The 72,089-nt window shown below is 48.1% G+C and overlaps 1 protein-coding gene across 2 annotated transcripts; it reads left to right on the top strand.

Annotated features, from left to right (window-relative positions):
• The first annotated feature begins 20,622 nt into the window (after positions 1-20,622).
• Positions 20,623-70,977, top strand: LOC142256021 (uncharacterized). 2 transcript variants are annotated; one of them, XM_075327517.1, is made up of 6 exons: positions 20,623-20,788; positions 25,494-25,637; positions 27,256-27,340; positions 56,173-56,264; positions 61,290-61,421; positions 67,463-70,977. In XM_075327517.1, exons 1-6 carry the CDS (start codon positions 20,635-20,637, stop codon positions 67,591-67,593), a joined length of 738 nt encoding a protein of 245 aa, XP_075183632.1. In that variant the 5' UTR covers positions 20,623-20,634; the 3' UTR covers positions 67,594-70,977. The 2 variants fall into 2 exon arrangements, with proteins under 2 accessions (XP_075183632.1, XP_075183633.1); XM_075327518.1 differs by having other exon boundaries at positions 56,173-56,228; positions 67,463-70,976.
• Positions 70,978-72,089: the final 1,112 nt, after the last annotated feature.

The following is a 72,089-nucleotide window of genomic DNA, read 5'->3' as shown; positions in this document are numbered from 1 at the left end:
CTGCTCGTTACTTGATCAAGCATTCTGGGTGCTCTCCACTGTTCTTACTTGATCGATTATCACGGGTGCTCTCCACTGCTTGCTACTTGATCGAGTATTGCGGGTGTTCACCACTACTTGCTACTTCATCGAGAATTGTGGGTGCTCTCCACTGCTCATTCCTTGATCTAGTATTGTGGGTGTTCTCCACTGCTCATTACTTGATCAAGTATTGCAGGTACTCTCCACTGCTCATTACTTGATTGAGCATCATGGATGCTCTCCACTGCTCATTACTTGATCGAGTAATGCTGGTGCTCTTCACTGCTCGTTACTTGATCAAGAGTTGTTGGTGTTCTCCACTGCTCGTTACTTGATCGAGTATTGCACGTGCTCTCCACTGCTCGTTCCTTGATTGAGTATTGCGGGTGCTCTCCACTGCTCATTATTTGATCGAGTATTGCAGGTGCTCTCCACTGCTTGTTGCTTGACCAAGTATCGCGGATGCTCTTCACTGCTCATTACTTGATCGAGTATTGCTGGAGCTCTCCACTGCTTATTACTTGATCAAGTATTGTGCATGCTCTCCACTGCTCATTACTTGATCGAGTATCATGGGTGCTCCACTGCTCATTACTTGTTCGAGTATTGCAGATGCTATCCACTGCTCATTACTTGACCAAGTACCAAGTATAGCGGGTGCTCTCCACTGCTTGTTACTTGATCGAGTATTGCGGGTACTCTCCATAGTTCATTATTTGATTGAGCATCGCGGGTACTCTCCACTGCTTGTTACTTGATTGAGTATCGTTGGTGCTCTGAACTGCTCATTACTTGATCAAGTATTGTGGGTGCTCTCCACTGCTTCTTATTTGATCGAGTATCGTGGGTGCTCTCCATTGCTCATTACTTGATCAAGTATCACAGGTGCTCTCCACTGCTCGTTACTTGATCGAGAATCATGGATGCTCTCCATTGCTCATTACTTGATCAAGTATTACAGGTGCTCTCCACTGATTGTTACTTGATCGAGTATTGTGGGTGCTCTCCACTGCTCATTACTTAATTAAGTATTGCAGGTGTTTTTTCCACTGCTCGTTACTTGATCAAGTATTGTGTGTGCTCTCCACTGTTCTTTCTTGATCGAGTATCATGAGTGCTCTCCACTGTTCATTACTTGATCGAGTACCGCAGGTGCTCTCCACTGCTTGTTACTTGATCGAGTATTGTGGGTGTTCTCCACTGCTCATTACTTAATTAAGTATTGCGGGAGTTCTCCACTGCTCGTTACTTGATCGAGTATTGCGGGTGTTCTACACTACTTGCTACTTCATCGAGAATTGTGGGTGCTCTCCACTGCTCATTCCTTGATCTAGTATTGTGGGTGTTTTCCACTGCTCATTACTTGATCGAGAATTGTGGGTGTTCTCCACTGCTCATTACTTGATCAAGTATTGCAGGTACTCTCCACTGCTCATAACTTGATTGAGCATCATGGATGCTTTCCACTGCTCATTACTTGATCGAGTAATGCTGGTGCTCTTCACTGCTCGTTACTTGATCAAGAGTTGTTGGTGTTCTCCACTGCTCGTTACTTGATCGAGTATTGTACGTGCTCTCCACTGCTCGTTCCTTGATCGAGTATTGCAGGTGCTCTCCACTGCTTATTATTTGATAGAGTATCGCAGGTGCTCAGGCACACTTATTATTAAATCGAATATCATAGGTGCTCTTCACTAATCGGTATTCATTTGAGTGTCATGGGTGCTCAAGTGCCATTCTCGAGTCCCCGGCTGGCATGTTTTGTGGGTGTTAGACAGCCAATCAAATACTGGGATTGCCTGCCATATGTGGTAATGCTGTAGCTACATTGACTAGTTCGCTACTGACATTAGTGTGATTGGCTCGCCGCATTGCGTCATGGGGTCTTATATGAGACCTGGGTGAGCAATGCTTGAAACACTGCAGTTCAGGAAGAACTGATCTAGAAGGGAAAGCTTAGATTAGAGCAGTAGTATAAGCAAGATTTAATGACTACTGCACTACAATGTATATTGTACACTTGCACCCTTTAGTGCCTTTCATGTAGCACTAAAGGTTGTTTTTAGCATCCCTTTTTAATCAAATAAATAATTTTAAAAAATGACATGGGATCCTCCCTATTTTTGAGGACCAGCAAAGTGGACAGCTGGAGGCTGATATTATCAGGCTGGGAAGGTCCATGGTTATTTGTCCCTTCCCAGCCTAAAAATACTAGCACACAGCCGCCCCAGAATTGGCACATTTATTAGATGTGCCAATTCTGGCACTTTACCCGGCTCTTCCCATTTGCCTGGTGCGGTGGCAATCAGTGAAATATTTTGGGGGGTTGATGTCAGCTGTGTAATATCAGCTGATGTAACCGTCTTATGACGTGGGTGTTTATTAATCCATTAATTTGATGTAGTATTTAGCCAATCACAAAAACAAGTAGCACGCCTCAAGAAGGAAGGTACAGGTACATAACGGGACTCGTGTTACCCACAAAAAATGTATTTTACATCTCCCAATACTATAAAAGCAGATGTAAAACCTTCCACCTACCAGACAAGGATATAATAATATTACATTTCATGTAGAGAAGTTCCCTAAAGGTAGGTGAGATTTAACGTCAACATATTATTGAGGTAAGAAATGGTTTAGTCACACAAAGGGGACTTTACAACTGGTGGTCAGTCAGGCAGAGTATTTACTGACATAATGAAGTTTTGATATTAGTCATACTTTCATGGCTTTTAACAATGTGTGCATTCGTCTTTTGCAGCTGCAGTGAAAATAATGTGTAATAAGGTCAATTTCTCATTAATAGAAGTTAAAATATTCATAGCGTGTGTCAACAGTAGTATAAAGGCTAAATAAATTGAAAATTGTAGGAAAAAAATGGTCAAATTGCCACATGGTCGGTGAAGGGTTTGAGTTGTGTGAAGGGTTAAGTCTCTTAGTGCACCCAGTTACCGGATTACCTTGTCTCTTGAAACATTGCAAAACAGTTGAAAACTGTTCCTTAAAGCGCACCAATCACCCGGATTTTCGTATATAACCTAAAGCCAGTGCTATACTGGCACTATCAGGCTGATTCTATACATACCTTCAGTTGTCAGCTCGGATGTATAGGTTTTGAAATCCAAGAAAGTAAAGTTTATAAAATCATCAGCTTCTTGTGTGACAGCAGCTGAGCATCAGATAATATCTGGGGGGGTATGCAGAGTTATCCCCTAAGTAGTATACAATCAATTTATTTTTTGACTTGCAGGACCTTTGTGAGGTCATACCCATGTGACCAGAAGGGGCGGGACAAAAGCCAACAAAGCTGATTCCAGGAAGCAACTTTTTTCTGTTGACTGAGGCTCCGCCACTTCTGGTCACATGGCTATGACCTCACCACAGGTCCTGCAAGTCAAAAAATAAATAGATTATATAATACTTATTCTAATTCTAGCAGGGGATAACTATGAATACCCTCAGATATTATCTGATCCTCAGCTGCTGTCACTCAAGAATCTGATGATTTTATAAACTTTACTTTCTTGGATTTAAAAACCTAAACATCTGAGCTGACAACTAAAGATATATATGGAACAGCCTGATAGTGCTTTAGGTTATATACGAACATCCTGGTGACTGGATTGCTTTAAATATCCTCTTACAAGATATTTGGACATTCACCGTTTTGGGTTGGCTTGCGCCTTCTTTTAAGGAAGTGTTTTATGTTTATGGGCAGTATGGTGGCTCAATGGTGAGCATGGTGGCTCATTGGTGTATCCTTGCAGCGCTGGGGTCCTGGGTTCAAATTCCACCAAGGACAACATCTCCAAGAAATTTGTATGTTCTCCAGGTGTTTGGGTCGGTTTCCTATGGCTTCTCCAGTTTTCTCCCACACTCCAAAGACATAATGCTGGGCAATATAGATTGTGATACCCAGTAGGGACAGTGATGAATATGTCTGGAAAGGGCTGTGGAATTAATGGCGGTATATAAGATATAAGTGAGTAAGATAAAATAAATATTGCTCCATCCAAAAATGTTAATATTTGCTTGTAAATGTGTTGAGTGTGATTGTAGGAACATATGAATGTTCTGGTAATGATTCTGGTGCCACCATTCCGGTGCTACCTGACTAATTTAGCTTTGATCATTGTATAAAGTTCTGAGATCACTGCCGGTACTGTCTGAAGTGATGTTCAATAGGGGCAAGAGAATCATTGCCTTTGTGAATGTATATGTGCAATGGTTTAAAGGGGTTTTCCACTTTCAGAAAAGTAGATGCCAAATACTTGCATCCATGTAAAATAGCAAAGACAGAGGGTACTTGTGCTCTCCTACTCCAGTGCCAGCTGGGGTGTTTTGGCTGCACTGGTGATGTCACATCGACAGTTGACATCATCGCTACAGCCAATCATTGAACTCAGTGACCCCCTACTGTCTACATTGGTAAAGACATTGAGCTAAATGATTGGAAGTAGCGGTGATGCACAATGTCAAATCACTGTAGCTCTAGAATAGAGACCAGAGCAGCAGAAGAGAGCCAGGAGCGACAGAGGGCATGAGAGTAGGTTGGTTACACTGCTTGAATCGCCTGCAATAAAGTTGGAGTCATCAATGTACCCCCATAGATGATCCCAGAGAGAGCAGCGGCTGCAGAAGAGTGAAAAAGAGATCCACCGCAGAGAGAAAGGGACCTGTAAGATATTGTGTCTTCCATGCTCGGGAAATGAATGCGTTGAGTGCCAAAATTCCCGGGAGTGGGTCCAAGCTCTGAGGTTACAAGATATAAGAGGCCAGATAAAATTGGGTTCCAGACATCCTACAGAAGACATAAGTAAATAAGGAATAGTCAGTGTCCCAAGTTAGGTGAAAACACCAAAATCAACTTCTATATTCTGCCATGGATGTGTGACGCCCTGGGCAAGCCAGGGGTCACAGGTCATGACACCACCACACCCTACACCCCGGATAGGTACACCAAAGCTACACAAAAATCCTTGTTGCCTTCCTCCAGGGGCTGATGTTCACACCAGGGGGTGGACCAGGCGGTTGGCTCCGCCCACCGAGGAGTTCACAGCCCTGGAGGCGGGAAAACCAGAGAGATCAGCTAGGGAAGTGAAATAGTGAAGTGGTAGAGGAGCAAGTGAGAGCAGTGACAGAAAAAGTGACAGTTGAGAAAGCCTGAAGTTGGTCCGGGTGTGTGCCCCGGACTGAGAACAGCAAGGTTGGCAGACGGCGGTGACCGTCTGCAGGAGAGGAGGCTTGGAGGTTGCCGAAAGGACCGTGGACGGGTGGTGGCCCGGCGGTACCGGAGCGGTATACGAAGAGAAGCCAGCACCATTGGCAGGGGCCTTTCGGATCCCGGCAAGGCTAGGAGTCGCCGTGAATTTGCCAAATCCGTCAGTGAAGGGGACCTCTGGGTCTCCCAACAACCAAGTCCAACCGTTAGAGAGAGACACCGCCACCGCCAAGGCACCAGTTTCTCAGGGCCAGCGCCTGCGGGCAAAGAGGGGCTCCACCGGCACATATCCAAGCCGGGGAGCGGGTTACCGGTGGGAACCCATCGCTACCAACATAGACTTAGGTGCAGGAAAAGGGACCGTCACCGTCAACTACTAGGGAAAAGCAACAGCAGCCGTCCGTGGGAACCGTCTTTCCAGCCGTGTGTTTTACCGAGAACTGTGTCACCGTCTCAGGCTGAGTGAGTACCACAGTGCCATGAGGCACAGCGCTGCCCCCGCGTCCCTGCACCCCACCAGGCCCTGCACCGGCCCCGCCATCCAGCATCCCCCACCTCATCACTGGTCCCCGGGACAACCACCCCCTACCCACGGAGGGGAGAACTAACAACTTTGCTGCTCCCAGTCACCGCTCCCGGGATCCCCATACAGAGCAGCGGTGGTGTCCACACAATCACCACAACCGTGGGTGGCGTCACGGACAATAAACTATCCCAAAAACCAAACCCCTTTCACTCACAGGCGAGGAGCGCCGCTCGAGTCCCCGGGATCCGGCCCATCGCTTGAGCCACCGAGCAGCAGCAGGCCGCAGCAGTGGCGGCCGGACCCGAGCAGTAGGGAGAGCGCAGCGTCCCCTCCTCCGCCCGCGACAGATGCAACGTTTCGACCCCTTACAGGTCTTTTTCAAGCCAGTAAAGGGTCAAAACATTGCATCCATTCCAAAATAAAGAAGTCAATTTTGATGTTTTCACCTAACTTGAGATGATGTTTATTCCTTATTTACTTATGGTTTATCCCACTGGGCTCATTGGACTTGATGTGCGTCCTCCCTCGGCTTGATGCCTCATCCTCAAAGGATCCTGTTGGGCTATTATGAACCATTCCTTTTTCTATTGACCCTATAGAAGCCAGTCTGAGGAGACGCAGCCCGGTGAGAAAGACTAAGGGGCACTTTGCACACTGCGACATCGCAGGTGCGATGCCGGTGGGGTCAAATTGAAAGTGACGCACATCCGGCATCGCATGCGACATCGCAGTGTGTAAAGCCTAGATGATACGATTAACGAGCGCAAAAGCGTCGTATTCGTATCATCGGTGCAGCGTCGGCGTAATTCATAATTACGCTGACGCGACGGTCCGATGTTGTTCCTCGCTCCTGCGGCAGCACACATCGCTGTGTGTGAAGCCGCAGGAGCGAGGAACATCTCCTACCGGCGTCACCACGGCTTCCGTAGGTTATGCGGAAGGAAGGAGGTGGGCAGGATGTTTACATCCTGCTCATCTCCGCCCCTCCGCTCCGATTGGCCGCCTGCCGTGTGACGTCGCAGTGACGCCGCACGACCCGCCCCCTTAACAAGGAGGCGGGTCGCCGGCCACAGAGACGTCGCACGGCAGGTGAGTGTGTGTGTGAAGCTGGCGTAGCGATAATTTTCGCTACGCTAGCTATCACCACATATCGCTGCTGCGACGGGGGCGGGGACTATCGCACTCGGCATCGCAGCATCGGCCTGCGATGTCGCAGTGTGCAAAGTGCCCCTAAAGGCCCTGTCACACACAGAGATAAATCTGCAGCAGATCTGTGGTTGCAGTGAAATTGTGGACAATCAGTGCCAGGTTTGTGGCTGTGTACAAATGGAACAAAATGTCCATGATTTCACTGCAACCACAGATCTGCCTAAGATTTATCTCTGTGTGTGACAGGGCCTTTAGGCCCATGTGGGAGATTATTTGACAAAGTGAGAAAGGAGAAGGCTGTAAGTGAATACAGAGAAGTGAACGTATTGTCATCACCTACCTTCTCATAAAAAGCTAAATTTAAGACTGTGCCCCCCCATGGAGGACACTACTAGGTTCCAAGCTGTTGGACTGTCTCTCAGGTGTTATTCTCTCAGTCCCCTGGGATAAGACCCAAATTGTCCACTTTGTGTTCTTGTTGGGGGACATCTCATTAGCCAGCCCACCCCTTTCATCTTAGCGCTAGAACAAGAATTCAGGGAGAATCCAATTCAGAAGTAATATAAATACTGACAAAATCTCTGCTATTATTGGAAGGTATTGAGGGGGAGGACAAAACAAGAACAACCTCCCAAAGGCACCCCTGCATGCTCCTGCTCCCAGGCCGTGACAAGGGTGCTGCTCTCCTCACCTTCCAGCCAGTCCCATGTGCCCTGCTCCTGCTCCAGGGTCTGTCGTGGCCTCCTCCTGCTTCCAGGCCACATGCAGGTCTTCTGGGAGTGCCCATAGGGTGCGCACTCGTCCACGCACCTTTATTAAAGGGCAAGCATCCCATTATCTAGAAGTGATCCTTGAGGTCAGCTATCAGCCTGAAGGTACTTAAGACTGCCTCCCCTTAGGGGAGGCGCCTGAGCAATGTTGCCTATCCGTAGTGCAATGTTAGTTCTCAGATCTCGTACCCATGTCTAGTCCTGCATCTTGTGTTCTAGTACCAGTTACCTGTACCTTTTATCTGTGTCTCTTCCTAGAGTCTGTCACCACCACTTTCATGCCGCCACATCCGAGCTAGCACCACCTCTGTGCTGCCATGTCTGAGCTACCACCACCTCCATGCTGCCATGTCTGGGCTACCACCACCTCCGTGCTGCACATCTGAGCTTCCACCACCTTCGAGCCGCCACTTCTATGCCACCACATCCATCCTGGACTTCAGAGTCTCTCCTGTCCATAAGAGCCGACACAACTGGTCCTGGCAGTCCTGCATTTAGGCCCCACTCGGTAACCATTACACATATGCACGTTGAATTAAATTAGAAAAACTCCATGATACCATACTGGTCATAAGTGCGGTCAGAATGCCACCCGTGGGTCACATGCCGCAAGCACAAATTCCATACAAACATATAATAAACAGGAGAAGAGAGGAATAAATAGTGCAAATATTTTATTGTCAAAAAAGGGGAAACAAAGGGGTTCAAGTAGATATGCATAAAACGTTAAGTGATTATAAACATACAAAAATGGGAGCTGGGTGCAGGCACATGTAATGCATTAATCTGATGGAAACGGATAGGTACATAAAAAAGATAAATACCAGTGGGGTAAAGAATGTAGAGGCTACAGGCAAAAAATGCTATATTAAAGTGTCAGTGCATATATTTCCATAGCAAGGTGCCTGCATGCAAAATATTCTTAGAGTTTCATATGCATAAATAGCCTAACTCACAGGGCATGATAGCCACCATTAGATATAAGTACCCACCAGTAAAGTGCAATTGTGCAGATATCAGTAGCAGGAGCCCAGACAGCCAGATCCCAGGAAGAAGAGTTCCCCCTAACCCACCAACACGTGTTTCGCTAATAGGGGGCCTGTGCACCCCACTAGCTTCATCAGGGAGGAAGAAAAGACATAAGCGCTTTGCTGGAAATGCATGTTTTTAAATCTGCTGCCCTATACACTTCCGCCCACGTCATCGTATCAATTGACGCATGCGCAGTTGTCCGCCGCGTCACCGCGGGCGGGGAAGCCGTCAGACAGACACAGCACATGCGCAAGAGCGGAGATGCGTCATTCCGATCCCGCGCATGCGCCGGCGCCACCGAGACGGCACCCAGCCGGTGATGACGCAGGGGCCAGCAGCGCATGCGTACAGAGGGATGACAAGCCTGGTGAATACAAGTGATGGTAAGTGATGGGGAAAAGGTCAGGATAACGTGCACAACGGACATAGATGGAAGTAAATCCGGACTGCCATGAAAAAGCAGGGAATAAGAAGAAAGGGAGAGGAAAAGGTTTTTTGCCATATTATACATTATTATATTAAAAGGGCAGAGATATTCTGTATCAATTCCGGACCAATGGCAATATCCATCCCATTCTTTATTCATGGTGCAAAGGGCAGAGTCATCCAAAATCAATACGTCATTCTCTCAGTGCAGAGATGGGTGGCAGATAAACCGGATCTAAGCTAAATAAGAGAAAATATAACACTTTTAGTATAAAGCATAAAAATGCGCTTATGCCATGGGGGACAGAGGAATGGGGGAATTTTTATTAAAACCATAAAAACGGATATGCATGGGGTAATGAAAAAGAGGGGTTGATAAGGTGGGCAACAGTATTATAAAAATGGTGCGAAACTAATAGTTTCATTCAATCCCTTGGGGACAAATGTGTCGAGGGTGCTGATCCACCGGGCCTCACATTGGGCCAACCTTTTTTTAAGGTTGCCGCCTCTGGATCCACCACTCACCACGTCAATACCCCTTACTTCCAACCTAGAGGAGTCACAGGAGTGAAACGCCTTGAAGTGTCGAGGGATGGTCTTTAGAAAAGTATTGTCATCGGCTGATCTAGCAGCCTCAATATCACGTACGTGCTCCCTGACCCTAATGCGGAGCTCACGGGAGGTGAGCCCCACATAGATCATGGAGCACGGACACGTAGCTTAATATACCACATACGTGGTGCCACAAGTGATATATCTCCTTATATCAAAGCGCTTCACTCCATCTGAGGACAAAAAGGTCCTAGTCCGGATTATGTTTCTGCAGGCCATACAATGTCGACATTTGCAACAGCCTGTTAAAGGGGGGCCAGTACTGAAAGGATTAAGGACAGGAGGAATATAGTGACTATTCACTAAAATATCTTTGAGATTACGGGAGCGTCGTGCCGTCATGAGTGGGGTGTCAGTCAGGACGTCCGACAGAATTGGGTCCGATAAAAGGACAGGCAAATGCCTGTTTAAATTGTCCTTCATGGTACCCCACTCATGGTTAAACGTCCCAATAAATCTCAATTCAGGCTCCAGAGGTTCCTTTTTAATTGTGTACGAGAGGAGCTGAGTTCTGGGTGTCTTTCTAGCCCTCACATAGCCCCTTTTGATGGCTCTATTACTATAGCCACGGTCATGGAAACGGCGCTTGAGATCCAAGGATTGGGCCTCAAATTTTTGGTCTGACGAGCAGATCCGCCTCATCCTTAGGAATTGTCCAGTCGATATGGCTCGGATAGTAGAGGGGGTATGGGCAGATGAAGCATGCAGCAGTGCGTTGACGGAAGTGCCTTTGCGGAAAACATCTGTTTGAATAAGACGATCCGGGCCTAATTCAATTTTGATATCCAAGAAGTCAACGCAACTGCTGCTATGCTTATAGGTAAGTTTGATGTTAAGGTCATTATGATTGAGTTGCTCCATAAAAAAATCGAGTTGCTCCACAGTGCCCTGCCAAAAAACTAAAACATCATCAATATATCTTAGACAGCACTGCACATGGGAGCTAGCCCCAGCGCCTCCGTCACCAAAAACCAACCTCTCCCAGAAGCCCAGGAAGAGGTTGGCGTACGAAGGCGCACAGGCCGCGCCCATCGCAGTGCCCCGCCTCTGAAGATAAAATTGATCTTTAAAAAGAAAAAAATTGGGAGTAAGGGCAAAGTGGAGCAACTCGATAATCAAGTCCCCCATCCTGCCACACCGACTGTCCATCCCAAGGAAGAAGCGAACCGCTGCCAGGCCATCCTCATGTCCAATGCTGGTATATAAGCTTTCGATGTCTGCCGTCACTGAGGACATCCTCTTCCACAAAGATGCCGTCAATCCTATTGAGGACGTTCGTGGTGTCCTTGACATAAGAGGGAAGTGTCTCAACAATAGGTTTGAGGTAATGATCTATAAATTTACAAATTGGTTCACACAACCCCTCTATGCCGGACACGATCGGACGCCCCGGAGGATTGACAGCATCTTTGTGGATTTTGGGTAAAAAATATAAAGTTGGTACTTTTGAGGATGTATTAAGAAGCCCCTCCATCATCTTTTTAGTGATGATGCCTTTCTCAAGCGCCGCCTCCAGGATATGTGTCAATTCCTTAGTGAAGGAAGACAGAAGGCTATGTGAGAGCTTAGTATAAGTATCCCTATCCCTCAGCTGACGTAAAGCCTCCCTCTCATATTTATCGACAGCCCAGATCACTACGTTTCCCCCCTTCTCCGCAGCCTTGACGACGACATCCTTATATGATTTCAATTCCTCCAAGGCCCGTCGATGTCTATGTGTGAGATTATCAAATCTCCTTCTTGTGGAGATTTTTTTAAAATCATTCATGACGAGCCTGGTAAAGATGTCAATCGCCGGGCAAAGGGACAAGGGAGGGAACCTGGTTGACCTGGGTAGAAGTGCCTTAGGGAACACACCTGAATTGGTTGTCTCCTGTTCTTGTAGGAGATCCTCTAAAGCCTGAAGAGCCTGCTTTTCCAACTCACTCTCAACGTCCATTGTATTCCTGTGATAGCGTCTTCTCAACATCACCTTTCTTGCAAAGAGATTAATATCTTTTTGTGCTGAAAATAAATTAAAGTTATTGGTCGGTGAGAAAGACAGACCTAAGGACAGTACCTCCAACTGGGCCTCTGTAAGGACACGGGAGAGAGATTGATGACCTGTAATTGGTTAGAGACGCACCTACGGGGTTTCTTCCAAGATGCCTGTTGTCTATTGCGGCCGTTTTTTACTCTTGCTCCAACACTCTGGTCCATATCCAGTGTCCCGCCAGAGCCCCCGGAGGAGGAATCATCTCCGGAAGTATGAGAGAGCTATGGAAATATATGCACTGACACTTTAATATAGCATTTTTTGCCTGAAGCCTCTACATTCTTTACCCCACTGGTATTTATCTTTTTTATGTACCTATCCCTTTCCATCAGATTAATGCATTACATGTGCCTGCACCCAGCTCCCATTTTTGTATGTTTTTAATCACTTAACGTATTATGCATATCCACTTGAACCCCTTTGTTTCCCCTTTTTTGACAATAAAATATTTGCACTATTTATTCCTCTCTTCTCCTGTTTATTACATATGCACGTTGAAAGCTGTGTTGCCAAACATATTTTACAAACTTATACAAATGAGTGTAAGTGGTCGTTCGGTTACTGGCCCTGGTCTTTTTATTCTCAACTAGTCATTGTAGGGCCAATCTTTAGGCGCATTTGCATAGTGGAGCTTCACGGGAGATCATCATTCACACTATACTATGGTTTGAACTCAAGATCAATTCATGAGAAAGGGACTAAAAAATAAAGTATAAAACAAAAATAAATGTTTACTAAAAAAAGAAAAGTCAAAAACGTTCAACCACCACCGATTTTCTCAGTTTAAAACTCAAATTATAAAATAAAAATAAGCAAATCTGGCAACATTTGGAAAAGGTCCCATCTATCAAGAAATTGAAATGCAAAAATTGCCTAAAAAAACTATCATAATGGTCCGAAAAAAAAATCACAAAAAAAGAGTCACCTCGATACGCAAAACAAAAGTCTTCATACCGATGCCAAATTAGTTTTTTTTGCAAAGTTTTGAATTTTTGGCACTAAATCTAATATATAGAGCTGAATGTGTGTGTGTGTGTGTGTGTGTGTGTGTGTGTGTGTGTGTGTGTGTGTGTGTGTGTGTGTGTGTGTGTATGTCCGGGATTGGCATCTGCACCATCGCAACTACAGCCACAAAATTTTGCACACTCACACTTCTGGACCCCAAGAGCGTCATAGGCTATGTTTTGAGGGGAAATTTTAACCCTGCGCTTTACAGTTATTCACCAAAAAACCTGCCTCCATTAAAGCGAATGGAGCTGGGAGCCACAGTGCAGCCAGAACTTCAGAAGAATGCGCAGCCACACCCTTAAATTGAATGTTGGCGTGTCACAATGCAGCCAGGGAAAGAGACAGAGACAGACAGGGAAAGAGGCAGACACAGATAGGGTAAGAAACAGACATAGACAGGGTAAGAGACAGACACAAAGAGACAGACAAAGAGACAGACTGACAGGGAAAGAGACAGGCATTTTTGTTAATACATTCTATTTCGTTAACAGCAATTATTAACCCAGGCGAAGCCGGGTAGTACAGCTAGCATAAAATAAAAGCCTAGACAGATTTGGCATCACCGCAATTGCGTTGAACTACAATCAATACAGGCCATATGAACGTTGCCATATTTTCCAGTTTCTTCTATCCTTTGCAAATGTTATCAATGTGGTGTAGATGTGATGCACTGTGTACCGTGAAGTGGAATTGAAACTTGGCGAGTCATTGTCTGGGTCTTCACGTGATCTCATCCACAAGCATATAAAATAGAAGTCGTGCAAATTCCCTGATTTCTTGAGATCACAAAGTTCAATTTCCTTCTGAAAATGCATGCGAGTTTACTTGTAGTCTACACGCGGGGAGAGCAGTGGGTTATGAAAAAGCAGAAGTGATTTCAAGTAGCACGACGTGAAGGGTTAATCCAAAACAATCAAGATATCTTCTATCCATAGTGTAGGGATAACTTGCTGATCACTGGGGAACCCCAAACAATCTTGGAACCATGATTACAGTGCTCTGTAGCCCCGTCCTGAAAGGAAGTAGGTGTATATGTAGCACCCAGGGCGCAAGCGGTTCAGGTCTGGTCTTGTACCTGTTACTCGTTACCGGGCCGGTGTGGAGGTCTGGGAATGTCATGGGGTGGCCCTTTTGCTCGGTTTTGTGGCCTCGAGATGTACAATAAAGGAGGACGTGGTAATAGAGGTTTGATTTCGTGACACTACCTGCGGTACACGACCAGAGAATAGCCACTGCTGCTGTTGTCGCGGGCGGAGGAGGGGACGCCGCGCTCTCCCACTGCTGCTCGGGTCCGGCTGCCGTGGCTGCTGCGGCCTGCTGCTGCTCGGTGGCTCGAGTGATGGGCCGGATCCCGGGGACTCTAGCGGCGCTCCTCGCCCGTGAGTGAAAGGGGGTTTTGGGTATAGGGATTGGTTATTGTCCGTGACGCCACCCACGGTTGTGGTGATTTGTTAGCACCACCGCTGCTCTGTATGGGGTTCCCGGGAAGGATGGTATGGAGCAGCCAGTTGTTGTGTTGCCCCTCCGTGGGTAGGGGTTGGTGATCCCGGGGCCCAGTGATGAGGTGGGAGATGCAGGGCTTGGTGGGCGCAGGGACGCGGGGGCCAGCGCTGTGCCTTGCGGCACTGTGGTACTCACTCAGCCAGAAATCAGGACACAGTTCTTAGTAAAACACTCGGCTGGATGGACGGGTACCCACAGACGGCTGCGGTTGTTGTTTCTCCCCTGACCCAGTTTGGTGGTGTAAGTCCTCTCTTCCACTTCCGTGCACCCTTCTCCTGCACTCCGGCTTCCAGCTGGCTCCCCGATTCAGTACCGGGGGGCCACTGCCCAGCCCCGGCTACCTGCGGTTCCACCAGCTGTCTCCCCGGCTCCCTGCAGACGGCCACTCACATCTGCCGGACCCTCTGTACGAGACCCTAGGCTGCAACCTAGGCCCCTGGCTATGTCTGCCTCTCTACAGACCTTCTCTCTTCCTCCCCTAGGACTTGACTTGCTTGTTTCCTGCCTCAGGCCAGCTCACTCCAGGGTGGGCGTCTCCATCTCCAGACTCCACCCACCTGGTGTGTCAGTCTGAGCCCGAGGCAGAAAGCAGGTCACTTTGGGGATGTCTGCTGTGAACTGCTGGGGGTGGGGGTGTGTGTGTGTTACCTGTGTCCCCTGGCCTGTCCAGGGCGACACATTCCCCCTTAGCAAAATGCAGACCGTCCTCGGGCTGCCCGTCCATCACCGGTTTTATTTTTCTTTTAACTGCAAAAGATCAAAACATCAAACACAAGCATTTTCAACCCTCCCAAAACGGGATGCACATTACTTTAACGTTGCAGTAACAGTCCAACACTTTTAATAATAACAGTGTAACGGTTCCTTCGGTCACCCACCCAAACAACCTAGCCTTGGTGCTGCCCCTAGGAAGTGGGCAGCACCCCTTGACCCCAGTCCAGGAACGGCTTCAGATTGGTCAACGGGACCGGTACTTCGCTGCCGTTGCGGCCGGGCGGACTGCCGGAGCCGTCGTCATCTCCGTCGCGGCCGGGCGGACTGCCGGGGCCGGTGGCAGGGCGGTGACAAAGGTGAGGCCTGGGGACCCCAGGTCTGGGTCCTCCCCCACAGACGCTGCGGGCTCCGCTACCGGTAACAGGGGTAACGGGTCGGTGCATCACTGCAGCGGCCTCTTCCAGGAACCAAATGATGGCAGAGTCCTGGCGTCCCTGCTTCCACAGCCGCGGTTCACATGCAGCCGGACGCCATCCCGTCCCCCTTAGCTTCTTTTTAGCACTTCCTTCTTCAGGGGGCGGGGCTCCACTTTCGCGCCTTTCCTGCTCGGGGAAGACGCTCGAACGGGAAATTTTCGTGCCCAAGATGGCGGTTTTACAAAATTTTCGGCCGGACACCTCCGGCGGTCACAAGGCGCACCTCTACCCAACGGCAGAGCGGTAAGATCCTGTTCGTGACGCCAAGTTGTCGCGGGCGGAGGAGGGGACGCCGCGCTCTCCCACTGCTGCTCGGGTCCGGCTGCCGCGGCTGCTGCGGCCTGCTGCTGCTCGGTGGCTCGAGCGATGGGCCGGATCCCGGGGACTCTAGCGGCGCTCCTCGCCCGTGAGTGAAAGGGGGTTTTGGGTATAGGGATTGGTTATTGTCCGAGACGCCACCCACGGTTGTGGTGATTTGTTAGCACCACCGCTGCTCTGTATGGGGTTCCCGGGAAGGATGGTATGGAGCAGCCAGTTGTTGTGTTGCCCCTCCGTGGGTAGGGGTTGGTGATCCCGGGGCCCAGTGATGAGGTGGGAGATGCAGGGCCTGGTGGGCGCAGGGACGCGGGGGCCAGCGCTGTTCCTTGCGGCACTGTGGTACTCACTCAGCCAGAAATCAGGACACAGTTCTTAGTAAAACACTCGGCTGGATGGACGGGTACCCACAGACGGCTGCGGTTGTTGTTTCTCCCCTGACCCAGTTTGGTGGTGTAAGTCCTCTCTTCCACTTCCGTGCACCCTTCTCCTGCACTCCGGCTTCCAGCTGGCTCCCCGATTCAGTACCGGGGGAACACTGCCCAGCCCCGGCTACCTGCGGTTCCACCAGCTGTCTCCCCGGCTCCCTGCAGACGGCCACTCACGTCTGCCGGACCCTCTGTACGAGGCCCTAGGCTCCAACCTAGGCCCCTGGCTATGTCTGCCTCTCTACAAACCTTCTCTCTTCCTCCCCTAGGACTTGACTTGCTTGTTTCCTGCCTCAGGCCAGCTCACTCCAGGGTGGGCGTCTCCATCTCCAGACTCCGCCCACCTGGTGTGTCAGTCTGAGCCCGAGGCAGAAAGCAGGTCACTTTGGGGATGTCTGCTGTGAACTGCTGGGGGTGGGGGTGTGTGTGTGTTACCTGTGTCCCCTGGCCTGTCCAGGGCGACACACTGTCGTTGTCCTCCGGGGAAGATGGTGGTAGCAGACGGGATGGTTCTGCTCCCCACAGGTGGAGCGGACCCCAGGGAGATGATGGGGTAGTAGTGGTGTGTTGGGGTGTAGGACTGAGGGCGCCGTCAGTAACCAGATGACACAGATTGGTAGTTTCCCTTTACCTTTACTGGTAACAGGTTGTAGTCTCAAGGTTATCGTGGTCTGGTCAGCCTGGTAGCAGGGAGGAAAGAATCTTTGCCAGGTACATTGGAGGCCTTCCCTTATGCGCTTTGGATGTCGGATCCCCGTGGCTTGAAGCTACTTGGGGACCCCGGTTCTCGATTGCTTAGTGCTATGTCCCTCGCTGATGGGCAGTGCGAGCCGGGTATGGGGCCCCGGGCTCTATTTTGCTACTTTGCCTTAGGGCTTTGTTGGGGGGCCAGGAAACGTGGAATCTTTTGCCCTCTGGGTGTTATTACTGAGCTTTTAGTACCCAGTAATCTAGAACTCCTTGTCCTGTGCAATGCGCTTGGTCCTGGAAAGCTTGCAGACAGCTTTCTAACAGCGACCGGTCTCTTTCCTCTCCTCCAGGGTTCTGAGGTTTCACTTTCTGTTTTTCTAACAAACTGCATCCCATCCAAGAATGCACAGGGGAGGCTCGTTCTAACCAGGACTTGAGCTCCCCCTTCTGGTCTGAGTCAGGAAGTGTTGTGTGCAATGGTACCTGACATAGAGACCTTCCCCGCTACTTCCAGGCATAGCACTGTCCTCCAGGTGAAGAGAACAATGCCACTGTGGCTCCCATGACCACTGGGGTGCCACATATATGCTCGGTCTCCAATCCATTCACTGTTAACAAGGTTGCCAAAAAAGAAATTACTTTCAGTGGCACTTCCATAGTCAATGAAGGAACAGACATTGAGCATGTGCACTTCTGCTCCATTCAGAGCCCCATTCTCGGTGTTCCAGAGCCCTGAATTCACAACTGGGCTCCCAGACTACACAATACGAATCATCAACAACCCTTCTTTGGAGGGCCTCCGAAATATACTTTGTTTGTGCCGTAATTAGAGATGGGCGAATAGTCAAATATTCAAGATCAGATTCTTTGTGCTGAATAATTTCTATTTGTGCATTCGTACCAAATTACAAACCTAATGCAAGTCAATGGAAACTCGAATAGTTTTCTGGAGGACCTTGGAAGTAGGTCTGGGTAGGCTGTTAAAATGCTGCAATGGATGAAAAAGTGCTGTATCTGAAGGGCTATTGGTGCGTTTTTTCACCAGGAGATGCACCAATGTCTGCACTCAAATACTCAGTGCAACACATTGCCTTCAATGACAATGAAGTAGAGGTGCTGAATTGTCCCCTACAGTCCCCAGACCTCAACCTAATAGAAAACTTGTTTGAAGAATTGAAGAAAAAGCTGTATACATACCCAACTGAGCCGACCAGTATGCATCAACATTGGGATCTTGTAGAAGAGACCTGAGATCAAATTTCAGTTGATATAAACTTCAATCTGATGGAGAACCCAGAAAGATTCAGACAGCACTGAAATTTACAAAATACAAACAAAATTATAAAAATAAAAATTTAGATTTTTAGGAGCAAAACAGTAACAATGCAGTGACATGAGACAAATCTGTATAACTAATCATATGCTAAATAGATGTAAGTCAAATTTATGTATGAGATAGTCAAGATGATTGTCTATAACATGATGGTCATCTCACACTCAAAGCTGTAGTGGATGGAGAGATATCGAGCCTGAAAGGCAAAAGTTCAAAACATTGTTATCCTTTTGCTCATCAGTATATAAGAATATCAGAATTTAGTAACCCAACAATGGGAAGATCCCATACTCTTAACACAATGCTAAGTCAATGATCTAACTCCATTCTCTAAATTATCCAAAGTGGATTTTTATTTATTTATAGAGCATCATTGATTACATGTTTCAAAGAGTTACATACAAAATACAGATGTCAATTACAGTAAACAGACTAACAATGACCGACTAGTAGAGAGGGTAGAGGGCCCTGCCCTTGTAGGTTTGCAAAATACGGGATAATGGGGAAGGAGACAGTAGGTTGTGGGATTTGGCAGTTCCAGTGGAGATGAGGTGGGACTGGGATCATTGAAGGTTGTAAACTTTCTTGAAGAGATTGATCTTCAAGTTCCATCTGAAGGTTCCGAATGTGGCAGATCAATTGCATGTATTGAGGCACAGAATACCAGAGAATGGGGAATACTCGGGAGAAGTCTTGGAGATAATTGGGTATTGGGTGAGGAACGAATAATCATCACAATAACTCTTCTGTAGTCAGTTCAGTCTCACATAGTTGATGTTCCACCATTTCTGGACAAAGCTTCCAGTGGTGTTCACCGTTAGGCACTATATACGTCATCGGTGGCTTTTATGGCTTAGATATTGTGGCGCCCCTGACCTGGTCAGGCACCACTGAGTACTGCACCCATGCTGGGGACAGTACAATACAGGTAATCCAGATGGCTGACAGGGCTGTGGAACACAGGCGCATAGTGACCAGGTCTCACACATGTACCCATGAGAGGACCCCTGGGGATCCCAGGAGGGGGCAAAAGCCTATACCTCCACTGGAATAGTGGCAGGGGGTTAAAAGCCTCCATCTCCTCTCAAGGGGTGTGGTGGAGAGCCTGGTTGCTAGGTGGCGTAGGCAAGAACAGGAGAGGAGGGGCAGTGAGTCAGTTAGAGCAGAACTCCAGAGGGCTCAGTGAGGAGCAGACCTATGGGGCTGTTGCTGTCTAACAGCGCCCGCGCAGTGGCTATTGACGGGGGAGAACGGTCAACTAGGAGTGCTGCCTGAAAGCCAGCTTCAGCTAGGGAGTGCAACAGAGTGGGAAGTAAGGAGACTGCTAGAGAGCACCAGGCCCAACCGGGCGGCAGATCCCGAAGCGGGGATAGATTCAACTTTCTTCTGCTAAACCTGCCGGTGTGGGGCTCTTAAAGCCCACACCACAACACTACAAAAGCCGCAGCCACGTAACCACAAGTTAGGGCCCATAGGTCATAGGAGGCAAGAGGCTGGAGTGGCCTGGTCCGGGGAACAAGCACACGGCAAAACAAGAAGGGGAGAGAGGCTTGGAGCATCTTCCCTGGGTGACCCCCATAGGGACTCAAAGTCGGGGTTACCCCAAACCACCAAGGGCTAAGGAAGGCGAGTCAGTAGTCACCCTCATAAAGTCAGCCTGAAGGATACCTGGTTCCACCTGGTTCGTCCCAGCTACGCCCGGGTTACTCACCCTGCCATCAAATGTGAGTAAAAACCCTGAAAGACACTCTGCCTGTGTGGTCATTCTGCGACTTGTAGTACTACGCATCTACACAGGGCCCTGGGGCTTGCCTCACTCTCAGGAGGCTACTACATCCGACTGCACCCACCATCAGCCCCAGGCGTCCCCTAACCTGCAGTGGCGGTCCCCACTGACCGCAATACTGAGAGTGGCGTCACGATCAAACAAGAAGATTTCCTACCAGTGACGGAGATCCAGCAACGTGGAGTCCCTGAAGGTAATGCACCGACACCGACACTACACCTGCGGGGCTTCACAATATAAACTCATTTCTCACCACCAAACTCAGCTTTAGTTGGCAATTTAGTGACATTTCACTTTATTCACAGGCTCATTCTCTCTTCTTGTCACCTGTGTTGGGGCTTTTGTTGCTCACTTTCACCGGTGGGAATACGTTGACTTTCTGGTGGTCCTTCTCATTCCCTGCTCTTTTCCAGTTGACTTGTAAATACTCTGACATGCATACACTTCTCAGCTCCCCTCCGTCGTAGCTTCCTCCTTACGAACACAGGAAACTTGTCTGACTCGTAAATCCTCCCACTGCCACGAGGATGTATAAAAGACTGACATTTGTTGTAAATCTTCCATCGGTGATTCTGAACTGTGTATTGAAATGGGTCTCACTTGGAGGATGGGTTCATTGATGGCACTGTGGTGTGTGATACTTATGGAGGGAACTGCTACATTTGCTGATGAGAAATGCGCTAAGGATAATTACAAGGTGATGATCAATGGACATTCATTATGCTGCCCGCCATGTGAACAAAGTAGGTATCATCCGGAGCTCGAGATATACATTGCTGCTATAAATTGAATGTTTTTACCGAAAAAGAATGTCAAAGGGAGTACTCCCATCTTGTACATATAGATGCAAAGTTGTTACATGAATAGTAGATCCGGTTTTTACCAATGAGACCTCAATGTAGTTAAGAACGGGTTTCTGACACTTACGGCTGTCAATGGTGAACTGCCTTGAATTCCTCGGAATTCGGACCCCACTTAAAATGATGGAGACCCATTCTCAACATTTTTTAGACATTTTTTACACATACAGCAGATATACCACAGTTGTATAAAATGGGATTTATTCATCAGCTGAAAAAAATCCAATATTGACCAAATTCAAATAGTCTCTTCAGGAAGGAAGGAGATGAACTGTAGTGCCTTCTATTGGAGGTAACAATCCTAAAAGGCAAAAGTGACCCTTTAACAAGCCATGCCATATGACTTAGAATTTATACCAGATCAGAACCTCTGTTTGTAGAAACGGTGTTTCGGGGTGATTGCCCCTGTCAGTGCAAAGTATGAGATCTGATCTGGCTATATGAGAAGCTATAGTGGAGTCTAAGGGGAAAACATTTCTCCTTGCGGAGACTGGCAAACCAATCTGGCTGCCAGTGAGGAGACTTATAGCTGCAATGCTCTTTTGGGAAATATGCAAAATGTCTCTTCAGGGAGGAAGGAGATGAACTCTAGTGCTATCTATTGGAGGTACCAATCCTAAAAGGCAAAAGTGACCCTTTAACAAGCCTTTTCATATGACTTAGAATTTATACCATATCAGAACCTCTGTTTATAGACACGGTGTTTCGGGGTGATTGCCCCTTGTCAGTGCAAAGTATGAGATCTGCTCTGGCTATATGAGAAGCTATAGTGGTGTCTAAGGGGAAAACATTTCTCCTTGCGGAGACTGGCAAACCAATCTGGCTGCCAGTGATGAGACTTATAGCTGACTTATAGCTGCATTGCAGCTATTAGTCTCCTCACTGGCAGCCAGTCTGGTTTGTCAGTCTCCGCAAGGAGAAATGTTTTCCCTTTTAACTCCAATATTGACCAAAGTTATCTGTGATGTATTTTGGGCCATTGATGGACGATCGTTCATCAGCCCATTTTCATCTTATGTGTATGGGTTCCTTACGAATCTATTTCCACACATTCACTAGCCTCAGCTCCTTGGAAAATGTATACATATGCATCAAATGTAAAGTTTCAAAACTTAAACTTTCATAAGTTATATGTAGGGGATCATTTATTTTTTTTTTGTAAGTGCAGTTTATAGAACTTTTCAGTAAAATCTGGAAAATCTGTATTTAGTGAAGGCAGATCTCCCCATTAATTGATAGATGACAGCTAGTGTTTATAAGATTATATGCAGAGAGGACGAGCTAGAGGTCAACACAAACATTCTGCTTCAAGTTCTCCTAAAACATCAGTTATAGTTATCCATAGAACTTTATGAGTACTAACTGTCACCTCCTATTTCAGTAATGGGAAAGTCTATATATATATATATATATATATATATATATATATAAATCAAATAATAACAATAATATATATATATATATATATACTGTATATATATAAAAGAATGTTTTATTATTATTATTTGATTTATATATCTATATATATATATATATATATATATATATATATATATATATATATATAGATATATAAATCAAATAATAATAATAATAATAATAAAACATTCTTTTTTTATATATATATATATATATATATATATATATATATATAATTATTGTTATTATTATTATTTGATTTTTTTTGTAAAACAAAGGCAGCATGGTGGCTCAGTGGTTAGCACCATGGCTCAGTAGGCAGAATGGTGGCTCAGTGGATAGCACTGCAGTCTTGTAGCGCTGGGGTCCTGGGTTCAAATCCCACCAAGGACACCATCTGCAAGGAGTTTGTATGTTTTCCTTCTGTTTTTCTGGGTTTCCTCAACATAACCTAAGAAATCTGTGCAAAAAATTCCCACAATTAGGCCATCTACATTATATACACAAACCCGTGACCTCATTACTTTGTGGTAAACCACTAGGAATGGGGACAGTTAAACGCAAAACCTTTCACTTTTTATTCTATACATTTTACAAACTTTGAGGTTTTCAAGGGAATTTGCTGCGGCATCATTCACTTCCAGTTGTTTGTGCTGCCGTCCCATTTGTTTTACTGGAATCATGTGCAGCGATTCTAAGCGGGATGGTCTGTCATTCTGAAATAGTGGGTGGGGGATTTTCTTACCGGTCTATGTGTTAAAACAGAAAAAGTCCAGTTGGCCATAAACATAAAAAATAACCTTTAGCAAAACAAACCACCAATGTCTGAATCACCCACTATCATGACCATTGGAAACAAGCGTTGGACTGGAAGAGTGGATGGACCGGTCTGATCCATTTTATTTGAGAGCATCCAACTTCCTGAGGAGGTTTTCCGCCATGTATACCTGGATATTCGAGAACTTTATTTTCTATGAGGTGTCCTCATTTGATGCCTCCAAACCCCTGGGCTCCACCTAAAGAAATAAGAACATTTTCAATCAATTCATCCAACATTTCTGCCAATAGAGAATGGATTTCCAGATGTAGACATCAACTATCCATACTGATGATTGTTTTACCATTTTGATTGCATAGACCAAGTAGGCCACAGCCAACTCGTAACCAACCAACCAGTCCAGAAAATCAAATCATTTTTATTTTTATGCTTTTTAATATTCTGAATAGAGTACTGTATGTCAACTACTGTACGTCAATCATTGAGGCTCATGCCCATGATATTCTTCACTACTGTCTACGGGTGATAGAGAAAAAGCCAATCCCAATGGTAAAAGGAATATCCATTTTTAAAGGAGTTATGTGGGTTTGTTTTTTCTTTAAATATGGTTCTTAGGACACACAAACAGGTAGCTGCTAACTAACTGCCTGCGTTGCCCTGCACCGATCTGTGGTGGCTCAGAGGCATTATGGACCACTACGGCTGGTAATTCAGCAGCTTCCTGTAGTGTTACATTGACAGAACAGCTTCTTCTCTTCCATTCTGCTCTGTTGATGAGGAGTCACTGCTGATGTCATGCTGATTGACAGACGGCTCCCTGCTGCCTAACTGCAGGGAGATGGCTGTCAAACTGTATGATGTCGTCAGTGATGCCCCATCAACAGAGCAGACCAGAAGAGTAAGAGCTGCTCTGTTGACGGGGAGTTACCGCTGATGTCATGCTGATTGACAGATGGCTCCCTCCTGTCTAGCTGTGGGGGATGGCTGTCAATCAGGCATGATGTCCACAATGACGTCCCATCAACAGAACAGACCGGAAGAGGAATAGTTGCTCTGTTGAATGGGAGTCACTGCTGATGTCATGCTGATTGACAGACGGCTCCCTGCTGCCTAACTGCGAGGAGATGGCTGTCCATCTGTATGATGTTGTCAGTGATGCCCCATTAACAGAACAGACCGGAAGAGAAAGAGCTGCTCTGTTGACGGAGAGTCACTGCTGATGTCACGCTGATTGACAGACAGCTCCCTGTTGCCTACCTGCGAGGAGACGGCTGTCAATCTCCATGATGTCCGTAATGACGCCCAAACGACAGAACAGACCGGAAGAGGAAGAGTTGCGCGGTTGATGGGGAGTCATTGCTGATGTCATGCTGATTGACAGATAGCTCCCTGCTGCCTAACTGCAGGGAGACGGCTGTCAATCAGCATGACATCAGCAATGACTCCCCATCAACAGAACAGACCGGAAGAGTTGATGGGGAGTCACTGCTGATATAATGATGATTGACAGACAGCTCTCTGCTGCCTAGCTGTGGCTAGATGGCTGTCAATCACCATGATGTCAGCAATTACACCCAATCGACACGACAGACCGGAAGAGGAAGACTTGCTCTGTTGACGGGGTGTCACTGCTGATGTCATGCTGACTGACAGCCGGCTTCCCACTGCCTAACTGCGGGAGATGACTGTCAATCTGTATGATGTCATCAATAACGGCCCATCGACAGAACAGACCAGAAGAGGAAGAGCTGCTCTGTTGAGGAATAACCCCGTTAATAAACAAGAAAGGAGTACAAACATGGAATAAAATAACCAAAGATCATATAGTCAACTTGTAAAATCTTGCCCACTGTACCTCATCTGCCGTTTCTTAACTCTCAGCTACCATAATATCCTAGTTGTGGACCATGGACACGTGGTGCAGGCCCAATGTGCTTTTTTAGATATTTCCCCTAAACATATTTGGAGCTTGCTGCCTTGATTTATTGACCCAAGTGACCCAAGGTCATCCAAAAATAAAAGAAAAATATATACCCACTTTCCGAAACTTCATTGTGTTTCGGCACAGCTGCCATGTCTTCCCCAGTGGTCTATTCACTTCCGCTTTAAGCTAAGTACATCCAGTGATGGCTGCAGCCAATCATTTCACCATGGAGAGGAGAAATCAAAGAGATGAACATCTTTTTTAAGTGGGGACTAAAAATCGGGGCACAATACAAACAAATAACCCAAAAAGTTATTTTTTTAGATATTGTTTCTCGAGAAACTACGTGTCAGGCATTATGGCCACCAATATGGATGACTCAGAGTTTGTTGCCACCCAACCATAGATTCCTCAACAACAAATCCTTCTAGAAATGCAGAAATAAAATATATTATTATTACTTTTAGGTGAACCATCCCTGCCGTGTCGAAATTCAGACCAAAAATTAGCAGAATGTCGCTGCAATCAAGGCAATGGCTGTAATACTAAAACTTGCACTTCGTGCGTAAAGTTGCCAGACTGTAAAAAGAAATCTCAGCTCAGGAGATCAGGTAAAGTTTCTCTTCTCTATTTTATAATAGTGACAACATAAAATGGTAGCCGCTTCTATAGAGGGTGGCACCGGTTTTCCCAAAATGTACCGTGAAGGGTTGGGCTGAAGGGCAGCCAGAGTAAGCAGACATCCAGCGTGCCTATGAAACGGAGGCAGAAATTATATGCTGCTACTGGATATTTTGATCATCTTTGAAGTTCAGCATATGTAAGGGCATTAGCTGTCATGTCAACACATTGGCTCGCCGCAATCATGTTGTGGGGAGCCGATGGAAGATCACAGTTGTGAGTATTGTAGGGCATTCCACTTAAAGCACCCCTCTCGAATTTGAGGAGTGGTGCTTTAAGCCACTTTACTACAGGGGACAATTTGGCCACATTACTACAGGGGTCAATGTGGGCACATTACCACAGGGGACAATACAGGTACATTGCTACAGGGGACCATATGTGCACATTACTACAGAGGACAATATGGGCACATTAGTACAGAGGCCAATATGGGCACATTACTACAGAGGACAAGCATGGGCACATTACTACAGAGAACAAGGATGGGCACATTACTACAGGAGACAAGGATGGGGCACATTACTACAGGAGATGAGGATGGGGCACATTACTACAGGGGATCAAGATGGGCACATTACTGCAGGAGACAAGGAAGTGCACATTACTACAGGGGACAAAAAGAACACATTACTACAGGGGATGATGATGGGCACATTACTACAGGAGACAAGAATGGGCACATTACTACAGGGGACAATATGGGCCTATTAACACAGGGGACAATACAGGTACATTACCACAGGGAACCATATGTGCACATTACTACAGAGAACAGGGATGGGCACATTACTACAGCAGACAAGGATGGGGCACATTAATACAGGGGATGAGGATGGGGCACATTACTACAGGGGATGAAGATGGGCACATTACTACAGGAAACAAGGATGGGGAACATTACTAAAGGGGATAAGGATGGGCACATTACTGCAGGAGACAAGGAAGTGCACATTACTACAGGGGATGAGGATGGGAACTTTACTACAGGGGACAAGGATGGGGACATTACTATAGGGGACAAGAATGGGCACATTACTACAGTGGACAAGAATGGGCACATTACTACAGGGGACAAGAATGGGCACATTACATTCTATTGATATATATTTTTATTTTTGACATTTACCAGTAGCTGCTGCATTTCCCACCCTAAGCTTATACTCAAGTCAATAAGTTTTCCCAGTTTTTTTGCGGTAAAATTAGGGGCCTTGGTTTATACTCAGGTCAACTTATACTCAAGTATATATCATATTATTATTATTCCAAGATATACTGACTAAAATGAACTTTGTTTGTGGGGAAAACCCTTTTAAGTTTCACAGGAAATATTGGCTGATCTTCCCCGAATGTGTGAAATCCTGTTCTATAACAGCAATTTGAAACTAAAACATTTCTACGTTCATGAATCATGATGAAAAAAAAAAAGCAGCCATTGATGTGATGTGTTCTCGTTATGTCAGACTACTGATGACTATGGAAACACCTCTATCTAAGTACAGGGGGTTCTCGAATCCTAACTGAGTCTTCCTGTCTCTTCATTTCTAGCCAAAGAGAGCACAGTGTATGAGTATTATTGTGAAGAGCGTTCAAATGGGACTGAAGAACATGGAAGCTACAAGCCTGGGGACGAGTGAGTGAATATCGTAATTTGTAGTCCCTATACTTTGACTATGAGGCGTGCAAAGTTGGTTAAAGAGGCCTTAGAGGAGGACGTGGTGTTATATTACTCCACCCAGTAATGCTCCTACGTTGTGGTTGTCTGCCACTACTCAATGGTGACAATATGTCCATCGCTCAAGTGATGGCTGCAACTAATCACTGCCCTCATCCATGTTGCACAATAATTCTGAGGTCAGGGAGTGGCTGCAGTGGTCGCATGAATATGAATGATGGATGTTAGATCCTCACTGAAGAATGAGTGGAGACCCTTTGAAGTTCGGTTTGATGGCTTCATCCAGACTTTAGATAAAGTTCAGTTTAGAACCTGTACTTGACGTGAACCCCAATGGGCAGTCCGAGTCTCTGGCCACATGCAGCTACCCATAAACAGATTAGTTCCGGGGCAGGTGGACAGGGGTTTTCCAATTTTTGGGGGAAGTGCACACTATGTCCGATCACACTGTTGTTACCCCTAATAGGAGCCGATCAAACACTACAAGCAGCCCACATTGGACTAAGCACCGAGTGTCCCCAAGCACAGTGATGTTCGCAAGAGTGGTTTGCATACATAAAGTACCCGAACTCTGTTTTTTGGTAAAGTCTGTATTTGGTACAAATACCGAACCTCAGTTTCGCTCAGCTCTAGTGGAGACCACCAAAGCGATGATGATTTTTATCTATACCATTTACTGTTCTTAGGTAATTACCCCTTTAAACACTTTGGCCCTGATTCATCAACGCCGGCAATTTGTGCCGCCCCCGTGCCAGCAGCCAGTGCTGCTCGGATTCGGATCTACGGTGCGGCTCGAGGGGTTCTCCAGACCTGGGGGTCGCGCGGACACTCCGACTAAAAAGGGGGGGGACGTATTTATACGGGATTGGTTGTAGAATGTCTGTGACGCCACCCACAGTGTGTGGTGAGATGTAGCACCACCGCTGCCATTGTGGGGCTCCCGGGGACGTTGGGCTGGCAGCTGGATGTTAACCCCTCCGTGGGAAGGGATGGATGTCCTGGGACACAATGTCTCTATGCTGGAGATGGTGAGTGCAGGGGCCGGCGCACACGGCCAGGCCGGGGATGTTACTCACGGTCGAATAAAGCACACGAGTCCTGTGGTAAACCAAGGTGAGGGTTGCCGGCTGCCGCAGATGGGTGTTTCTGATCCCACACCCGGGTTAGTAGTCAAAGTCTCTCTCCTCTGCACTCAGTGTGTTGTAGGTAGGACTTCCCAGTGTGAAACACGGGTGTCCGCTCCCGCTCCTTTGGTTGGGAGCCGTGCCCGTCTGACGCTGACCCGTGGAATCTACGGGCCCTGGTGGTGGCCCTAGCCCTCTCTGTGGGTGGTTGTCTACTTTTCGGGACTAAAGGGTAGAGATCAGCGAACCGGTCCCGGTTCGGCTCGAGGTCGGTTCGTCGAACGGAGGTCTCGTTCGAGTTCGGTTCGTCGAACGTTCAACGAACCGAACTCGAACCGCATAGGAAACAATGGCAGGCATTCACAAACACATAAAAACACCTAGAAAACATCTTCAAAGGTGTCCAAAAGGTGACAAACAACTCACAACACAACACAAACACATGGGAAAGTGACAAGGACATATACTCATGCGAAAACAAAAGAGCTGGACAAGGAAAAAGAGGAGGACACACAGATATATGAGTATATGCAAGGAAACTTCGATGCCATTATTGTGCAACTTGAGCCCTGCTCATTTTAGGCTTCCAATCTGGATAAATTGCCTGAGCTTGCCACGTACGCCTTGGGGATCTTGTCGTGTCCTGCAGCCAGCGTTCTCTCGGAATCTGTCTTCAGTGCTGCTGGGGGTCTGCTGGCAGATAAGCACACGTGTCTGTTCACTGACAATGTGGACATGGCTCTCAGAGGACTTTTCTTCCCCTGGGTCAGCCAGGGGAGGCAAAAGGCACGCGTATTTTTGAGAGTGCTTCATGCAAAGCATCTGTTTCATTTTGAAAAGGGGGATCAAGTGATGCCAGTCAAGTGGGGTGTGTGTAGCCCAATTAATGGAAACGAGGGAGACTGTGGTTGGAGTCCCCTCGCTTTTGAAAAAAGAACCAAGATGAACAAGTCATGGCTCTCAGAGGACTTTTCTTCCCCTGGGTCAGCCAGGGGAGGCGAAAGGCACGCGTATTTTTGAGAGTGCTTCATGCAAAGCATCTGTTTCATTTTGAAAAGGGGGATAAAGTGATGACAGTCAAGTGGGGTGTGTGTGGCCCAATTAGTGGAAACGAGGGACACTGTGGTTGGAGTCCCCTCGCTTTTGAAACAAGAACCAAGATGAACAAGTCATGGCTCTCAGAGGACTTTTCTTCCCCTGGGTCAGCCAGGGGAGGCGAAAGGCATGTGTATTTTTGAGAGTGCTTCATGCAAAGCATCTGTTTCATTTTGAAAAGGGGGATCAAGTGATGCCAGTCAAGTGGGGTGCGTGTGGCCCAATTAGTGGAAACGAGGGAGACTGTGGTTGGAGTCCCCTCGCTTTTGAAAAAAGAACCAAGATGAACAAGTCATGGCTCTCAGAGGACTTTTCTTCCCCTGGGTCAGCCAGGGGAGGCGAAAGGCACGCGTATTTTTGAGAGTGCTTCATGCAAAGCATCTGTTTCATTTTGAAAAGGGGGATAAAGTGATGCCAGTCAAGTGGGGTGTGTGTGGCCCAATTAGTGGAAACGAGGGAGACTGTAGTTGGAGTCCCCTCGCTTTTGAAAAAAGAACCAAGATGAACAAGTCATGGCTCTCAGAGGACTTTTCTTCCCCTGGGTCATCCAGGGGAGGCGAAAGGCACGCGTATTTTTGAGAGTGCTTCATGCAAAGCATCTGTTTCATTTTGAAAAGGGGGATCAAGTGATGCCAGTCAAGTGGGGTGTGTGTGGCCCAATTAGTGGAAACGAGGGAGACTGTGGTTGGAGTCCCCTCGCTGTGTTTTACATGATTTTCGAAGGGCATGACATGCCTAAGAGGTTGAGTTTCATCATCTGCAACTTGTTGGCAACAGAAAGGCTGCCTTTACACCCTTTTGAGACCGAGGATTTTCGAGACCTTATGCCCATTGCAGTGCCCCAAGAACCGATGGCCAGTCGTCACTCCTTCTCCAAGAAAGGCGTGCCCGCGCTACCACAGCAGGTCGCACACAACCTCACCGATTCCTTGAGAAACTCTGTGTGTGACAGGGTGCATTTCACCACCGATACTTGGACCAGTAAGGATGGACAGGGGAGTTACATGTTGCTGACTGGGCACTGGGTAACTATGGTGAGAGATGGAGAAGGGTTTGCTGTACAAGTCTTGCCGTCCCCACGACTTGTGTGTCAATCCTTACTCTGTATGTACAAGTTCCTCCACTGCTTCTGCCTCTTCAACCTCGTGTGGGTCCTCCACCTCGGCTCAAACCCTGTGTGGTCAGTACACGTTTCCTTGTAACTGCGCCCAAGGAATCCCACACACCTCCTTACTATGCTGGCAACAGAGCTCAAGGCCATCAGGCGGTCAAATGTTTACTTTGAAATGTAGGGGAAATGTGAGACACCGCTGAGGAATTGTGGACGGTTAGCTCTGGAGAGTGAGACCGAGTTTCATCAATGGTTGTCTCCACTCAACCAGCAGCCAGGGAAGGTCGGGTGCGACAATGATGCAAACCAGTCTGCGACCCTTCTTCAGGACAATGTAACACACGTGCCTTGTGTGGCTCACGTGTTGAACCTGGTTGTCCAGCAATTTTTAAAACACTATCCCGACCTACATGGCCTTCTGACCAGGGCACGGTGTAACGCCTGCCTGGATTGACAAACTCAGATGGGCTGTAAAGGATAGGCTAGAGGCAAGCCACTCACCAAGCTGGACACCCAGGACCCTGAAACCCTTTAACCCCTATACAGTGATTTGGAATTACACAGGGCCCAAGTTGATCAATACCTGTGGAAGGCTGCAGTTCCAGAGAATAGTAGTCATGCAGGGTCAAAACATTAATTGAGGAAGAGGAACAGAATGGGATGGCCAGGATTTAATCAGAAAACAAGCAGAGGTGAAATGCGGATCGGCCAACGAGGTACATAAACAGCAAGCAGGAAAAGTAGTCAGGTAACAAGCACACAAAATCATAAAACTGAACTGGGGATAACAGTAACAAGAGGTTCATAGCTTTGTCTGGCAGTGGTCTGCAGACAGGAGGGGCCTAAAAAAGGGTGCGGTGTATTCCCATTGGTTGTAGCTGAATGATGGTACTTCATCTGTGAGATACCCACCACCTACATTCAGCCATTGGTTCTGCATATGTCAAGGTAACGCAACCCAGTGGGTGACCATAACCTGCGTCCATCTGCGCAGCAGGCATCGACTCCTTTCCCATCATCAGCACTATGCACGAAAGGAACACGTTGTCACCTGGCGACCGGAGTACAAATTGATTGAGTGGACTACGTTGGTGACTTAACAGCCGTGTGCGGCAATGATGCAAACCTGTCTGCGGCCCTTCGTCAGGGCAATGTGACACACGTGACTTGTATGGCTCACGTGTTGAATCTGATTCTCCAGCAATTTTTAAAACACCATCCCGGCCTACATGGCCTTGTGCACGCTGCTATGTGCTCACTTTCATCCTTCGCACCCAGCAGCTCAACAACTTTCATCGCTCCGGAAGTCTTAGGGTCTGGCAGTTAAACGCCGGAAATGCGATGTTCCGACACGCAGGAATTTGAATCTGCACATGTTGCAGCGTCTGTGGCAGCACCGCAGAGCCCTGCTGAAATACGGTATGACGTATACCCTGGGCTAACTTGATCCAGAAGTGGTGCAGATCACGCTGCTGGAGTGGTGTCAGATCAAGGACCTATGCACCCTGCTACACAGTTTACAAATGTCGACGAAGATGTTTACCACTGGCAATGTCATTCTCAGCGTGACAATTCTAGTCATCTACAAGATGGAGCACACTGTATGCATTATTCGGAGTCAGGTGTTGGTCCAAGAGGAAGGGGAGGAAGTACAGGAGGAGTCATATGCAGAAAGGATAATAAGATTTACGAGGTCCAGATGGTCAGCGGCACCTAGGCGGAAGTCAAGGGACGGTGGGGGAGAGGGATTAACAAGGGCGCATAGTATCAGCAAAAATTGTTGAGGAAGGTGCAGGAGCCCATGAAGAAATGGAGGACGAACTGGCGATGGGCATGGAAGACTCAGCAGATGAGTGAGAGCTTGCTCACATTTCGGTTGTGCGAGGTTGGGGGAGAGAGGACAGAGGAAGGAGGCACGATTCTAACCTCTCCGCCACCAACACACCAAGCACTTGGTCCTCCTGGATGCACAAGACACATGAGCATCTTCTTGCTGCACTACCTACAACATGACCCTCGGATTGTACGAATTCAAAGTAATCCTGACTACTGGGTTGCCACACTGTTAGATCCCCGGTACAAGACAAAATTTGGCGAAATAATTCCTGCCATAGAAATAGACGCACGTATACAGGAGTATCTGCAGAAGGTGGTACGGATTCTTAGATCTGCTTTTCCACTAAACACCAGTGCTGCACAGAGTGAATCTCAACGCTTTGTCATGGATAGGAGGAAATGGTCTTTTACTTGTCCACATCTGAGGGACCGAGGGCTGGCTGCTGTGCTGAGATGGCGTTGAGTACGGTGTCCCTGCAGAGTTGCACTTTTGGTCATATACCAAATGAGTTGAAAAAGGACAGATGCTGGTGGAAAGGGGAACAGGTGTGTTGGAAAGGGGAAAAATGTTTTTGTCCGTGGGTTTGGTGGTTAAGCAAAAGTAACATTTGCTGAAGAAACACCATCTGTTACAGTGGGACTGGCAGATTTGGATAAGGTGGTATATACTATGTTACCGCTATATAACGAAAATTAATAAGAAAAGAAAGAGAAAGGTATATATCCCCATCAGCAGTCAGTGTCCACCGTGCTCCCAGATGGAAAAGGAGAGGTTGGCAACTGGAAGGTTCGGTGGAGGATACAGAGCTGTGTGGCTATGAAACTAATAGTAGCCTGAACCAAGTTAGACACCACTCGGATCTGGAGACTGGGAGCCCTGTTAGCGTCACAGGGTCCACACGCCCACCCAGCCCAGGAACTCCCTGTTAACATCACAGGGGCCATTCAGTACGCTGACCGTGTACATTGGGGCCACACCTGTGGACAGCAGGCGCATCAGCAGCAGCAGGCCTGTTAATGCCACTGGGCAGCACAAGCAGGACTTGTAGGACAGGAGCTGGTCTTAACCGATCTGCGTTACCAACTGTGGTGGCGGCCTGCATCGACGCCCTATCCCTGCCTACCTCTGGCCTAAAGCCGCAATGGGTTCAACACATGGAGGTGTGCTCTTTCGGAACATAATAGAAGACTGCGCACCTCCTTGTTGGCTCCAGCCCGTTTTATAACCTGGGTCCGCCCCAAACCAGGGTGGACCACAATGCACCTCCTGGAGACAAAAGCAGAGTGACACGTCATGAGTGGCATAACTAGCGTCCTATTTGGAAACGCAACTTCAATGATGACCTCATGGCTGCCATGACCCAAACACCTCACCAGTCATCGTCTGACCATCAATAATGCGGTGACAAGTCATAGGGGTGGGCCTCTGCAAGCCATTTGGGAGTAGCCTGGCCACATCGTCAGGACACCTGATGCCCTGTGGTCTATATGGGCCCCCCCACATCAGGGGCAGGGCCAAAGAGTTCATTACCGGACCTAGTCTCTGATGCAGTAAGTGCCTGAGCATGGTCAGTTGCATGAAATACAGTCTCTGAAAAAAGACTATCAGCTTTAGCATGGTGTCTAGGCACAACACAGGACTTAGACCAGGCACGGAATGCAAGTACCTGTGCAAAGAGGCTTTTCACATTAGTGTGGGAGCATGCGCTGTATCCCGAAATGAAGACTTAGCGTCAGGAATGGCACAGTCAGGCTGAGCATACTCACTAGGCGAAACACTGTAGTTAGGCTGCAGCTGGGGTAAATCGGCACACGCATGCGCACTAGCTGCCTCTCCACACTTACACGTGGAGGAGAAATTGCTCTTCGGGTGTGGACTTGGAGATGCTGTCTATGAACAGAAGGAAAAGCTAAAGGAAGCCTCACTTTCTATCCCTCCGAATTATCAAATGCAGCAATGAATTCCCTGAGTTTGCTATAACATTAGCGTAGCAAAATGTGCATGAGGGTGTCATGCAGAGGTGCTAGAAATAGCTTGGCACCAGTGGGACAATAATGGAATACAACATCCAGTTCTATGATGCCATTAAATGGCAGTATTTTTTGCTATCACTATAGCTTATTAAAAACAGGGCAGGAGGGTGTCATGCAGAGGTGCTGCACATAGATTTGCACCAGTGGGACACTAACGGAGTACAACAGCCACTTCTTGTATGCCACTAAGTTTACTCAATTTTTCGTATTATAATGTCTTAGTAAGTAACAATGAGTTTGAGTGTGCAATGCAGGCAGACGTGCTGCAAATATCTTTGCACTAGTGGGACTATACAGAAGTCCAATAGCCACGTTTAGGATGCCACTAAGTTCACTCAGTGTTTGCTAGTATAATGGCTTAGTAACAATGAGTTTGAGTGTGCAAAGGGCAGGAGGGTACAGTGGCAGGGTTGTGGGTCTCTGGGTAGAGGAATGGAAGCCTGCCTTTCTATCCCTCCTAATGGGGAAATGCAGCGAGGAAATCCCTGACCTTAGCTACACAGACGCTGTCGGATCTGTCACCTATGGCTCTGACCCTGGCGGTATTAGCCCTTAAAAGGACTGATAGAAACTTCTATCCCTATTCTGTATAGCGCTGTGTATAGAGCGTACACAGCAGTATCGGAGACAGTAGCTGCGCCAGTGATGTCTGACACCAAGACGCAGAAGGCAGATAATGGCGTGCTGGAGGAAAATGTCCGGTTTTATAACAGGGACATGTGACATGGACATCCTATCCCATATGCCGTTGCTTCTCTGGCTAAAAGTCCACTTAGCTGTGTGTGTGTCTGGGATTGGCTGACATGCTGGCCCGCCTCACTACACGCGCGCGCTTAGGGAAGGAAGACAAGGAAAAAAAAAAAAATGGCGATCGCCATTATCCATACAGCAGTGATCTGAAGGCGCTGTTCCCGCACACTATACACTGAAATGTCATAATAGTGTGAGTCACAGAGTGACTTACACTATTACAGCGGAATGCCAGCTAGGAATTAGCTGGTCTTTTTGCTGCTAGAACCGTTCTCGAACGTATCTAGAACTATCGAGCTTTAGCAAAAAGCTCGAGTTCTAGTTCTATCTAGAACAGCCCCCAAAATCACTCGAGCCGTGAACTGGAGAACCTCGAACCACGAACCGCGCTCAACTCTACTAAAGGGTACTTTACACACTGCGATATTGGTACCGATATCGCTAGCGAGTGTACCCGCCCCCGTCGGTTGTGTGACACGGGCAAATCGCTGCCCGTGGCGCACAACATCGCTTACACCCGTCACACTACTTACCTGCCTAGCGACGTTGCTGTGACCGGCGAACTGCCTCCTTTCTAAGGGGGCGGTTAGTTCGGCGTCATAGCGACGTCACTAAGTGGCCGCCCAATTGCAGAGGAGGGGCGGAGATGAGTGGGCCAAACATCCCGCCCACCTCCTTCCTTCCTCATTGCCGGCGGCCGCAGGTACAGTGAGTTTCCTCGTTCCTGCGGTGTCACACACAGTGATGTGTGCTGCCGCAGAAACGACAAATAACCTCACTACTCACCTGTCAATGATTTTTGGTGTTGGAGCGACCTCTCCAATACCAACAATTTTTACCTCTTTTGCGATCGTTTTAGGTCGCTCAGAGGTGTTACATGCTGCGATGTCGCTAAAGATGCCGGGTGTGCGTCACAAACACTGTGACCCCGACGATATATCGTTAGCGATGTCGCAGCGTGTAAAGCACCCTGTAGGTTGGGACAGGACCTAAAATCTTGCCCTCAATTGGTTAATTAGCTAGGCCGTCGGTGCCGGTCCTGGCTTCAGGGTCCAAGTACCTCCACTGTGCACACGTTTTCCGGATCGGTTCTCCGGTTTCGGTAGCAGCGGGCTACAACCCTGTCCCGGTCCACCTCGGATCTCCGGCTGCCGTCTTCCTGTCTCCTGCAGACTCTGGCTACCGTCTGCCACCTAGCCAAGGTGTCAGGGCTCCGACCTTGGCACCTGCCAGACTTCACTCCTCACTTGAACTCCACCTTAACTGATCTGCTCTGTTTTCCCGTCCCGGGCTCTCCAGACCCCTAGGTGGGCGTTCCCTATCCGCCTGGTCCCGCCCACTGGTGTGTCTGTCCTTCCCTGAGGGGGGTGACTAGGGTTTCAGGTTGGCTGATTTAACCCTTCGTGGGATTGGTGTTATGCGGGGACCTATATGTTCAACTACCTGGTTTTCCAGGGCGCTACAAATTTTCTTGCCAGTCTTGATGAAGGGGCATATTGGAGCAAGAGACTCTTGATTCATTAAGAGGCACCCGCCTTTTAATGATTCAGGAGCATCAAACCAGAAATCTTACTCCAGTTAATGAACGCCACAGCTCATCATGAGGCAGTCGATTTGTGGCAAGTATAGATAAGCGAATTCAAACAGTAAAGTTCGGGGTTCATACCTAAAACAAACTTTAAAAAATCAGTCTTAGGGTTTGGAGTTTGGGTGCTTTACGTGTGCAAATCTCTTCATCAAGCATTGCTGCGCTTGGGTGCACACGGTGCTCAGCCCTGTGCGAGCCGCTTGCAGTGTTTGAATGGCTCATACTGGGGGTAACAACAGCGTGATCAGAAGTAGTGTGCACCAAAAAGACAAAAAATAAAAAAAACGCGCAAGTGCTCTGTTTATGACTGGCTGTATGTGGGTGTAGACCCGCACTGCCCAATCAGTTACTGCTAATGAGGTTCGGGTCAAGTTCGGATCCAGAACAGAACTTTATCTAAATGAAACTTCCATGGGTCTGCTCATTTGTAGACATCCCCATTCTGTCCAAACTGTGCCAAGAAACTGGCATGAAAATGCCAAAAGTTGCTACATTTTTGTGCTAGAATTCTGTCTAAATTGTTTTGATAAATTAGGCCAAGTTATATGTTTATAATACATTTGAGTCTTTGTCAGATTTTCATCTTTACAAAAAAGAAAAACTAAAATGAATTTTTCAAATAGTCTTCAATAAAAATATGCAGCTGTTTTGTGCCTTTAGCTCCTTTGCAAACTTATATGACTCCATGGATGCAGACTACTAAGAATACGCCTAGGTAGTCTGAATCTGTAAATGCGTTTTACTCGTTTTCTGACTTTACTTGGGAACTACTGGCGGTATTCAGTTGAGCGCCTGTAGGGATAAAACTACACAAAGGATTTGTTTCTTGTCTGAAAACTTTGGATGTCTGTGCAGAAGCTGAGTACTAGAGTTGAGCGCGGTTCGAAGTTCGAGGTTCTCCAGTTCTAGGCTCGAGTGATTTTGGGGCATGTTCTAGATTGAACTAGAACTCGAGCTTTTTGCTAAAGCTCGATAGTTCTAGATACGTTCGAGAACAGTTCTAGCAGCAAAAAGACCAGCTAATTCCTAGCTGGCTTTCCGCTGTAATAGTGTAAGTCACTCTGTGACTCACACTATTATGAAATTTCAGCGTATAGTGTGCGGGAACAGCGCATTCAGATCACTGCTGTATGTATAATGGCGATCACCATTTTTTTTTTTTTTTCCTTGTCTTCCTTCCCTAAGCGCGCGTGTGTAGTGGGGCGGGCCAGCATGTCAGCCAATCACAGACACACACAAAGCAACGGCATGTGTGATAGGATGTCCATGTCACATGTCCCTGCATTATAAAAACGGACATTTTCCTCCAGCACGCCATTATCTGCCTTCTGCGTCCTTGGTGTCAGTCATCACTGGCGCAGCTCCTATCTCCGATACTGCTGTGTACGCTCTATACACAGCGCTGTACAGCATAGGGATAGCACTTTCTATCAGTCCTTTTAAGGGCTAATACCGGCAGGGTCAGAGCCATAGGTGACAGGTCCTGAAAACAGAGTTTAACAGCTACACAAGATGACAGCGTCTGTGTAGCTAAGGTCAGGGATTTCCTCGCTGCATTTCCCCATTAGGAGGGATAGAAAGGCAGGCTTCCATTCCTCTACCCAGAGACCCACAACCCTGCCACTGTACCCTCCTGTCCTTTGCACACTCAAACTCATTGTTACTAAGCCATTATACTAGCAAACACTGAGTGAACTTGGTGGCATCCTAAACGTGGCTGTTGGACTTCTGTATTGTCCCACTAGTGCACAGATATTTGCAGCACCTCTGCCTGCATTGCACACTCCAAATCATTGTTACTAAGACATTATAATACCAAAAATTGAGTAAACTTAGTGGCATCATAGAACTGGATGTTATATTTCATTAGTGCCCCACTGGTGCCAAGCTATTTCTAGCACCTCTGCATGACACCCTCATGCACATTTTGCTACGCTAATGTTATAGCAAACTCAGGGAATTCATTGCTGCATTTGATAATTCGGAGGGATAGAAAGTGAGGCTTCCTTTAGCTTTTCCTTCTGTTCATAGACAGCATCTCCAAGTCCACACCCGAAGAGCAATTTCTCCTCCACGTGTAAGTGTGGAGAGGCAGCTAGTGCGCATGCGTGTGCCGATTTATCCCAGCCGCAGCCTAACTACAGTGTTTCGCCTAGTGAGTATGCTCAACCTGACTGTGCCATTCCTGACGCTAAGTCTTCATTTCGGGCTACAGCGCATGCTCCCACACTTAGTGCGAAAAGCCTCTTTGCACAGGTACTTGCATTCCGTGCCGGGTCTAAGTCCGGTTTTGTGCCGAGACACCATGCTAAAGCTGATAGTCTTTTTTCAGAGACTGTATTTCTCTATTTCATGCTACTGAGCATGCTCAGGCACTTACTGCATCAGAGACTAGGTCCGGTAATGAACTCTTTGGCCCTGCCCCTGATGTGGGGGGGCCCATATAGACCACAGGGCATCAGGTGTCCTAACGATGTGGCCAGGCCACTCCCAAATGGCTTGCAGAGGCCCGCCCCTATGACTTGTCACCTCATTATTGATGGTCAGACGATGACTGGTGAGGTGTTTGTGTCGTGGCAGCCATGAGGTCATTATTGAAGTTGCGGTTCCAAATAGGACGCTAGTTATGCCACTCATGACGTGTCACTCTGCTTTTGTCTCCAGGAGGTGCATTGTGGTCCACCCTGGTTTGGGGCGGACCCAGGTTATAAAACGGGCTGGAGCCAACAAGGAGGTGCGCAGTCTTCTATTATGCTCCGAAAGAGCACACCTCCATGTGTTGAACCCATTGCGGCTTTAGGCCAGAGGTAGGCAGGGATAGGGCGTCGATGCAGGCCGCCACCACAGTTGGTAACGCAGAACGGTTAAGACCAGCTCCTGTCCTACAAGTTCTGCTTGTGCATCCCAGTGGCATTAACAGGCCTGCTGCTGCTGATGCGCCTGCTGTCCACAGGTGTGGCCCCTACGCACACGGTCAGCGTACTCAATGGCCCCTGTGATGTTAACAGGGAGTTCCTGGGCTGGGTGGGCGTGTGGACCCTGTGACGCTAACAGGGCTCCCAGTCTCAAGATCCGAGTGGCGTCTAACTTGGTTCAGGCTACTATTAGTTTCATAGCCACACAGATCTGTATCCTCCACCGAACCTTCCAGTTGCCAACCTCTCCTTTTCCATCTGGGAGCACGGTGGACACTGACTGCTGATGGGGATATATACCTTTCTCTTTCTTTTCTTATTAATTTTCGTTATATAGCGGTAACATAGTATATACCACCTTATCCAAATCTGCCAGTCCCACCGTAACAGATGGTGTTTCTTCATCAAATGTTACTTTTGCTTAACCACCAAACCCACGGACCAAAACTTTTTTTCCCTTTCCAACACACCTGTTCCCCTTTCCACCAGCATCTGTCCTTTTTCAACTCATTTGGTATATGACCAAAAGTGCAACTCTGCAGGGACACCGTACTCAACGCCGTCTCAGCACAGCAGCCAGCCCTTGGTCCCTCCGATGTGGACAAGTAAAAGACCATTTCCTCCTATCCATGAAAAAGCGTTGAGATTCACTCTGTGCAGCACTGGTGTTTAGTGGAAAAGCAGATCTAAGATTGCGTACCACCTTCTGCAGATACTCCTGTATACGTGCGTCCATTTCTATGGCTGGAATTATTTCGCCAAATTTTGTCTTGTACCAGGGATCTAACAGTGTGGCAACCCAGTAGTTAGCATTACTTCGAATTCGTACAATCCGAGGGTCATGTTGTAGGTAGTGCAGCAAGAAGACGCTCATGTGTCTTGTGCATCCAGGAGGACCAAGTCCTTGGTGTGTTGGTGGCAGAGAGGTGAGAATCGTGCCTCCTTCCTCTGCCCTCTCCCCACAACCTCGCACAAGCGAAATGTGAGCAAGCTCTCACTCATCTGCTGAGTCTTCCATGCCCATCGCCAGTTCGTCCTCCATTTCTTCATGGGCTCCTGCACCTTCCTCAACAATTTTTGCTGATACTATGCGCCCTTGTTAATCCCTCTCCCCTACCATGACTGCCGCCTGGGGGCCGCTCACCGTCTGGACCTTGTAGATCTTATTATCCCTTCCGCATATGACTCCTCCTGTACTTCCTCCCCTTCCTCTTGGACCAACACCTGACTCCGAATAATGCTTACAGTGTGCTCCATCTTGTAGATGACCAGAATTGTCACGCTGAGAATGGCATCGCCAGTGCTAAACATCTTCGTCGACATTTGTAAACTATGTAGAAGGGTGCAAATGTGACGCCCTGGGCAAGCCAGGGGTCACAGGTCATGACACCACCACACACCCCACATTCCCTGCAGGCACACCAAGGTCAGAACACAAATCCTTGTTGCCCTTTTCCAGGGGCTGATGTTCATACCAGGGGGTGGGCCAGGCGGTTGGCTCCGCCCACCGAGGAGTTCACAGTCCTGGAGGTGGGAAAACCAAGCAGTTGAAGTGAGAGTTGAGAGTAGAAGGAAATGGTAGAGGAGCTAGTGACAGGAGTGGAAGTGAAGAAAAGTGACAGCAACAGAGCCTGAAGTTGGTCCGGGTGTGTGCCCCGGACTGAGACAGCAAGGTTGGCAGACGGCGGTGACCGTCTGCAGGATAGGCTGATCGGAGGTTGCCGAAAAGACCGTGGACGGGTGGTTGCCCGGCGGTACCGGAGCGGTATACAAAGAGAGGCCAGCACCATTGGCAGGGACCTTTCGGATCCCGGCAAGGCTAGGAGTCGCCGTAATTTGCCAAATCCGTCAGTGAAGGGGACCTCCGGGTCTCCCATCAGCAAAGTCCCGATTGAAGGCAACAGTCCAACCGTGAAGGGGAGAAACCCCAACGCCAAGGCACAAGTTTCCCAGGGCCAGCGCCTGCGGGCAAGAGAGGCGCTCCTCCGGCTCATATCCAAGCTGGGGAGTGGGTTACCGGTGGGAATCCATCGCTACCAACAACCGTTTCTAGGTGCAGGGAAGAGACAGTCACCGCTAACTTGCAGGGAACATCTACACCGCAGCCATCCGAGGGACCCGTCCAACCAGCCGTTTGTTTACCGTGAACTGTGTCATCGTCCTTGGGCTGAGTGAGTACCTCCGTGCCGTGCGGCACAGCGCTGCCCCTGCGTCCCTGCACCTCCACAGGCCCCATAACCCGCCTGTCAACCATCCCAACCTCCCCATCAACAGGCCCCGGGACCACCAACCCCCTACCCACGGAGGGGAGGGCCAACATCTAGCTGCTCCATACCACCACTCCCGGGATCCCTGTACAGAGCAGCGGTGGTGTCCACAAAATCACCACAACCGTGGGTGGCGTCACGGACATTAATTCAAATCCCCCACCAACAAAACACCCTTTTCACTCACGGGCGAGGAGCGCCGCTCGAGTCCCCGGGATCCGGCCTATCGCTCGAGCCACCGAGCAGCAGTAGCCGCAGAGCAGCGGCGGCCGGACCCGAGCTGTGGGAGAGCGCAGCGTTGCCACCCTCCTCCCCGCCCGCGACAACTTGGCGTCACGAACAGGATCTTCCCGCTCTGCCGTCTGGTAGAGGTGCGCCTTGTTACCGCCGGAGGTGTCCGGCCAGAAAATTTCAGAAGCCGCCATCTTTGGCGCGAAAAGTTCCCGCTCGAGCGTCTTCTCAAGTAGTGGAGGTGCGAAGGCAAAAACCCCGCCCCGGTAGAGGAGGAGCCGGAAAAAGGCTAAGGGGGATAGAAACAAGATGTCTGCGCCCGACGGAGCTGCTGGAGGAGCGGCGGTCGCAGCCGCAGCGACACCCGTGGATGGGAATGGGCCTGCCCAGGTCCCGGCCGCGCTGGCGGGGGGTGCCGCGGCCCCAGCTCTCGCTCAGGTAATGCCGTTCTCCTTGCCCTATGTGCCCGGAGCTACCTGGCTACCGCAGTATGACGGGAAGCCTGATGCGTTAAAGGTTTTCCGGAAAATGCTTAACCCGCTCCTGGAATTATACCCCCTGACTGATAAGCAACGTGCAGCGGTAGTGCTGGGCCAGCTAACCGGCGCGGCTGAGCAGGAGGCGGAGACCTGGGCCGAGGGGGACCGGTTCTCTGTAGCCACCATCTTTGAGAAACTACAGACTGCCTTTGAGACCCGTACCGAAGCTGAGCTGAGGATGCAGTTTTACCAATGCCGGCAACGGTCCGTGGACAGCATTCGGGACTACGCTTTACGTCTGCAAACCGCCCTCCGCACACTGAACCGGGTGGACACCATCAATGAGGCGGACAGCAACAAAATGTTAGTAGAGCAATTTGTGCAGGGGATGAGATCCTCTGAGGACCGCAAACAACTCCGGCTGTGGGCCCTAGAACACCCTGACATGGACTTTGCAGTGTTAAAAGAACGGGCCATTAAAGCTCTGCAACCCCCAGCTTCGGAAGTCTTGGAACCAGCCCCGTGGCCAGTTGAGACGGCCCCCGTCGTGGTGGCCCCTGATCCACCAGCCTCTCCAGTACCTTCAGCCCCAAGCAGCACAGTGGAAGAATTGGCTGCCCAGGTCCGCCGCATGGATGGAGACCTCGCCAAGATTCTTGCCGCACTCCAACCTCTGACCAGATCCCAGCCTCCAGCCAAGATACAGCTCACCGACAGTCCTGAGGATGTTCCCTGGATGCAGCGGAGAGGTGCTAACAACCTGCGGAACAGGTCTCCAACCTGCTACAAGTGCAGCAAGCCTGGCCATTACTTCCGACAGTGCCCGTTAAACGAGCAACCCCTGGGGCCACGGGCCAATCCTTAGGAGTAGAACCCCGTGGCCCCCCAGACTGGCGGGACCGGTATATCGGGGCCCGGCCCATCATCCCTGTAGCTGTGGACGGCGTACTGGTGATGGCTCTCTTGGACACTGGATCGCAGGTAACCACCATACCATACACATTGTACCAACGGTATTGGGGGACAGACGAGTTGGCTCCCCCAGATACTAGTATAACGCTAATTGCTGCTAATGGACTCCCATTGACCCAAGTGGGGTATAAACAAGTGGCCATGACAGTGGGGCAAGCTGAACTGCAACACCAGGGTATGATTGTGATCATGAATGAACCCAGTGATCATAACCCGAAGATAGTGCTGGGAACCAATGTGATGGAACACTGTATGAGTCATGTATTGGCCCTACTGCAGCAGCTGGCCGCCACGGCGGCGGGGAGCCGACAGAGAGCTGTGCAGCGTGAGATCCGAGCCTTGATGTACCGCCAGCATGTAAAATCAACAGGAGGGGAAATTGGTGGAGTGAGAGTGATGAATGCCGCCCCGTTGACTGTGCCCCCCAGGAGTGAGATGATGATTTGGTGTAGGGCAGCAGTAGGGCCTCAGGGGCGTGACTACCCTGCCATGATAGAGCCCATGCCCTCTGAACACTGGCCCACGGTAATGGCCGCCCGAGGGGTGGTAGATGTAAAAAAGGGGAGAGTGCCCGTGAGGGTGCTGAACTGTGGGGAAGAAGAAGTCAGGCTTCCCCGGTATGCTACACTTGCCAAGTTGCTCACCCTAGATCCCCACACCATCCATGACGCAGCTCCTCCAGTCTCACTACCCACTGCCAACACTCACCCGCCCCAAGGAGTGTTAGAGGGGTGGTACCAACAGTTACACGTGGGCACTGACGAAACCCCTACACATCACAAAGAAGGGGTATACAGGGTGGTAAGGGAGTATGAGCAAGTTTTTAGCAAACATCCCCTAGACTTTGGTCAGATTAAAGGGGTCCAACATCATATCCCTACCGGTGAACACCCCCCTATCAAGGAGAGGTACAGGCCCATTCCCCCTGCACATTACCAGTGCGCCAAAAACATGTTGAGGAATATGAGGGAGGCAGGGGTTATCAGGGACAGCTGTAGTCCCTGGGCCGCCCCGTTGCTACTGGTTAAGAAGAAAGACGGCACCATGCGGATGTGCGTGGATTACCGGAAGATTAACCAGATAACACATAAGGATGCCTACCCTCTGCCCCGTATTGAGGAGTCCTTGTCCGCGCTGAGAACTGCCAACTACTTCTCCACCCTTGACCTCACCAGTGGGTACTGGCAGGTGGCCGTAGCGCCCGAAGACCGAGAGAAAACTGCCTTTACCACCCCTATGGGACTCTGTGAATTCAACAGTATGCTGTTTGGGCTGTGCAATGCCCCGGGTACCTTCCAACAGCTGATGGAGTGCTGTTTGGGGCACTTGAATTTTGAAACTGTCCTGTTGTATCTGGATGATGTAATTGTGTATTCACAGACGTATGAAGCCCATCTGGAACACCTAGCCGAGGTGTTCGCGTCCCTTGCCAAGTATGGGATGAAGTTGAAGCCCTCCAAGTGTCATCTGCTGAAACCCAGGGTGCAGTATCTGGGGCATGTGGTGGGAGCAGAAGGTGTCGCCCCCGACCCCGAGAAGGTCACTGCCATCCAAGACTGGCCGAGGCCAACCACCGTGAGGGAAGTAAGGCAGTTCCTGGGTCTGGTGGGGTACTACCGTCGCTTCATCAAGGGATACACGAAGATGGCTGCCCCCATGCAAGACCTCCTCGTGGGACAGACCAAGGGTTGTAGACCCATCGGAGCCCCACTGGTGTGGGAGGAGAGGCATGAGGAATCTTTCCGTCAGCTGAAAGCGGCCTTGACCGGGGAAGAGATCCTGGCTTATCCTGATTATAGCCACCCATTCATCCTCTACACCGATGCCAGCAATGTGGGCTTGGGGGCCGTCTTGTCCCAGGTCCAGGATGGGAAGGAAAAAGTGATTGCCTATGCTAGCCAAAAACTTCGACCGACTGAAAGGAACCCTGAAAATTACAGCTTTCAAGCTGGAGCTCCTGGCGCTGGTGTGGGCTATCACCAAGCGGTTCCGCCATTACTTGGCCGCAGCAAAATTCACCGCTTTCACAGATAACAATCCGTTAACCCATCTAGACACGGCCAAATTGGGTGCGTTGGAACAGCGGTGGGTGGCCAGGCTAGCCAACTACGACTTCACAATTAAATACAGGGCTTGTCGTGCCAACGTTAATGCTGATGCACTCTCTCGGATGCCCCACTTGTCAGAAGAAGGGTGCGAAGATGATGACCTCGAAGAGATTGAGTTGCCTGCATTTTGCCAGCCACCAACTGAGAAGGTACATGTCCACCAACAACGGGTGAACCTGGATCCACTGCCCAACCAGGAGTGGCAGGAAGCTCAAAACCAGGTGCCCGCTGTCCGCCTAGTCAAAACTCTGGTGGAGCAAGGCGCTGCTGGAACAGACCCTGCCGCCCCAGCTGAAGCCCAACGCCTGTGGAAAGAACGGACCCGGCTGTATCTACACCAAGGGAAGTTGTACTCATGAGAAAATCCGCCAGTTGGTGATTCCCCAAGCTAATGTGTCCACCATTCTACAAGCGTACCATGATGGTGCTGGACACTTTGGATGGAAGAAATTGGAAATGCTACTGAGGGAGCGGTTCTATTGGAGTGGGATGCGGGAGTCTGTGGAGGCCTGGTGCCGAGAGTGTGGCCCGTGTACACTGAGAAGGAAGGACGAGGCCAGCCAGAAGGCACCCCTGCACCCGATCGTTACACATCAACCGCTGGAGCTGGTCGCCCTGGACCATGTGAAGCTCACCCCCAGCCGAAGTGGGTACACTTACGCTCTCACCATAGTGGATCATTATTCAAGATTCATGGTGGTTGTCCCGGTCAAAGACCTAACCGGCCGTACCGCCGCTAGAGCGTTCCAAGCTTACTTTTGTCGACCACATGGATACCCTGAGAAGGTGCTCACTGACCAAGGCCCAGCCTTTGAAGCAGAGGTGTTCCATGAGTTCTGTCAGCTGTATGGCTGCAAGAAGATCCGGACCACGCCTTACCATGCCCAAACCAACGGTATGTGTGAGAAGATGAACCATTTGGTCCTTGGCCTCCTCAAGACGTTGCCGCTAGAGGAGCGGAACCTGCGGCCGGAGAAGCTGCCTGACTTGGTCGATATGTACAATAATATCCCATCCAGCTCAACGAAGTGCACCCCAGCATATCTGATGAGGGCTCGCCCCGGCCGACTGCCGGTGGATCTGGAAATGGGACTGGAAGCCCCAGAGACACTCCCCTCGACGGCTGAATGGGACACCCGGCGGAGGGTTCAGTACCGACAAATTCAAGAATATGTAGAGAAAAACTTAAGTCGGAGTCGAGAACAACAGGAGCGGCGCTTCAATCAGAAGGCGTCTGCTGGCCCTTTCCAGCCTGGAGATGTAGTGCTGAAACGGAAGAGGAAAACCCACAAGCTGGATGATCAGTGGGAACAAACCCCATACATCATACAGCCCACAGGATGGGAAGATGGGAAGGCTTACCAAATCAGTCGTGACCAAGGGGGCACTTTAGCTACGGTTTCCCGGGACCATCTGAAGAGGTGCCCACCAGCATTGAGGACAATAGCTGAAGTACCGGTTCCTCCACCAGCAGAGAAGGCAAAAGAGGTAATCCACACCGTGATGGGTGACTTCCCAGCGGACTGGCCTACACAGAACGGCGCGGTGATTCTTCCAGTGATATTGTTCCCACAACCCGTGGTTGAAGAAGTGATGGAGGTGGTCAACGGTGAGCCAGAGCCAGTGCCAGTGCCCAGGGATGAACCTGTGCCCAACTCCCCTATGCCCCCGCCTGCCCCACACATTAGCAGGGAAGAGGAACTGATTGTTACCTCTCCCCCGCTGCCTGCCACCACTGACACCGGACCCCGGAGGTCCACCCGTCCCAACCTAGGTAGACCCCCACTTAGGTACAGGGAAACTGTTCTTTAGAAGTGTGTGTGTTAGTTTAAAAATGTTAAAGTTTGAGAAAATGAAAATGATTACAGTGAAAGTCATCTGATTGTCTGCATCCGTGATTTGCAACCGGCCGTTGCCGGCACCGTTGTCCCCGTGGGGACCGCTTGAAAGGTTTTGCATAGGAACTCCTATGAACAGGCCTGAGAACTTGCAGGGCAACCACAAACGTTAGTGGCTTGTAAATATGTTTTGTTGCAACTGCCACCTTACCGCCTCCGGAGAGGCAGATTGGAGGGAGGGCCCGCAGTGGAGCAGGCTGGGGCCCAGCCACCACCGGAACTGGTGGCTACCCTCTGGAGGGGAAGAACAGACCCGCTCGGGTAATTTGGTTCAGGACTGGGGTCAAGGGGTGCTGCCTGTTTCTTAGGGGCAGCATCAGGGCCAGGTTACTTGGGTGGGAGAGAGCGGCAGCCGCGACCGTTAAAACCGTTAGTAACGTTTAAGAAAAGTGCCTCCCGCTGTGGGATGATGTTAATATAATTGTATATGTTACCGTTTTCTATCTTTTAAAAAAAAAAAAAAAAAAGGAAAATAAAACCGGTGTTAGACGGGCAGCCCGAGGACGGTCTGCGTTTTGCTAAGGGGGAATGTGACGTTGCCAAGGGGTCACAGGTCATGACACCACCACACACCCCACATTCCCTGCAGGCACACCAAGGTCAGAACACAAATCCTTGTTGCCCTCCTCGAGGGGCTGATGTTCACACCAGGGGGTGGGCCAGGCGGTTGGCTCCGCCCACCAAGGAGTTCACAGTCCTGGAGGTGGGAAAACCAAGCAGTTGAAGTGAGAGTTGAGAGTAGAAGGAAGTGGTAGAGGAGCTAGTGACAGGAGTGGAAGTGAAGAAAAGTGACAGCAACAGAGCCTGAAGTTGGTCCGGGTGTGTGCCCCGGACTGAGACAGCAAGGTTGGCAGACGGCGGTGACCGTCTGCAGGATAGGCTGATCGGAGGTTGCCGAAAGGACCGTGGACGGGTGGTTGCCTGGCGGTACCGGAGCGGTATACAAAGAGAGGCCAACACCATTGGCAGGGGACTTTCGGATCCCGGCAAGGCTAGGAGTCGCCGTAATTTGCCAAATCCGTCAGTGAAGGGGACCTCCGGGTCTCCCAGCAGCAAAATCCCGATTGAAGGCAACAGTCCAACCGTGAAGGGGAGACACCGCCACCGCCAAGGCACCAGTTTCCCAGGGCCAGCGCCCGCGGGCAAGAGAGGGGCTCCTCCGGCTCATATCCAAGCTGGGGAGCGGGTTACCAGTGGGAATCCATCGCTACTAGTGATGAGCGAGTACTAAAAAGCTCGGGTGCTCGAGGCTCGGGCCGAGCATCCCAAGATACTCGTGTACTCGGCCCGAGCAACGAGCCCAATGTTATCCTATGGGAGACCCGAGTATTTTTGTGAAATGACCCCCGGGCAGCATGTAGAAACCCTAAAAATGTCACAAAAGTCTCAGAAGAGTGCTCAAATGACATGGCAACAGCATGGGGAAGACCCCTTGAAGCATTTATCACTCAAAAGTCACAGCTGTGAACAATTTTGTCCGCGTTTTACGCCATTTTTACGGACTCACCAGAAAACCTTGCAAAATGACCCCAAAACGAATTTTCATGGCGGAAATGTTAAGGGCACATACACAATAGTGAGATAGAGCTGGTGTATGTTACTTTTTGAGATTAATACATGAAAGATTTTACATAAACATTGTGTGGCACTCCGATGTCCAAAACGCACGTTTTGTGCTTTTTACTAGCGATGTCGGTCATTTTTTTTTTCATTCTATCTCCCGTCGGTCGGTCTCGCTCTGTCGGTCTCTCTCTGTCTTGTCTGTCCCCCTCTCACAGTCTGTCGGTCATTCTCCCCCTCTCTCTTACTCACCGTTCCCCGATCACTGCTGCGGCACTGCACGGCATTCACACTGCTCCGGCGGCTTTTCCGCTTTTGAAAAAGCCGGCCGCTCATTAATCAATCTCGTATTCTCTGCTTTCCTGCTTTTCGGCGCCTATGATTGGTTGCAGTGAGACACGCCCCCACTCTGAGTGACAGGTGTCACACTGCACCCAATCACAGCAGCCGGTGGGCGTGTCTATACTGTGCAGTGAAATAAATAATTAAATAATTTAAAAAAACGGCGTGCGGTCCCCCCCAATTTTAATACCAGCCAGATAAAGCCATACGGCTGAAGGCTGGTATTCTCAGGATGGGGAGCTCCACGTTATGGGGAGCCCCCCACCCTAACAATAACAGTCAGCAGCCGCCCAGAATTGCCGCATACATTATATGCGACAGTTCTGGGACTGTACCCGGCTCTTCCCGATTTACCCTGGTGCGTTGGCAAATCAGGGTAATAAGGAGTTATTGGCAGCCCATAGCTGCCACTAAATCCTAGATTAATCATGTCAGGCGTCTATGAGACACCCTCCATGATTAATCTGTAAATTACAGTAAATAAACACACACACCCGAAAAAATCCTTTATTAGAAATAAAAAACAATAACAAAGTCCCTCATCACCAATTTATTACCCACAACAAAGCCCTCCATGTCCGGTGTAATCCACGGTCCTCCAGCGTCGCGTCCAGCTCTGCTGCATGAAGGTGACAGGAGCTGCAGAATACACCGCCGCTCCGGTCAGCTTCACACAGCAACTGAGGAGAGTATAGCGATCAGCTGCTGTCACTGAGGTTACCTGGATCCAGCGGTGGATGCAGCGGTGGCCGCGGGTAACCTCAGTGACAGCAGCTGATCGCGCTACTCACCGCCGCTCCGGTCAGCTCCATGCACCAACTGAGGAGAGTATAGCGATCAGCTGCTGTCACTGAGGTTAATCGCGGCCACCGCTGGATCCAGCGGTGGCCGCGAGTTACCTGACTGACAGCAGCTGATCGCGCTTCTCACCTCAGTTGCTGTGTGAAGCTGACCGGAGCGGCGGTGAGTAGCGCGATCAGCTGCTGTCACTGAGGTTACCCGCGGCCACCGCTGGATCCAGGTAACCTCAGTGACAGCTCAGCTGATCGCTATACTCACCTCATTAGCTGCGTGGAGGTGACCGGAGCGGCGGTGTCTTCTGCTGCTCCTGTCACCTGCATGCAGCAGAGCTGGACGCGACGCTGGAGGACCGTGGATTACACCGGACATGGAGGGCTTTGTTGTGGGTAATAAATTGGTGATGAGGGACTTTGTTATTGTTTTTTATTTCTAGTAAAGGATTTTTTCGGGTGTGTGTGTTTATTTACTGTAATTTACAGATTAATCATGGAGGGTGTCTCATAGACGCCTGACATGATTAATCTAGGACTTATTGGCAGCTATGGGCTGCCAATAACTCCTTATTACCCCGATTTGCCAACGCACCAGGGTAAATCGGGAAGAGCCGGGTACAGTCCCAGAACTGTCGCATATAATGTATGCGGCAATTCTGGGCGGCTGCTGACTGTTATTGTTAGGGTGGGGGGCTCCCCATAACGTGGAGCTCCCCATCCTGAGAATACCAGCCTGCAGCCGTATGGCTTTATCTGGCTGGTATTAAAATTGGGGGGACCGCACGCCGGTTTTTTTAATTATTTAGATATTTATTTTACTGCACAGTATAGACACGCCCACCGGCTGCTGTGATTGGGTGCAGTGAGACACCTGTCACTCAGCGTGGGGGCGTGTCTCACTGCAACCAATCATAGGCGCCTGTGGGCGTGGAAAGCAGGGAATATGAGATGGCTGTGTACAGAGCACAGCGCGCCCGCCGGTATAAAGGCTCGGTCACGCTGTGCAGGCCGGCCAATCACTGCAATTCCACAACTAACAGGGCTGTGGCATTGCAGTGGTCTGCCAGCCAATCCCTGCATGAGGGCTGGCTCTCAAAAGAGCGCCAACATGCAGAAATGAAGACCACGAGTAAAGCACGAGTATTGCAAAATTACTCGGTACCCGCCGAGTAGCCCGAGTACAGTGATACTCGTGCGAGTACCGAGTAGTAACAAGCATACTCGCTCATCACTAATCGCTACCAACAACCGTTTCTAGGTGCAGGGAAGAGACAGTCACCGCTAACTTGCAGGGAACATCTACACCGCAGCCGTCCGAGGGACCCGTCCAACCAGCTGTTTGTTTACCGTGAACTGTGTCATCGTCCTTGGGCTGAGTGAGTACCTCCGTGCCGTGCGGCACAGCGCTGCCCCTGTGTCCCTGCACCTCCACAGGCCCCATAACCCGCCTGTCAACCATCCCAACCTCCCCATCAACAGGCCCCGGGACCACCAACCCCCTACCCACGGAGGGGAGGGCCAACATCTAGCTGGTCCATACCACGACTCCCGGGATCCCTGTACAGAGCAGCGGTGGTGTCCACAAAATCACCACAACCGTGGGTGGCGTCACGGACATTAATTCAAATCCCCTACCAACAAAACACCCCTTTCACTCACGGGCGAGGAGTGCCGCTCGAGTCCCCGGGATCCGGCCTATCGCTCGAACCACCGAGCAGCAGTAGCCGCAGAGCAGCGGCGGCCGGACCCGAGCTGTGGGAGAGCGCAGCGTTGCCACCCTCCTCCCCGCCCGCGACACATAGGTCCTTCATCTGACACCACTCCAGCAGCGTGATCTGCACCACCTCTGGATCAAGTTAGCCCAGGGTATACGTCATACCGTATTTCAGCAGGGCTCTGCGGTGCTGCCACAGACGCTGCAACATGTGCAGATTCCAATTCCTGCGTGTCGGAACATCGCATTTCCGGCGTTTAACCGCCAGACCCTAAGACTTCCGGAGCGATGAAAGTTGTTGAGCTGCTGGGTGCGAAGGATGAAAGTGAGCACATAGCAGCGTGCCCGCTGCACAAGGCCATGTAGGCCGGGATGGTATTTTAAAAATTGCTGGAGAATCAGATTCAACACATGAGCCATACAAGGCACGTGTGTCACATTGCCCTGACGAAGGGCCGCAGACAGGTTTGCATCATTGACGCACACAGCTGTTAAGTCACCACCGTAGTCCGCTACGTCAATTTGTACTCCGGTCGCCAGGTGACAACGTGTTCCTTTCGTGCATAGTGCTGATGATGGGAAAGGAGTCGATGCCAGCGGCGCAGGTGGATGCAGGTTATGGTCACCCACTGGGTTGCGTTACCTTGACAGATACAGAACCACAGGCTGAATGTAGGTGGTGGGTATCTCACAGATGAAGTACCATCATTCAGCTACAACCAATGGGAATACACCGCACCCTTTTTTAGGCCCCTCCTGTCTGCAGACCACTGCCAGACAAAGCTATGAACCTCTTGTTACTGTTACCCCCAGTTCAGTTTTATGATTTTGTGTGCTTGTTACCTGACTACTTTTCCTGCTTGTTGTTTATGTACCTCGTTGGCTGATCCGCATTTCACCTCTGCTTGTTTTCTGATTAAGTCTTGGCCATCCTATTCTGTTCCTCTTCCTCAATTAATGTTTTTGACCCTGCATGACTACTATTCTCTGGAACTGCAGCCTTCCACAGGTATTGATCAACTTGGGCCCTGTGTAATTCCAAATCACTGTATAGGGGTTAAAGGGTTTCAGGGTTCTGGGGGTCCAGCTTGGTGAGTGGCTTGCCTCTAGCCTATCCTTTACAGCTCATCTGAGTGTGTCGATCCAGGCAGGCGTTACACCGTGCCCTCTGCAGAAGGCCATGTAGGCCGGGATAGTGTTTTAAAAATTGATGGACAACCTGGTTCAACACGTGAGACATACATGGCACGTGTGTCACATTGCCCTGAAGAAGGGTCGCAGACTGGTTTGCATCATTGTCGCACCCGACCTTCCCTGGCTGCTGGTTGAGTGGAGACAACCATTGATGAAACTCGGTCTCACTCTCCAGAGCTTACTGTCCACAACTCCTCAGCGGTATGACTCACATTTCCCAGACATTTCTAAGTAAAGAGTTGACCGCATCATGCTGTTGAGCTGTGCTGCCAGCATAGTAAGGAGGTGTGTGGGATTCCTTGGGCGCAGTTACAAGGAAGGGTGGCCTGACCACACAGGGTTTGGGCCGAGGTGGAGGACCCACACGAGGTTGAGGAGGCAGAAGCAGTGGAGGAACTTGTACATACAGAGTAAGGATTGACACACAAGTCGTGGGGACGGCAAGACTTGTACAGCAAACCCTTCTCCATCTCTCACCATAGTTACCCAGTGCCCAGTCAGCAACATGTAACTCCCCTGTCCATGCTTACTGGTCCAAGTATCTGTGGTGAAATGCACCCTGTCACACACAGAGTTTCTCAAGGAATCGGTGAGGTTGTGTGCGACCTGCTGTGGTAGCGCGGGCACGCCTTTCTTGGAGAAGGAGTGACGACTGGCCATCGGCTCTTGGGGCACTGCAATGGGCATAAGGTCTTGAAAATCCTCAGTCTCAAAAGGGTGTAAAGGCAGCCTTTCTGTTGCCAACAAGTTGCAAGTGGACAGACACGTGTGCTTATCTGCCAGCAGACCCCCAGCAGCACTGAAGACAGGTTCCGAGAGAACGCTGGCTGCAGGACACGACAAGATCCCCAAGGCGTACGTGGCAAGCTCAGGCAATTTATCCAGATTGGAAGCCTAAAATGAGCAGGGCTCAAGTTGCACAGTAATGGCATCGACGTTTCCTTGCATATACTCATATATCTGTGTCTCCTCCTCTTTTTCCTTGTCCTGCTCTTTTGTTTTCGCATGAGTATATGTCCTTGTCACTTTCCCATGTGTTTGTGTTGTGTTGTGAGTTGTTTGTCACCTTTTGGACACTTTTGAGGGTGTTTTCTAGGTGTTTTTATGTGTTTGTGATTGCCTGCCATTGTTTCCTATGCGGTTCGAGTTCGGTTCGTCGAACGTTCGACGAACTGAACTCGAACGAGACCTCCGTTCGACGAACGGAACTCGAGCCGAACCACGACCGGTTCGCTCATCTCTACTGAGTACACAAATTGATAGGATATTTTTGATAAGCATTGTATATGTAGCGTGCTATGCTCGTCTTACTGTCCCCAACTTCATGCCAAAATTCATCCATTAAATTAGCGAGAAGTAGAGGATGGATTGGAAAGAGCTTGGGTAAACTTGGAAAAAGAATGTATTTATACACAATATTATGACTACACTAGCTGTAGAACCCGGCGTTGCCCGGGATGTTAACTATCTCTCTGTCTCTGTGCCAGTCTCTGTCTGTCTGTCTGTCTCGGTCTGTCTGTCTCTGTGTGTCTGTCTCTCTATCTCTGTGTCTTTCTGTCTGTCTCTGTCTGTCTGTCTCTATGTGTCTGTCTCTCTCTATCTGTGTCTGTCTGTCTCTTTCTGTCTCTTTCTCTATGTCTGTCTCTTTCCGCATCTGTCTCTGTCTGTTTCCTTGTCTCTCTCTATTTCCTTGTCTGTCTCTTTCCCTGTTTCTTACCCTGTTTTTGTCTCTTTCCCTGTCTATCTCTTTCTCTGTCTGTATCTTTCCAGGTATGTCTCTTTCCCTGTCTGCCTGTCTTTGTCTGTCTCTATCTCTTTGTCTCTTTCCACACACACATAGTTGCTTTTGTTGAAAAAAGATCTAGGTGCATCCAGTTCAACCTTCCTCCACCAGTTCTACATTTGGTCACTAAGTCATTTATAACCAACAATGTTTTGTGTACTGAGGAAATTATCCAGCCCTTTTTTAAAAGCTGTTATAGTATCTGCCATTACTACCTCTTGTGGTCGGCATTCCACAGTCTGACTGCTCTAACTGTAAAGAACCCTTTCCTATTTAGCTGTCGGAATCGCTTTTTTTCCACTCGCAGTGAGTGCCCCCTGGTCCTTAGTATTCCCCGTCTATCTCTTTCCCCATCTGTCTCTTTCCCCATCATTCTCTTTCCCCATCATTCTCTTTCCCTGTCATTCTCTTTCCCCGTCTGTTTTTCTCTTTCCTTGTCTGTCTGTCTCTTTCCCCATCTGTCTCTTTTCCCGTCTGTCCCTGTCTGTCTCTTTCTGTCTCTCTCTATTCGCCTCCCCACCAGCATCATATTACCTCAGACATAAGCTTCTTATACTGTGACTGTCCTTTGTTCCTATAGGAACCAATCACAATTGCTATTGATAACCTGTAGTTCCGGGCTACATTGACTTTAATGGAGGCAGGTTTTTTGGAGTGTAACTGTAAAGCGTGGGGTTACATTTTCCGGTCAAAACATAATCTACGACGTTCCCTGGGTTACATGAGGCATCTGTTCAAATTTCGTGATTGTAAATGCGACGGTGCGGATTCCTTTAGCGGACATACATACATACACACTCAGACACACACACACACACACACACTCAGCTTTATATATTAGATTGCAAAAACACAATAGCCAACTGCCAACATGTTCAACTGCTATTAGCATGACAGTCAACCAGTTGCATTTGTATTTCACGTAAAATAGATGCCTGTATTCTTATGAGGAGTGTTGTCAGACATGAATAAAGTCTTTGTTTTCTTATTTACAGGGAAATCGCCATTACAGAAAGTACCAGAACTTCTTCTTCAACCCAGAAACATGAGAGTAAGCTAAATACACCACTTATCAAAGATAAACTAGGTAAAGATGGCATTGTATCCATCAAGATATGTTTGTGATTATGAGGCTAAAGTCGGCCATGCATATTAGGTAGCTATCAGCCAAACAATCGTTCTGCCGACGGCTATCTCACCAGACTCCCCAAAGCACAGTAATCTTTGATGTGGCCGAGCACTCGTCATGTTCACTATAAAAGAGCCGCTGCCAGATTATTTGGCAGAGATTATCTCCACACAATTTTTTAATCAGCCCAATCTTTGCATCCTTCAAAGTAATGTCTGAGGACAATCAGGAGACTCCGCATGCACAGTAAGTAAGTAAGTTGTCACGATTCGTATGTGCATAACATTTTGTGTTGTTCTGCTATGCTCTCCTGCAGAGCCGGTATATGTTGCCTATGGTGCAGAGCATTTTGCAGGATGAATGCTCTGCTGGATGTTTCACAGCACTGGGTTTCATGCTGGTCCTGGGAGATGCTCTCGCAGATGCTTCTTGTTCCCGGTGATTGCTCTGCTTCTTTAGGGAGTGTGTTAGCTCAGGACGCCGTCAGTCGTACTTCTTGGTTACAGTTGTGCTGTTGGCTCCCGTAGGGCTCAGTATTCAGATTTTAGTCTCTCAACTTCGGACTGCTGTTTTATTTGTCTCTGCCTATCCTCCCCTGTTTCTGTGTGACTTCCCGGCTTTTGACCTTGGACTTCCTCCTGACCGCGTCCTCACCTGCTTCTAGTATCTTGTATGTACTGTCCTGGAACCCTAACCTTCGGCTTGTATCTCGACCTCGTCTCTGTCTGCCCACATGTACTGTTGTGCCCTCCTGGTTTATGACCTTGGCCTGTCTAACTACCTCTCTATTTACTGCATACTAGTAGTGTCTAGCGCCATCTTGTGACAGTCATCACATAAGTAGGAAGTTTGGAAGACTTTTATCTAATGTTCAATGACGCTTTTAGAAGAAAATTATACATAATTATGGGAATTAAAATAAGGGAACCAATCACGTTGGTCATGTTGTACATATTGAGACTTGTATTTACTGTAATTTTGTGGGAAAAGATTCAGTATAACTTGAAATATTTTGAGCTAAAGGAATACTACCAAATGTTTACATACAAGACTAACTACTTTCCGGTTGTGTTTTGTGTTTTATCCCAGCTCAGTTGCCTATGTATATTTTGCACTCCTTGTTTTGGCAACTATTCTAAGATTCAGCTTTAGGCCGGTTTCACACGTCAGTGAAAAACACTGACGTTCTTCACTGACGTTCTTCACTGACGTGTAAAACACACACATGTCCCTTCGTGTTCCGTGATTCACGGCACACGTGGGTTGTCCATGTGCGATCCGTGATCCGTGATCTGTGATTGCATATGGACATTACTCACCTGCCTTCGCTCCTGCTGTCCATGGTGCTGAACTCCTCAGCTCAGCAGCGTCCGCCCACCGCTCTCAGTAGCTACTTCCTGGTTGGCAATTCCTGCTCTCATGAATATTCATGAGCCGGGCAGGAGCTGCCGAGAGCGGAGGCTGCAGAGCGAATCGCAGGCAAGGTAAGTTGAAAATATTTAATATGTCCGTGATTTTCTGGTACGTGTTTCACTGATTACACACGGATCACACCATAGTGTGGTCCGTGGGTCATCAGTGATGCCAGAAAAAAACTGACTTGTCTCCGTGCAGAATCACGGCCACGGATGTACGCTGCACGGAGACACGTTCAGTGAAAAATCACTGATGTGTGAGCAGACCCATTGATTATAATGGGTCTGCGTATGTCAGTGATTCTGGTATGTATATAAAAAAAGCACATACGTACCAGTATCACTGATGTGTGAAGGGGGCCTTACACAGATTCCCCTGCCTCCTGCTTGTCAGATCGGTTAGTGAGAAACCTATCAAAAGCAGGAGGCAGAGGATAAAAACTGATAAAGCATTACGTAGAGTATATTGAGACTTTGGGGTGCTTTACACGCTGCGACATCGCTAGCAATGTTGCGAGCTTTAGCACCTGCCCGCCGTCGTTGGTGCGATATGTGGTGATCACTGCCGTAGCGAACATTATCGCTACGGCAGTGTCACACGCACATACCTGTTCTGCGACGTCACTGTGCCCGCCGAACAATCCCACCTTCAAAGGGGTGGTGCGTTCGGCGTCACAGCGACGTCACAAAACGGCCGTCCAATAGCAGAGGAGGGGCGGAGATGAGTGGCCGGAACATGCCGCCCACCTCCTTCCTTCCTCATTTCCGGTGGACACAGGTAAGGAAATGATCGTCGCTCCTGCGGTGTCACACATAGCGATGTGTGATGCCGCAGGAACGAGGAACAACCTCGCTACTTACCAGACAACGATTTTTGGTAAATGAACGACCTGTCATATACCAACAATTTTTGTCTCTTTCACGATCGTTTAAGGTCGCTCCTTGGTGTCACACGCTGCAATGTCACTAACGGCGCCGGATGTGCATCACCAATACCGCGACCCCGACGACATATGTGTAAATGGCCCTTTAAGGAACTGCCGTTCTTGCCTTTGGAGTTTATGGGGTCCTTAGGTCACGTTCAGGGGTCTTATAATGCTGAGACAGGTGGTAAACAAAAATATTGTTTAGTAAAGTCCTGCATTTTGGGAATAGTAGTCTTATGGTTAGGTTTATGATCTGTAATTTAGGCTTAGTTTTTTTGCGGGTTTTTCAGTTGGTAGATATAGAATTAGAAAACATTTTGTGAGAAGATCTAGATTCTAAATCCTAGTAGCCAATATATTCCATTCACAGTCATTCCCTCAATCAGAACTAAGGACATGAGAGCAACCAGAGCAAGAGCAATGTAATTAGACTTTGCCTTGTTTGCAAATCACGAGGCATGATATAATGTAATCTGTAATGTGGGAAAGAAGCAGGAGAGGGACCGGAGGAATCGATATCGCAGAAAATCGAAAAATAACCTCAACTATCACAGATAGCAAAAAAGAGACAGTTCCATTCTGTAATGCTAAGATATGTGTAACAATGAATATGGGAATATAGACATGCATTACTGCTATGGAGAATATTTCAAAACTGAGATTCTTAGCACACAAAAATGGCCAGTTTTATGTGAGCCCAACAGCCAATGCCAAGGTGACCTCCTAATGTTGGCTCCCTGCCTACTCTAATTCCTCTCTTTGGGTTCAAAACCTTAAATTTATGGGTGAACTGGACAGGTACATGAAAATGAAGAATTAAAATCACCTAAGGCTGAAGAGCAGGAGTGCTCAATCAGAAGACATACAAAAATACTTTTAACCCAGATAGAGGCATTTTAAGTTAGGGTCCCTTTATATAAGAGATCACCTTGTCATGGTTACTGGGCTCACATGCATTGGCTAATACATAACCTAAATATCTTTTTTAAAATATTCCTATAGCAGTAATGCAATACCAGAGTTCCCTTATTCATTGTTAGCATTCTAGAGTACAGCTGCATGTATTTTGTAATTACAGTGTATTTTTAGCTAGCACCTGTTCACACCTGTTGGATGTGCAGGTCAGTCTTTTTGATATATTTGCAATCGGAAGACATGACCCCAGAATCTAAGAAAAATACTGATGGCACTTCCTACCTTTCTAATGTGAACAGGTGCAAACTGAACATGAAATATAGTAACAAAAAGGAGACAGTTGCACTCTGTAGTGCTAAGATATGTGGAACAATGAATATGGGAATATAGACATGCATTACTGCTATGAAAAACATTTCAAAATGTATATACTTAGCACACAAAAATGGCCAGTTTTATTTGAGCCCAACAGTCAACAGCAAAAACATGTAAAAATTGAGATACTTAGAACACATAATGGCCAGTTTTATGTGAGCCCAACAGTCAAAAGCCAAAACATGTAAAAATTGAGACACTTAGCACACATAATGGCCAGTTTTATGTGAGCCCAACAGTCAACAGCAATAACATGTAAAAATTGAGATACTTAGCACACATAATGGCCAGTTTTATGTGAGCCCAACAGTCAACAGCAAAAACATGTAAAAATTGAGATACTTAGCACACATAATGGTCAGTTATATGTGAGCCCAACAGTCAACAGCAAAAACATGTCAAAATTGAGACACTTAGCACACATAATGGCCAGTTTTATGTGAGCCCAACAGTCAACAGCAAAAACATGTACAAAATTGAGACACTTAGCACACATAATGGCCATTTTTATCTGAGCCCAACAGTCAACAGCAAAAACATGTAAAAATTGAGACACTTAGCACATATAATGGCCAGTTTTATGTGAGCCCAATAGTCAACAGCAAAAACATGTAAAAATTGAGATAGTAAGCACATATAATGGCCAGTTTTATGTGAGCCCAACAGTCAACAGCAAAAACATGTAAAAAATTGAGACACTTAGCACACATAATGGCCAGTTTTATGTGAGCCCAACAGCTAAGCCAAGGCTACCTCTTATCGTTGGGACCCTATCAAACTAATGCCTCTCTTTGGATTAAAAAAAACCCCTGCAATTTATGAGCAAACCTGCAAATGAAGTATTAAAATCACCTGAGGACTAAGCACACACAGGAGCCTGTATATACTGTAACTATAATACTCTCTGCTGCATTATGCAAAAAGATCATGATCACAATGGTAGTCTAAGACTGCTACCCCCAAGGTTCCCAGAAATGACCATTTCTAGAAAACAGACACCTTCTTTTTTCTAGAAACTCAGCTTGTGGTAAGCAGAAACAATAATTTACCTCTCCGGAAGTCAGACAGGCAATGATTAAGAAGCCTCTGAATTTCTTTCCTTCCTCTGTGGAAAACGTATACCCAGTTCAGCCAACAGACATGAAACGTGTCACGCTTCTCTCTATATTGCGATATGATTTTGATTTTTTTTCATATGATTTTGCATGATGAAAAACACTAAGAAGCGAGTGCCAATTTCATAGAGAAATTACTGCCTCTAAATACACTGAATAAACAGTGCCTGTTCATAAGATAAGTTTCCATGTTTCTTTGATCTCTCTTAAAAGGATTCTCTCTCTCCTCTTCTCCAGGAACAATTTCCAAAGACTGGACATCTCTGGCGCTCTACCTGGCTTTATCGGTGTTTATTATCTTGTTAATAACGGTTATCATTCACCTTCTCATATGGAAAATGAAAGCGGCGCAAATATTGAAAATTACAGGTGTGTATTGTACTATAACTAATACCATAAAACAGAATTAAAAGGGTTGTAGTGCATTGGGGTATAGGTCTGCAGTTACTCCATGTGAATCCTCACAGTGCGCAGTGCACATGCTGTCAGGATTCTCTGGTGCCGCCTCCTGGAGCAGGCGGTCATGTGACCACAAGTATTAGATTTGCATACTTCTTGCCACATTCCAACTAGACCTATCTAACCTCCCTCACTTCACTTGTATAGAGTGAGGCAGCAAACGTCTAGTCAGCACATGACCGCATGTATGAAAATCGCATACTTGTTGTCCTGCACCTCTCAGCTCCTGGTGACAGCTCCAAAGAAATCCTGACAGCATGCACACTACACGCTGCGAGGATTCAAAAGTCTGCAGTCACATAAAAGAGTTGTACTTAGTATGTACAGTGCCTACAAGTAGTATTCATCCCCCTGCAGATTTAGCAGGTTTGATAAGATGCAAATAAGTTAGAGCCTGCAAACTTCAAACAAGAGCAGGATTTATTAACAGATGCATAAATCTTACAAACCAACAAGTTATGTTGCTCAGTTAAATTTTAATAAATTTTCAACATAAAAGTGTGGGTCAATTATTATTCAACCCCTAGGTTTAATATTTTGTGGAATAACCCTTGTTTGCAATTACAGCTAATAATCGTCTTTTATAAGACCTGATCAGGCTGGCACAGGTCTCTGGAGTTATCTTGGCCCACTCCTCCATGCAGATCTTCTCCAAGTTATCTAGGTTCTTTGGGTGTCTCATGTGGACTTTAATCTTGAGCTCCTTCCACAAGTTTTCAATTGGGTTAAGGTCAGGAGACTGACTAGGCCACTGCAACACCTTGATTTTTTCCCTCTTGAACCAGGCCTTGGTTTTCTTGGCTGTGTGCTTTGGGTCGTTGTCTTGTTGGAAGATGAAATGACGACCCATCTTAAGATCCTTGATGGAGGAGCGGAGGTTCTTGGCCAAAATCTCCAGGTAGGCCGTGCTATCCATCTTCCCATGGATGTGGACCAGATGGCCAGGCCCCTTGGCTGAGAAACAGCCCCACAGCATGATGCTGCCACCACCATGCTTGACTGTAGGGATGGTATTCTTGGGGTCGTATGCAGTGCCATCCAGTCTCCAAACGTCACGTGTGTGGTTGGCACCAAAGATCTCGATCTTGGTCTCATCAGACCAGAGAACCTTGAACCAGTCTGTCTCAGAGTCCTCCAAGTGATCATGAGCAAACTGTAGACGAACCTTGACATGACGCTTTGAAAGTAAAGGTACCTTACGGGCTCGCCTGGAACGGAGACCATTGCGGTGGAGTACGTTACTTATAGTATTGACTGAAACCAATGTCCACACTGCCATGGAATCTTCCCGGAGCTCCTTCCTTGTTGTCCTTGGGTTAACCTTGACTCTTCGGACAAGCCTGGCCTCGGCACGGGTGGAAACTTTCAAAGGCTGTCCAGGCCGTGGAAGGCTAACAGTATTTCCATAAGCCTTCCACTTCCGGATGATGCTCCCAACAGTGGAGACAGGTAGGCCCAACTCCTTGGAAAGGGTTTTGTACCCCTTGCCAGCCTTGTGACCCTCCACGATCTTGTCTCTGATGGCCTTGGAATGCTCCTTTGTCTTTCCCATGTTTACCAAGTATGAGTGCTGTTCACAAGTTTGGGGAGGGTCTTAATTAGTCAGAAAAGGCTGGAAAAAGAGATAATTAATCAAAACATGTGAAGCTCATTGTTCTTTGTGCCTGAAATACTTCTTAATACTTTAGGGGAACCAAAGAGAATTCTGGTGGATTGAGGGGTTGAATAATAAATGACCCTCTGAATAAAAATTTTCACTATTTAAAAAAAAAAAAAAAAAAAAAAGAAATAACATTCTTTTTTGCTGCAGTGCATTTCACACTTCCAGGCTGATCTACAGTCCAAATGTCACAATGCCAAGTTAATTCCGAATGTGTAAACCTGCTAAATCTGCAGGGGGTTGAATACTACTTGTAGGCACTGTAACTAAGGGGTACTTTGTACGCTGCGACATCGCTACTGCGATATCGTCGGGGTCAAATCGAAAGTGACGCACATCCGGCGCCGGTAACGACGTTGCAACGTGTAAAGCCTAGATGCACCGATAAACGATCGTAAAAGCGTTGAAAATCGGTGATCTGTGTAGCTTCGGTCATTTTCATAATGTCGCACCAATAGGAGATACGATGTCGATCCTCGTTCCTGCGGCAGCACACATCGCTGTGTGTGAAGCCGCAGGAGCGAGGAACATCTCCTTACCTGCCTCCACCGGCAATGAGGAAGGAAGGAGGTGGGCGGGATGTTTACATCCTGCTCATCTCCGCCCCTCCGCTTCTATTGGCCGCCTGCCGTGTGACGTTGCTGTGACGCCGCACGACCCGCCCCCTTAGGAAGGAGGCGGGTCGCCGGCCAGAGCGACATCGCAGGGCAGGTAAATGCGTGTGACGCTGCCGTAGCGATAATGTTCGCTACTGCAGCTATCACAAGATATTGCATGTGCGACGGGGGTGGGGACTATCGCGCTTGACATCGCTAGCCGATGCTAGCGATGTCGCAGCGTGCAAAGTACCCCTTCTTCAATAGGACACAGATGGAAGAATAAAAAATGGCAGCTTAAGACCCAAAAAAATAAGCACTCACTGAGCCCTAGATCCCGAAATAGGAGAACGCTATGGGTCTCGGAAAGCGCAATTATTTTTGGGGAATAACCTTTTTTTTTTTAATCTCGTAGATAAAAGTAAGCCTATACATGTTTGGTATCTACAAACTCGTACCGACCTGGGGCATCATTTCGGCTGCATCATTTTTACCATATAATGAACACGGTGAATAAAATATCCCAAAAACGATCGTGCAATTGCACTATTTTTTACAATTTCACCGCACTTGGATTTTTTTCCCCGTTTTTCAGTACAGTATATGGTAATACTAATAGTTTCTGTCAATAGTACAACTCATCCCACAAAAAACAAGCTCTCATATGGCAATATCGATGGAAAAGTATAAAAGGTTAGTGCTCTCAAAAGAAGGGGAGCAAATAATGAAAATGAAAAACAGAAAATCGCCCGGGTGTGAAGGGGTTAATAAAAATGTACTAAAACTATGAATATTGCATATAAATGTAGATTATACAATAAAAACAGCAATCTTCTTAAGCCCACTTTACACGTTGCAATTAGTTGTACAATCGCATTTGCGATGTGACACCCCCAGGTCGCATACGGGATCTTATGAGATTGCACGTTGGTCGTTCATTTGCTGTCACACGAGCGTTAGTAGTCTATGTTAAATTGATCAATGTTATGTGCGATCCTTTAGATCATGTGATCTGTGACGTATGCATTGGGCACCTTTTTTTTTTTTTTTATTTATTGACTTGCCAAGCGTGTGTAATGTGTAGGGATGTGTTTTTACTATGTCATCTGCCATTCAGCTCTGCTACATGGCCGCTAACAGCAGACACAGACAGCCATGTAGCAGAGCTGAATGGCAGATGACAGCAGACACAGACAGAGCCGCACTGTCAGAATGAACTCGGGTGAACTTCACCCGACTTCATTGTCATGCTGCGGCTCTGTCTGTGTCGCGCCCTGATTAGCGGTCACCTGTGAAGGACTCACCGGTGACCGCTAATCTCCTAAGTGACTGAAGTTAGCAGCCCTCTCTCATACTCACCAATCCCCGATCCCCGGCGCTGCACGGCATTCACACTGCTCCGGCGGCTTTTACTGTTTTGAAAAAGCCGGCCGCCCATTAAACAATTTCGTATTCCCTGCTTTCCCCGCCCACCGGCGCCTATGATTGGTTACAGTGAGACACGCCCCCACGCTGAGTGACAGGTGTCACACTGCACCCAATCACAGCAGCCGGTGGGCGGGTCTATACTGTGTAGTGAAATAAATAATTAAATAATTAAAAAAAACGGCGTGCGTTCCCCCCAATTTTAAAACCAGCCAGATAAAGCCATACGGCTGAAGGCTGGTATTCTCAGGATGGGGAGCTCCACGTTATGGGGAGCCCCCCAGCCTAACAATATCAGCCAACAGCCGCCCAGAATTGCCGCATACATTATATGCGACAGTTCTGGGACTGTACCCGGCTCTTCCCGATTTGCCCTGGTGCGTTGGCAAATCGGGGTAATAAGGAGTTATTGGCAGCCCATAGCTGCCAATAAGTCCTAGATTAATCATGTCAGGCGTCTATGAGACACCCTCCATGATTAATCTGTAAATTACAGTAAATAAACACACACACCCGAAAAATCCTTTATTAGAAATAAAAACACAAACATATACCCTGGTTCACCACTTTAATCAGCCCCAAAAAGCCCTCCTTGTCCGGCGTACTCCAGGATGCTCCAGCGTCGCTTCCAGCGCTGCTGCATGGAGGTGACCGGAGCTGCAGCAGACACAGCCGCTCCGGTCACCTCCACGCAGGTAATGAAGACAGCCGCGCGATCAGCTGCTGTCACTGAGGTTACCCGCTGTCACTGGATCCAGCGGTGGCCGCGGGTAACCTCAGTGACAGCTCAGCTGATCGCGCTACTCACCGCCGCTCCTATCACCTCCACGCAGCAACTGAGGTGAGTAGCGCGATCAGCTGAGCTGTCACTGAGGTTACCCGCGGCCACCGCTGGATCCAGGTAACCTCACTGACAGCTCAGCTGATCGCGCGGCTGTCTTCATTTGCTGTGTGGAGGTGACCGGAGCGGCTGTGTCTGTTGCAGCTCCGGTCACCTCCATGCAGCAGCGCTGGAAGCGACGCTGGAGCATCCTGGATTCCGCAGGACATGGAGGGCTTTTTGGGGCTGATTAAAGTGGTGAACCAGGGTATATGTTTGTGTTTTTATTTCTAATAAAGGATTTTTTCGGGTGTGTGTGTTTATTTACTGTCACTTACAGATTAATCATGGAGGGTGTCTCATAGACGCCTGACATGATTAATCTAGGACTTATTGGCAGCTATGGGCTGCCAATAACTCCTTATTACCCCGATTTGCCAACGCACCAGGGCAAATCGGGAAGAGCCGGGTACAGTCCCAGAACTGTCGCATATAATGTATGCGGCAATTCTGGGCGGCTGTTGGCTGATATTGTTAGGCTGGGGGGCTCCCCATAACGTGGAGCTCCCCATCCTGAGAATACCAGCCTTCAGCCGTATGGCTTTATGTGGCTGGTTTTAAAATTGGGGGGAACCGCACGCCGTTTTTTTTAATTATTTAATTATTTATTTCACTACACAGTACAGACACGCCCACCGGCTGCTGTGATTGGGTGCAGTGTGACACCTGTCACTCAGAGTGGGGGCGTGTCTCACTGTAACCAATCATAGGCGCCGGTGGGCGGGGAAAGCAGGGAATACCAGATTGTTTAATGGGCGGCCGGCTTTTTCAAAACAGTAAAAGCCGCCGGAGCAGTGTGAACGCCGTGCAGCGCCGGGGATCGGTGAGTATATGAGAGAGGGGGATAGACTGACATGGACAGAGAGTGAGGGACAGAGATAGTGACCGACTGACAGAGATTAGTGACTGACAGACATTGTGAGGCGCTTCAGAACGCAGCTTTTCAGCTGCGCTCTGAAGCGGACCTTTTTTAAGCTGCGGTGCAGAGCACACACCTGCGCACATAGCCTCAGACATCAAAATCGTATGAGGGATGTCACACGTTACAATTCACTAGGTTCGTGCAACAAACGCTCAATTCTAGAGAATGATACGATGTGTTTGCGATCAACGGTTTTGCGTTCAATCCTGATCGCAAGTAGATGTCACACGCAGATACCTCACAAACGATGCCGGATGTGCGTCACTTACAACTTGACCCCAACGACAGATTGTGAGATATATTGAAGCGTGTGTAGCGGGCTTAAGAGATAAATATTAGATTAGATTTTTTTATCTCCTTTATCTTTTTTAATGTTTCTTTTATATTTAATAAATATTAATTTCTTAATTTTATTTAAAATAATTAATAATTAATTAATTTATTAATTAATTTGCTTAATTTCTTTAGGAGCTCAATTCCCACCTCCGGTCGTCCTTAAGAATGCCAAGGAGGATATAGATTCTTGGAGCTGTCAATATCCCGAAGAAGAACATGGAGAGGAACATGGAAATGGCCTAATACATAAGCCCGACGTCTAATGAATCAACTAAGAGGACTTCAGAGAGAGCGAGAGAAACAAAACTAAATCGGAATGATCTTGTTTTGTTGAACTGATTCATTGGATGTTACATAACGACTGCTGGAAAGTCTCAACGGAAATATGCAAATGCCAAAATACCCAATGTGCCAGATCGGCAAACGGTTATAGTGGAATATTGTGGTTGCAAGGGTTAAAAAAAGACTTCTCTTTATCAAGTTCATTTCAAGTAAAGAAGATGTAATGGAAACTACATTTCCACTTGACATTTTCACCCCCCAAAATTTTGGAATTTGCATTTTTCTATATTCATAATGGGTGAAAACCACTCACCAACTACTTGTAGACGACTGTATGTACATAGTATAAATATAACGGTATTGTTAGATACAAAAAATCTGTAAAATCATGATAGGGCTTATTTTCGGAGAAAAACAGTACTTGATTGTCCCTGTACTGTGACTATAAAATGAGCGTATGCACCTTAATGACTTATGCTTTGATAAGTGAAAAACTGAGCTGTTACATCCCCATTTACAGTATTAGACAAAAAGACTGACGGCACTCCCAAAACTGCAATGTGAACAGGTGCATGACTGTCACTTACATGTGTGCATTATGTGTGCAAAGACGTCCTCTTCACGGCACAGTCTTCATGGTGAGGTCTTTATAATCTGCTAATTAACTAACAAGGAGCAGTCTGGTTTGTTACAGATACAGCTGAGCTGTAGTCCGGTCACAGTCACTATTTCTACAGTCTCTGAATGTTAGCAGGAAGAAAGTAAAGGGTTGCACTAAGTAAAATCTCTTCTTACTATGCCTCATGCTCAGTGGCGTAACTAGAGTATGATGGGCCCCGACACAAAGTTTGAGCCTGGGCCCCCACACATCTTGGTCAGTTGTATGGGCCGTTGTAGCCTTTTAAATCCTATAACGACATACGAGTTGCTCCTCCCTCCCCCTTCATTGCGTAGTACAGACCCCTATTCTTTACTAATGTACCCCATCTTGGGCCACTTCCTGGTATATTCCCCATCCTGGTGTATGACATCATCATTTCTATATTCTGGAATATATTGCCCCATACTGGTATATATGTCCTCATCATAGGCCCATCATGGTATATATGTCCTCATCATGGCCCATCCTTTTATATATGGCCCCATCCTGGTATATGTCCCCATCATGACCACATCCTGGTGCATAACACCATCATTGCTATATCCTGGTATATATGTCCCCATCCTGGTGTATATATATATATCCCCATCATGGCCCAATCCTGGTATAGATGTCCCTATAATGGCCCCATCCTTTTATATATCTCCCCACAATGACCCCATCCTGGTGTATATGTCTCCATAATGACCCATTCCTTGTATATATGTCCCCATAATGGTTCCATCCTGGTATACATGTCCCCATAAAGGCCCCATCCTTTTATATTTGTCCCCATAATGACCCCATCCTGCTATATATGTCCCCATAATGGCCCATCCTGATATACATGTCCCCATAATGGCCCATCCTGATATAAATGTCCCCATAATGGCCCCATCCGGGTGTACATGTCCCCATAATGGCCCCATCCTGATATACATGTCCCCATAATGACCACATCCTGGTATATATGTCCCCATAATGACCCTAGCCTGGTATACATGTTCCCATATTGGCCCCTGCTGGATTTACAGTGCTGTATGTCCCCATCCTGGCCACATCCTGGTACAGATTATACCCCGAGGCGCTGCGAACAGTAAGCAAAATAAACAATTATACTAATCTTCTTCCAGCTCCCTTGGTGTCCTCCTCCGATGATGGCATACTGCAACGTCACTGCCATGCACAATGTGCCCACTTATAGCACAGTCAGCTACCAGGTGCCGGCATATTCTCTGCTCCCCATGCCGTGGATTATGGCCATAGGGAGCTGTGAATATTCCTAGCCTTAATCGACATCGCAGTGCAGGGACCAGATGGGTCTCTGTGCTGCGATGTATTTCAGCACATCCAGCTGAAATAGGCACTGGGTTCGGCGGGCCCCCTGTACCCCCGGGTCTGGTTGCGTTTGCGAACGCTGCGACTGCGATCATTATGCCTTTGCTCATGCTAAAATTTAAGACATGAACAGCATGCAAGACGATAGGCCCAACTTAATGCATAGCGTAGACCACTCCAGTGACAATTGAAAATCTCACAGTGCTCTTAGATACCAATCAGTGCTCTTAGATATCCATTTAAAGTATATTTGTTTAATACCCATATACAGTATTTTTGAAAAAAACTTCTCCTTGAAAGCTCAGTCTTCATGCTGCCATCTTCCTGACTCACTAACAGGAAGATTATTATTATTTATTATTATAGCACCATTTATTCCATGGCGCTTTACAAGTGAAAGGGTATACGTACAACAATCATTAGCAGTACATAACAGACTGGTATAGGAGGAGAGAGGACCCTGCCCGCGAGGGTTCACAGTCTACAGGAGGAGAGAGGACCCTGCCCGCGAGGTCTCACAGTCTACAGGAGGAGAGAGGACCCTGCCCGCGAGGTCTCACAGTCTACAGGAGGAGAGAGGACCCTGCCCGCGAGGGCTCACAGTCTACAGGAGGAGAGAGGACCCTGCCCGCGAGGGCTCACAGTCTACAGGAGGAGAGAGGACCCTGCCCGCGAGGGCTCAGTCTACAGGGAATGGGTGAGGGTACAACAGGTGAGGACAGAGCTGGTTGCGCAGTGGTCTACTGGACTGAGGGTTATTGTAGGTTGTAGGCTTGTTGGAAGAGGAGGGTTTTCAGGTTCCTTTTGAAGCTTTCCACGGTAGGGGAGAGTCTGATATGCTGAGGTAGAGCGTTCCAGAGTATGGGGGAGGCACGGGAGAAATCTTGTCTAGTTTGTTACAGTAGAGTTGCAGTTCGGTCATGGTCACAGTTTAAGCTTCACCAGGGAGAGAGTAAAGGACAGGGTTAATTTAAATCTACATTTACCATGTACAATTTTGAAATGAAACTAGACTACAGCATGCGAATGGGACAACCTAAACACAAAGCATAGAACACTCCTAATTTAATTGTAAATTAGTAATGTGAGTTTGCACATTCAGGTCCTGTATATTATATATCCTCTGTTTCTGAAGTGTATCATTAGAGGTATCCTTTAATCATGATACACTTTTACTCTTGCACATTGTGGTGATTTATTAGCCAGAACTTTTTTATTTTTATCTGCTAAAATAATTTGTGTCATTTTTTCCATGTTATACATTGCTATTTCTTCGGCTTTTAGTTTTGCTAATATTAAAAAAAAAAAAGTGAACTGCCAAACTGCTTTGTCATATTAATAAATTAATTTATAGCATCAAGTGAAAAAGGAGGCTGTGCGTAAATTGAGTTGAGGCAAAGTGCTTTAGTGTGTTTTTTAATAGTTTTGCACATGCATAGTAATAAAGTGTCTCTCTCCCACTCTCTCCCTCTCCCTCTCGAACTCTCTGTCTGTCTCTCCATCACTCTCTGTGTTTCTATCTGTGTCTGTTTCTGTCTCTCTGTTTCTCTATGTCTCTCTCTCTTTCTCTGTTTCTGTTTCTCTCTCTGTCTCTCTCTCTGTCTGTCTTTCTCTATCCATCGCTTTCTGTCTCTGTTTGTCTCTGTCCCTGTCTGTCTCTGTTTCTCTCCCTGTCTGCCTCTCTGTCTAGATCTCTGTCCATCTCTCTGTCTGTCTCTCTGTCTTTCTCTGTCTGTCTCTCTGTCTTTCTCTGTCTGTCTCTGTCTGTCTCTCTCAGTCTGTCTGTCTCTCTCTGTCTCTGTCTGTCTGTCTTTCTCTGTCTCTCTCGGTCTGTCTGTCTCTCTCTGTCTCTCTCTGTCTGTCTCTCTGTCTGTATGTTTCTCTCCCTGTCTGCCTCTCTGTCTCTCTCTCTGTCCATGTCTCTGTCTGTCTCTGACTTTCTCTCTCAGTCTGTCTGTCTCTCTGTGTATCTATCTCTCTGTCTGTTGCTCAGTCTTTCTCTGTATGTCTCTCTGTCTGTCTCTTTCCCTGTCTGTCTCTCAGTCTGTCCATCTCTCTTTACCTCTCTGTCTGTCTCTGTCTCTCTACCTGTCTTCCTCTTTCTCTCTGTTTCTATGTCTCTCTATCTCTCTCTCTGTCCATCTCTCTGTCTGGCTCTGTCTTTCTCTCTCGGTCTGTCTGTCTCTCTGTGTATCTATCTCTCTGTCTGTCTCTTTGTCTGTCTCTCTGTCTTTCTCTCTGTCTGTCTCTGTCTGTCTCTCTGTCTGTCTCTCTCTGTCTGTCTCTCTGTCTTTCTATATCTCTCTACCTCTCTGTCTCTGTCTCTCTACCTATTTTCCTCTTTCTCTCTCTTTCTATGTCTCTCTATCTGTCTCTCTGTCTGTCTCTTGGTCTCTCTGTCTTTCTCTGTCTGTCTCTCTGTCTGTCTCTATCTCTCTACCTGTCTTCCCCTTTCTTTCTCTTCTATGTCTCTCTGTCTGTCTCTCGGTCTCTCTGTCT

Source organism: Anomaloglossus baeobatrachus, chromosome 11, assembly GCF_048569485.1.
Source record: "Anomaloglossus baeobatrachus isolate aAnoBae1 chromosome 11, aAnoBae1.hap1, whole genome shotgun sequence".
In the NCBI taxonomy this organism is placed as follows: Eukaryota; Metazoa; Chordata; class Amphibia; order Anura; family Aromobatidae; genus Anomaloglossus; species Anomaloglossus baeobatrachus.
This window is presented reverse-complemented; position numbering and strand designations above follow the sequence as displayed.

Excerpts from the sequence above, each read along its gene's own strand:
- LOC142256021 (XM_075327517.1), top strand. The coding sequence starts at position 20,635 with ATGGGTCTCACTTGGAGGATGGGTTCATTGATGGCACTGTGGTGTGTG. Across the intron at positions 20,789-25,493 it reads CTGCCCGCCATGTGAACAAA|GTGAACCATCCCTGCCGTGT; the intron begins GTAGGTATCATC and ends TATTACTTTTAG. Across the intron at positions 56,265-61,289 it reads ACTTATCAAAGATAAACTAG|GAACAATTTCCAAAGACTGG; the intron begins GTAAAGATGGCA and ends CCTCTTCTCCAG.